At 37.9% G+C, this 64388-nt stretch overlaps 1 protein-coding gene across 1 annotated transcript; it reads left to right on the top strand.

Moving 5' to 3' along the window:
• Positions 1-5478: 5478 nt before the first annotated feature.
• LOC585246 (reversion-inducing cysteine-rich protein with Kazal motifs) lies at positions 5479-60316 on the top strand (the record flags this gene model as incomplete). The annotated part of the gene is given in 21 exon segments (XM_030974707.1): positions 5479-5515; positions 27461-27546; positions 39866-39913; positions 41124-41157; positions 45006-45197; positions 46231-46395; positions 46959-47077; positions 47863-47965; positions 48291-48351; positions 48664-48876; positions 49338-49630; positions 50092-50277; positions 51815-52019; positions 52506-52598; positions 53513-53577; positions 54076-54203; positions 55219-55354; positions 56187-56294; positions 57399-57517; positions 58265-58354; positions 58860-60316. Coding segments are annotated over 21 exon segments (2709 nt in total), but the record flags the coding sequence as incomplete, so codon positions are not given.
• Positions 60317-64388: the final 4072 nt, after the last annotated feature.

Below are 64388 nucleotides of genomic sequence, written 5' to 3'. Positions count from 1 at the left end.
GCTGAATGATTAATGTCCATACAGAGCAATCACTAATGTAAAGTAGAGTGCCATAACAACAAGGCCAGTTGACAAATAGCTCACTCATTTGATTTATGTGTACATGTAGTGGGTATTTATCCCCCATCCACTTACACAGCCTCCCCCATCACACTGGAGGCTATGGGGTACACTATTAGTACCCCCCTGTAATGTCTAGAGACCCAGGAAAATTAAACCTTGTCTGGGTATACACAAAATGAGAAGGGGGGGGGGGGGGGGTCGGGCTCCAATTATGTTGTTGTGTTTTGAATTCTGTAACCCCCCCCCCCCTCACATTTAAAATCCTAAAGGCCTATATATTTCAACACAATTTTATTGGATAATATTTCACCTGTCCATGCTGTTCATAGGTTCATAGAAAGTAGAAATAGCACTCTGAATAAATGTTGTTAATTTTTTTGTTGAGGGTTTGTCAGATCCATGAATTTTTCATTTCTCCTAAAATATTATATATCACCCCCCCCCCTCCCACTTCACAAAACATAGGAAAGAAAAAGAAGGTGGGCTTGAAAAAAAGGGAGTGTAAAGGCTGCAAAAAACAAGGAATCAATTTTACTTGGATTTACATTTGTATGCTCTTTCATTTATTTCAATTCTTGTATTGACTCCGATCAGTCTTTGCCGCTCTGTTTGAACGAAAAGTCTTTTCTCTTATCACCATAAATGGATACTGAAATTTGCATCCTATTTGACTCCTACAAACAGATTTATTGTCAAACACTCTTGTTTTTTGAAGAAATCAGGTTGCAGTCGCTTACTGAGTCAATACATGCATGAGATTATCTATCATCTCCATATCTACATCTGTTTCTGGGCCCATTCTGCCTCATTTATAGTTTTGCTGTCAACTCTTTTTCTCTCTTCACTCTAGATCTAGAGAACATCTTTGTCCAAACCTCCTGTTCGGTTACCACCCCCAACCAACCCCGCTCCTCCCCTCTCCATGTTTGTATAAGAGTCCCTCATGGATACATTTGTTCGCTATCATTTGCACATTTTCATGTTCTCCCTGTATTTTCTTTATTCCCTGTCTCCCATTTTTATTTTGTCTGTGTCCTCTTTCTTTCTCTCTCCTTGCTTAAAAAAAAAAAAAAAAAAATACTCATTATGAAATTGAAGAGGGCACATGGTTTTGAATGGGTCCCAGAGATATATTTTTTTTGCCTCCCTCACATCACATTTATCATCTCATCCAGTCATGTTCTACACACTCTCTCTCTTTCTCTCTCTCTCTCTCTCTCTCTTTCTCTCTCTCTCTCTTATTTATTTATTTCTCTCTATCCAGCCTACACTTTTTCTTTGTACATTACTCTCCTCCTCCCTCATCATATTTATCATCTGGTCACGCCTCTACTTTCTTTCTCTCTCACTCTCTCTCTCTGTCTCATCTTTTTCGTCTTCTTTTTCTTCTTTATCATTTGTGTTCTCCTTCTGTATGTCCCATCTCTCTCTCTCTCTCTCTCTCTCTCTCTCTCTCTCTCTCTCTCTCTCTCTCTCTATCCAGCCTACACTTTCCCTTTGTACATTACTTTCTCTTCTCTCATCACATTTATCATAGAGTCATGCTCTACTTTCTTTCTCATGCTCTCTCTCACTCTCTCTCTCTTTCTATCTTTCTTCTTCTTCTTCTTCTCCTGCTTCATCTGTATGTCCCATCTCTCTCTCTCTCTCTCTCTCTATCCAGCCTTCACTACCACACTCTCCTCCTCTCCCTCATTTATCATCTGGTCATGCTCTACTTTCATTCATTCTCTCTCTCTCTCTCTCTTCTCTCTCTCTCTCTCTCGCTCTCTCTTCTCTCTTCTATCTCGTGCCTCTCCTCTCTCTCTTTTCTCTAGCTCTTTCTTCTTCTTCTGCTTCTCCTGCTTCTCTTTCTGTATGTCCATCTCCCTCTATCCAGCTACATGCCTCTCCTCTCTCTCTCTCTCTCTCATCACATTTATCATCTGGTCATGCTCTACTTACTAGCCCGCTCTGCCTGCTCTGACTGCCCTGCCCCACCTCATCATGATTGCTGACAACCTTTCATAAATCTTCACCAACTAATGATTATGATCCACTTTAAAGGCTGCGCTATGGTTGTATTATGTATTCTGATTGACATGAAATTTTGTCCATGAATCAAAGACATATATGAGATGCTAGATATTAGAAGATAAAGCTCTGTCCAGATGTTATGTTCCTGGAAACCGCTGTGAAATTGAATGTAGGCCTACCGTTTCCTTCTGACAATTTAGAAAGTCCCCTTTCATGAAAGTAACAATGATTTTTTTTTTAATGAAACAAAACCAATTAGGAATGACCAAGGAAATGTTTCAGAAAAGACAAAGAAAATTTGTAGGACTAATGTGGCACATTCTTACTGTATTTTTTAATTTGCCTTTACAAAAATGACACACTCCAGACGTTGGTTTTTTTGTTGTGTTACGGATAGTTGCCTAGCGAATTCAGAACAACTTTGGAATGTGAAGAAAAAAACACGATGTTTGTGCTTGCAGTGTAAACGCCCCTGATATATATCGTCATCCTTTTTTCTATTTGAACTCTGTGTTTACTCTTTTCATGCCAGGAGACATATGAAAAGGTGAAGTAATTGCTTTATTAAGTTGTGAATAATTTACAAACAAAGGCCGCGCACCAATATTAGCCAAAGCGATGGCACTCGAAAATATACAAATTTGATTTCTCGTGGGGGGACGGGAAAGGTGAATGCTGGTCCAGTCCAGTCGAGCGTTGTCTGTAAATTGCTTTGCTAATGAATAATTGAATTCACTGAAAAGTGATTATATTTTATTGAAATGATATCGAGACCTGCTCTTGTAGTTATGGTGCTTAAGAGCCAGAAGGTTGTTAACTCTGTGTTTAAGGAGATGAGTTTAATGTCTTTCTGCCTCCTAAGGGGATGATGGCTTTGTTTAATAGGAAAGATGAGGGCGGGTTATCTGCTTGAGGTATAATTTGATTGACTTTTTGCTTCGAGCGAGTGACATATTTTATTTATTTGGGTGGGACTGGGAGGGGAAAGGTGGGCTGAAGTGAGTAAAGAAAATACAATCAGGGATAAGTAAGTTTAAGATTGATTCGATTATGACTGTGACTAGAAAGCCTCCTTTAAGGGTTAATGAAATTCAATACAAAAAAAAGATAGAAGATATCGTAAGGTGAAAGGTTTATACAAAGCACTTTGATAAAGAGAGCTTACTATCTGAAGATGCCCTTTTTCATATGAAAAAAAAACAGAACACAGTGAAAAAAGTTATGATCGAAAGGTGTAAAAATGCTGTGAATGAGTGTTAATCACAAATATTGAAATAGTTTTGCCAGTGCTCTATAGAAAGGTATTGGTATAAGTGTTATGTATTACAAAATTCAAGGACAATTTTTGAATTAAATTACATTTTAAAAGGCCAGGGGGGGGGGAGGAAATAGGTACATACCTACTAGAGAAGTAGGCATAGTTCTAGTGAAATTGTAGATATGAAGTGTCCATCGTGTGTTGACCTCATTTTCAAAAGATTAAAGTTTTTAATTAAATCCAATTTTATAAGGCTGGGGGGGGGGGGGAACAAGTGAAAAAAGGTTTATGTACTAGAGATGTAGGGGTACTTCTAATGAAATTGTAGCTATGAAGTGTCCATTTCTGGTGTTGACCTCTTTTTGTAATGTTTCACTTTTTCTTTGTAACAGATTGTTTATATTGGGTGTGCTAATACAAGTATGGCAGATATATATTCCACTTGCTTTCCCAGATACTTGAGTCCTTTGTGAAGTAAATCCTATTGGTGTTGATAGTCAGGAATAATTTGATTTAATTTCTCTATGAATTAGATATAATGGATGGGTGGTTGAGGGTGAGAGCCAGCACAGTATGATATCTAGGGACTCTTTGAAGAATGCCCAGCAGACGACAAAGATTATCAGAAGCAGAAAGATGTGTAAAATCTTTTCGCTCTTGGTTTGACCTATATTGAATACACGTGCATTGGTGTCCATGAACATGTTCCCATTAGGAGCCTATTGTGCTCGGTTTGGAAAGCCCATTTATCACGCGAGGGGAAGTCGAGTGGAGCAATGAAATAGATTGATGTTTTTCGCATTTCGTGCCAATTGTTGTTGATGGTAGGCAGATAGTTTGTCTAATTCCAGGCTGGCGGTTTGAATGATCGTCTCCCAATCCAATTAGCCTGATCGCCGTAGCAACCCGTCTGAGCTTGGGGAAATTAGCGCTGCCCCGTGGCGTGAGGCGGCATCGTTTCAGGCTGATTTATCCTCCCCACCTTCGAGGTGGATGCTCTCTCTTCCTTGCGCTTTCTCAGACAATGATCTCTCGAGCGTGAGGGCGGCAGAGTGAGTGCGGCGCGCATCCCAAATCAAATCTCCACCCCTCCTCCTCCTCCTCCTCCTCTTTCTATTCCAAGATGGAGGCAGTATAATTGGCTTAACACACTTGTTTAAATTGCCTCGACACTTCTCCTTCCCTCCGCACCAGCGTGAGCCCGGAATCCTTTTGATGGCGTAATCTAAGCGTCTCCCCGAACACCTTTGTCTCGCGATCCCGGGCTCTGCGGCTGGTCCTCCCGTTAACACCCGGCAACACCTTTCTCGCGGCATCCAAGCGATGCAGGCCCGCATCCCTGGCGTGTTCCCTATTGATCTTGAATCAATCCATCAATAATGCGTGGCCTGGTGTGGCGACTCACTCACGCAAACATGCCGGTGAAAAACAGTGGAAAGGAGTGGGGCTTCGGTGGAAATGAAAGGGAAATTTGGGATGGGATGTGTTGATAATTGATCGAGGTATGTTTCTGATTGGGTTATTGGATATAATCTTCCCCAATCATGGATTCGTGGTTGACTTGATTTTCCTGGTGAAGGAGCGAGAGAGAGAGAGGGGGGGGGGGGGGGCGCGGGGGGGGGGGGGGGGTGGCGGGGGGGGGGGGGGTGGGAGATGTCTCTGTCCAAAAGGCATTCACTGTGCATATGATAGGGAATTAGAAAGATAAGATTTCCTTTGGCTGTATGAATCATATTCTACCTGTTTTGTATACTATGTACACTACCCCCCCCCCCCCCCAAATAGATGACACATTTGGCCTTTTATATCTTTGATATCTCAAGTTACCGTATTATTTGATTGTAATGAAAGATGAGGCATAGTTGTTTTGTGTGAATTATCTTTATTCTTCCTGATATCTCTTTGTTGATTATTTCATGTATTTTTAAATTTCTAGGCATTTTACTATGACATCACAATGTTATTATTTATAATTAAAAATGTAACATAGAATTGAAATACAAGATTGAAAATCATTAACAAAAATAATAATGATAACACTCAGGGTATATGAGATAATGATAACTTACAAATTGTTTTTATACTGGTTGAATAAATGAAATGAAATGAAAACTCTTTTTCTTTTTCTTTTGTCATTTCAGAATTCCTTCTGGAGATGTCTCAATAATTCAGCCTCTGGTAAGTACCAAAATATTTCGTGTTACATTTTTAGATTATTACCCTCCCCCCTCCCCTCTCCTCCGAGTCCATTCTCCTTTGCAAGTTCTTTAGCTGCCCCCCCCCCACCCCCAATTCTAAGTGATGACAGGCATTCAAGTTGGCACTAGCTAGTAGCATTCGGCTATTAGCCTGCCCCGAAAATGGAGCCAAGTTTATTTTCCCAGAGCCTCGATTGGATTTGACCACCCCAAGTTCAGGCAAGGCTTTCCAATATTTACTTGATTTACAAATCCATGTGGTTTTTTTTTCCAATGTGTGTTTATTGTTGAAACACAAATCTCAATCCTCCCCCGTCATTCTGAGACTGCTGAGGTGGAGGAAGAAATTGGGACGTCAAGAATTTTGTGACGTTTTTGAGGAAATACATGTTTAGTAAGGTAGATAGGTAAAGTTGGTGAAATATGTCGCGAATCCCCGGGATTTGGGGATCGTCTTGTGAGCCTCTGAGTCCTGTCAAGTCCAAATATACAAATACAACATGCATGGGAGTGATGAAGGTTCATATCATCTTCTTTAAAGGCAAGAAGGGCTTTAACTCTATGTAAAATGAAACAAATTATTGCCCTTCTGGCTCACAACATATGTGATCTTCAGCTAGATCTGGGCAAAACATGAGGCCATAGAATAATCTCCAAGCTTGATCTCGGGATAAATTGATAATCAGTAATTATCCAATAACATTAAGTCTAGCTTTAGGTACTAATAAATCACCCAAATACCATGCATTTCTAGAATTAAACAGTTGGGAAAAACTTTTGATTGTTTTTTTTGTTATGATCAGGCCTTGATTTACCTATAATGAAGTAAAAAAAAAAAAGAACAGAAAAGACAAGAAGAAAAGAGGAGAAAGAAGAGAGGAGAGAGAGGAGAGAGAGAAAGAGAGAGATAAATACACTTTCTCTAGGTCAGTAGGTGTGAGTTTGAGTGACAGGAAAGGTGATTTTAATGACTGGTGTAAATGTCAGATTTGAAGATCCCACAAGGCTACATAAACTTCCTAAGGTTGTTAACATGAGGCTAGTTCACACTTCACACTATTCAGAATTACACATTTTTTTAAAACTCTACAAGGGGCTATCCAATGGGTAAAACCCCTCTCATCATATTTCTCTTTCTTTACTCACAATCCCCTCTGTTGCATTTCTTAACTTTTTATCATCTCATCTTATGAATCTTTCTTCACCCTGTACCTACCCCCCCCCCCCCCCAAAAAAAAATAGATGAGAAAAGCAGAGACTTAAAGGCATTGTTTAACAATGTTTCCAGTTTTACAAATCTGAGATGCATGGCCCTACATGTTATCAGTGTCTGTGATATGGTGTAATATTGAAGCCCAAAACAAAATTGCGCTTCAAAATGATCATGAAGTGCTTCAAAAAAGTAAAACACTGTTCAAAACTGTTTGGCAAACGGTTTTGAAATTTCTAATTCCAACCATAATTATCTTGATAATCAGACAGGCGATCGGCTTGTAAAAGGTCATTGGATCCTGACTGACCTAAAGGTTTGTAAATGTGATTGCAGCATGAGCTAAATCTAGGATTTTGTTTAGACTCTAAAGCAAAGACACCCATCCCCTTAACTACATTAGTCTGGCACACTTGACATTAGAATGTGACAGACGGTAGGCAGGTCCCGTCTGTCTCCCCTTCCATCTCAAGAGTTACACAAACATTTATTCAGGAAGGAAGATTTCCTTCGGTCATATAAGAAAGAAAAGCAGAAAAGAAAAAGTAGGTAGGCTAGATCCAACATTGCACTGGCAATAACCTGCCAAGGATTCAATAGACGTTAGAGATATAGGGCAGGTAGAGACATCAAGATCCGACAGAAAGGGGGTACGTTTCGGCACAAAAGACGATCCGTGTTTGCTTTTGAGTTTTTAGGGGTCATTGTCATTGTCACTCTCCTTGTTTGTAGACTTGGTTCAATATTTAAACTAACTTTGTCAAGAGAATGTGAGGTTTGAATGTTTGGTGAGGCTATATAATACCTCCCAAAGGGACATACAAAAACACAAATGTATGTGCACCTGAAATCAATACTGATTGGGACATTAGCTTACGTGGATGATCCTGTGATGTTATGATGTCATCGCTATAATAATCACAGAGCAAAATCATGTTTTTGTCAGTGGCATTAGTGGATCCTGCAACTCACATACATACTATATTTATCCCTATAGTGGACAGTTAGTTTTTGTTGTTCTTAATGGTACTTTGCAATTAAGAAAACAACAATTAAGAAACATGATTACAGACAAATGTCCTTTAAACAAGGAACATGATAAACAGGTCCATATTCATGCTTTCAAATTGGGAAAAGTAATTTTGTGAAGTTCTTTTTTTGGTGCCATGACATCAGCATCCTACCTGTAAGTCAGTGGGAAAAAAAGGAATCCAACTCTGTATACAGAGGCTCTCTAAACTGAATTGTTTTTTGTTTTACTTGAGTGCTAAGAAAGCATGTGCTTGTAAGTAAGCAACCAGGGGACCGACGGCTTTAAGATCTCTCCAAGGGACTTGGTAATGAGGATTAATGCCTTACCAAAGGGTACTAGTGCATGGAATTGGTTTTGAACCTAGGACCTCCCTGTTACAAGACACTGCTCTATACCACTGAGCCATCACGCCTCAAGATGAAAATGAAGAATGAACATAGACAGACAGACAGACATACAGTTGGTCTAGTGGTCACTTGTTGAGTCTGCCTGTACAGGGTTCAATGTAGTAGGTCCATGGTTCAATTCTGAATCACTTCCTTTGGATGGTGACATTGAACATCGATCTGCAGATAGAACTTGATAGATCTGATAGGGACGCTTAATCCGGTTACGCTACCTTAGACAGAAGGACAGGTGGGCTTTTAGAATGAGACACATGGTTGGAAAGGGGGGACAGACAGACAGACAGCCAGAGAGCAAAAAAAGTAGAAGGCAGGAGTGAGTATGAAGGAGGAGACTGTGGGAGAGATGGAGAGAGGGGAGGATGGGGGAGGAAGGGGAGAGATGGAGGGAGAAGGAGGGAGAGGGAGGGATGGGGGAAGGAGGAGAGAGGAAAGGAGGGAGACTGAAAGAGACAGAGACAGACAGAAGGAGGGAAGCAGGCAGACAGATACAGGGACAGAAAGAGAGAGAGAGAGAGAGAGGCACACACAGAGAGGCACACTCTGTAATACAGAGAAATAATGAAAAGAAGGGGACAAAGGAATAGCAAGAGAGGGAGAAAAAAAAAAAAGTTTGAGAGGAGAGAGAAATAGAGGGAGAAACAGGCAGAAACAGGCAGATATATAGACAGATACAGGGACAGAAACAGAGAGAGAGAGAGACAGAGAGACAGATCAAGTATATAAAGAGAAATAAGAAGGGGAAAAAAAAGAGTTTGAGAGGAGAGAGAAGTAGAGGGGAGCAAGGTAAGGGCTAGGGAGAAGAAACCAACAGAAGGGGGGAAACTTCAAGGGTCATGGTCTAGGAATGTCAACAGTAAGCGAATTCAAAAATCCAACAAAAGGAATAATAGTTTGCACTCTTTGTCAGCCCCCGTGATTGTAACACTGTTTTTCGGGGAGTCGCAGCATACCAAATTTCTCTGTTGTTATTATGAGGGGGCCCGGTGTGTATGTATATACTCCGACAAACAACATATACGGAAAGAGAGGGACTTTTTTTAGTCGCTTGCCTCTCCGACAATGTTTGAACTTTGAGAAATCACGTACCTGTAGGGAAACACACAGACCGCACTGCTCTTGCTCTTTTTGTTTTCATTGACATGCACATCAGTCATCTATCATTTTTCATTTCTTTCAGCCGAAAATGCAAATTTGCTTTGATAAAACTGGATTTCTCTGTAGACTTTGCAGCAAGTTTGCCCTCTTCTTGCCTCCCTGTATTTGTTGCTGTTTTACTTTGAAGTCTTTAAAAATTAAAGTCTTTAAAGTCCTCTGATGCTCAAACTTTGCCTTCCTGTTTTTCGGAGCAAACATCGTTGCCAGACAATGATCGATGCTTGCTGCAAGAGCCCCAATTCAAGTTTTTTTTTCTCCCTAGTTTGTTAAAGACTGAATATATGAACTTTCATATTTGTAGTACCGGTAGTTGGCATAGACTTCTGGCAAGTGACTAGATAAAGAATTCCATTTCATTGGATATCTCTGAATAATTAAAATACAAAACAGGCAGTTCTTCAAACTTTAATAGGGCTATGGAGAAATCAGTAAAATGTATGAATTAAAAAGCTCATTTCTGTACATGATTTTGTTCTCAAAACATTATGAGTGCCAATATTATATCCAATATTTCACAACATAGTGCCAAGAATTACACATATTTCATTTTATTTTTGTCTAATACTCCAACTATATTTAAGTGTAAAGCTTGATGTGGATAATTAAATTCACTGATTTTGAAAAAATCAACTACAATAGGAGATAAATGATTAATCATGATTAATATTTCACCAATCAGGTTAAATTGGTTGAAGAATACCATTCAATTTATAAATAGATGTATACAATAATCCACTTTGAGCTGTATAGGTTGTCAAGCTAGAGATCTGCAATAGAATACAAATATTTTTGAGAACACAGATACAAACTTTAAGTGTTAGATACCAAGCGACTACGCTATAGGTTCCTGAAGAAAAATACTCGTCAGTAATTTGTCAAATAAGAGGTAACTACACTTGATGATAATCGACGTTGATGTAACATTAATTGAAATATTTGCTACACTTAACCATGAATCAGATCTAGAAATTGGAGCCATTTATCACCGAAAAATAAGTAATCATCTCCCCTCTCTCTCATCCCTGATTTATTGTAATCATAGTTTCTTTTTCTTTTCAATTGATGAGAGTTTGGTACAGGCATAAAAGATGAGATGGGAAAATTTATTGTTGAAGGAAAAAAAACACCCTTATACGATTGATATACTTGTTCTATTCATGTCAGAGTATTGGGAGCAAAGTGATTAATTTCAGCCGATTTAGTCAGTCGTTGAACTATGTTTTTAAGCCCGTAAATCTTTTCTTGAAATTAACTTAATGGTAAAGCGGAGGGCAGAATGATTGAGGTAGTATGCAGGCTCGGAAATGGCAATGACAATTGCCAGTATTTTTCAACAATATTTCTCTTCACGGAGCGGGTTCGTGGCATGAATAGTGCAATCAGGATCGAAGGCACTGAAGCGCTAAGCCTATTTTACGCTCCCCAGTCTCCCATTATGCGAGGTATTCATATCGTAATGAAGTTTACCAGGGCTATTTGTCATGATCAAATTGACGTGACAACAACAAAAAAGAGAGAAAAATATGAGGGATTGTGGATTGACGTTGTGAATCGGTCTGCGTAATTTATCTTCCCTGCATCGTTTCATCCACACAGAAAGAGGAGAATGCCAATGACATGTGTTGCACAGAACGTTCTTTACCGCGAACAATACCATGTTCATCATATCGTTTTTACAATGCAATAAATCGATCAATGACAGGGGCGGCTGGACAAGCCCATACCCGGATTAAAAGGCAGACACGTAGATTTACGCTCCATCATCACAGATTTACGAGGATCACGAAAGAAATGGTATCGCGTAACGAGTGTTTAACTATAACCCTTGATTGTGATTAAGCCATACAACGCATCATCTGTCCCTTCCTCTTTCATGGCGTATAAGGAATTTCAATATCCACCATCTGTAGACCCAGAAGCACTCTAAGGGTTAACAAGACTTAGTCATACCTGAATTTCATTTCAAATCAACAGTTGGTCGAGGGACAAATCTGAATCTTTAGGCGAATAAATCCCTGTTGATTAGAAGCACATCCCATTGTAATTGATTGTATTTTAGGTCCAAATCCCTCTCTTTTCTGCCCGAATACAATCCTAATGAAGCCTATTCAGACACTGATCTGCAGTTAGATGGGTATTATATACTCATGTCATTTCATTTCCGAAATACAAATTAGACGGCTTGGTGCAACAGATGTCATTGGAGGTTGTTGTGCAGTGATTGCTGTTAGATGTCATATTGATTTCAAGAATTATGTGACATAGGATTTTGTTATTGGTTGTTGCGGTCACAGAATCATCAAATTTATGTAGCGCATGAAGTAATAGTATTACTAATACCAAGAATTTTATGAGAATATCAAAATAAATCTTGACAAAGTTAAATGTAGGATCAAAAAGAAGAAGGGGGTCCTTGTAACTTTCTTCCTTTCGTGGTTCATGAAATGTCACATATCATTTACTATTCTAAATTTTGCTCTTGATATCCTAATGTTTCATTATGGGTTATATTTCCTCTCTCTCTCTCTTTCTATCTATCTCTCTCTCTCTCTGACAAAACTGAACTTTGCAAGTTTCTAACTAGCCCAAACCTAAAACTATTCCTGGTTTGAAAGAGTTTTTAGAATTACTACTTTTCTCCTTATGGGCTATGAAGAAATACTTTAAACTATATTCATTGGCAAAAGCTAAATAAAATGGCTTTGATACTATTTGACTTAATGCATGGAAGAAACTAGGTGTGATGATATCACATAGAGGTTGAGTTTATGGACTCATTGGTAGATCCGGGAGGGACACAGCCAACCCATTCTCCCCCTTTTAAAACCAATGTGGTATACCTGAGGTAGGCCTACATGAAAAGGAAAAATGTGCCCTTTTTCAAATTGCCGCCATAAAAGGCACCTTGAAAATGTGATAACCCTTTTCTCTATTTTGTTTTGCTTTCTTTTCAAGTTTTTTTTCTTCAGAACAGCCCCCCCCCCCTCCTCCTTTAATACAAAAAAAGAGAAATGTCCATCCACTCTTGTGTGGACTTACCTCATTGACCCATGCATTCTTTACACTCAAACAACCCCAGTTAGATAGATCCCAGGGTCTCTTTTTTTTTCTTCTTTCATTGGAGGTCCTCAAGTGCTCCTCCTTCCTTCTGTGTAACCGTGAATAGAGGCCAAATTGACCCAAATACCCTCCTTTCTCTTCCTCTTGTTTGTATTCAAACTCCACAAACTCCTGGCCGCTTACAGCTTACAAATGAAGGCATTGTTTACTAATGGCCGCCGATCTCTTGCCCCGACACTCCATGACAATGGGCCGGTCTTCTGCACATGAAAGGGGAAGCCGACTCGCTGTCCATTAGAGCTCCTCTCCTACCAAAGCCCTCGGAGCTTGGCCCAAGCTCGCTTGGTCCTCTTCTTGCACCCCTCTTCGCGCCCCGGTTTATCCCCCAGACCCCCCTTTTCAATCCAAATTTGTTAAATCAACTGAAAAAACGACAGACAACTCTTGATTACTGATCAAGAAATGAGTACATTTCATTGCCTTACTTATCTCTATAAAAAAAGAGAAGATATCCTCTCATATAAGAGCCCTCGGCCCAAGCTTGCTTGGTTCCTCTCCTTGCACCCCTCTTCTCTCCCCTCTTGATCCCCAGACCCCCCTTTTCGATCCAAATTTGTTAAATCAACTGAAAAACAACAGACGACTCTTGATTACTGATCAAGAATTGAGTAGCTCTCCTTGCACCCCTCTTCTCTCCCCTGTTGATCCCCATACCCCCTTTTCAATCCAAATTTGTTAAATCAACTGAAAAACAACAGACGACTCTTGATTACTGATCAAGAATTGAGTACCTCTCCTTGCACCCCTCTTCTCTCCCCTGTTTATCCCCAGACCCCCCTTTTCAATCCAAATTTGTTAAATCAACTGGAAAACAACAGACAACTCTTGATTACTGGTCAAGAAATGAATAGATCTTGCCTGTTGATCCCCAGATCCCCTTTTCAATCCAAATTTGTTAAATCAACTAAAAAGTGACAGACAACTCTGATTATTGATCAAGAAATTAGAAGATTTCAGTGCCTTAACTTCTCTTTTTTTTTCTTCTAAGAGTTGATTTAAAAGTTAAATAAAATAAAATATTTTCAAATGCAAGGCGGAAATCTTTCTCATCAGTTGTCATTATTGTCTTCTTTATGACTGCGGGAACTCGATAGCTGAAATAAAAAATGCAGAATTGTAAAGTCACTTGAACTAACGTTTGATGATGCAGTAAACTGCCTAAAAAATGAGGTAAAATTAAATGATATTAGAGTATAAGCGCTTAAAGTTTAAAGTGAGTGACACATCTCAAGAAAATCAATGACATCTTGTGGGTCATCTTCCAGCTGACTTGGCATTCCTCTAAAGACACCCCCCTGTCGAACCTTGGACAAAAGAACAAATTGCTGGGGCTTGTCTGCCTCCATTTCCTCATCGGACAATCATGGCAGCCATTGTTCTTTGCCACCTTTTCGTGGATTCACCCAAGCATCTGTGAAAGTGTTTGTAAATCCTCCTTTTCAGATCAATTCTATCAAGGAATGCGGATGGTTTTCTGTCCGTGGCTGAGATGAAGTGATGCTAACTAGCTCGTCAAACCGATGTCAGGTTTCCGTCTTTCCGTCCAGCTTAATGATTGATGAAAAATAAAGAACCCAATCAGATATACGGTTGACTTGAGATCAAAATTAAAAGAAGAAGAAAATCAGCATATCCTAGTCTCCTAGTCTGATTTGGTCTTCATCTCATTGTCAGTTCATTGAAAAGGATGTGATTGATGAAAATAAAGATCCTCATCAGATATATATATATATATATAGTTATATATATATATATCGTTGAAATCAAAATAAAAAGAAGAAGAAAATCAGCGTCTCCTTGTCTAATTTGGTCTCCATCTGATTGTCAGTTCTTTGAAAAGGAATCGGTAAATCCAGTATCATTAAGAAGATTCCCTCTTCCAATTTAAAATGGCATGAAACGAATGGACGGAATATTGCCAGTCATTTCCTTTTTCTCATAGGATTTAGATTTAAGATACCACTATAAATTATTGCAATTCTACTTTGCATTTACCTGACATCCTTTGGCACCCTATAGGCAAACACATGTCATTGGACATTCACATTAAAAACTCCTGTCTTGTTTATTAGGCAAGCGAAAGAGATAAATACATATGCTGATTAGAGGAAAATGTTTTCAGTGATGCCCTATAGGACATTCCAGCATTGTGCTTTGAAGGCAGATGTATGAGATTTATTGTATTATTACCAACGCTCCTCCTCCTCCTCCTCTCCCCTTTCCTTTTCTTTTCTGCAAGTCACTCTTTTTTATTTTTATTTGTATTGTTGTATCTAAGTTGAGGGCTGCCGGCACGTCAAGCTACTTTGCTTATTTCTGTAGCCCTCCTGCATCTAATGTATGTTAATTATGCATTCAATGTATTTGTTTAAATTCAATATATTTGTTTAATATCGTTTATTATCTGTATAAAATTATATACACTTGAAATATTGTATCAAGCCATATTATGTTCATGAAAATGTATAATGAAAAAAAGAAAAAAGATGCAGAAACCAATAAATCAAAATCAAATCAAATCAAATCAAATCAAATCAAATCAAATCTATTACAAAATGATACAACCTAACTCCCTTATGGCTCTCGATAGAGGTTGTAGTGTAAATGTACAAATATTGGTTTAACCTTACCTTTTACCAGCCCAGTTATGTGACACCAACTGTCATTTGGCTGTAATGTCCTTTTAGCGGTGAGCAGACAAAATGCTCATTTCGGTGGCTGCATCCAAGATTCAAGAACATCCAAACATCCTACTTTGAAGGCCACCGTCCATTCCTTGGACCAAAGGTCGGCGAAGGTCACCCATTGACCCCATTTTCTCAGGACAGGACCTTAGGGACACAGTAGATGGAAGATTTATGGCTTTTTTCTTGAGAAGGGGCATGTGCAGCTTTGAGTATGAGATGTACATCTAAGGGGAGAGGAGTATTAAAGACTGTACAGACCATATACACATAAAAAGGAGTTCTTATGCTGAAGCTCATTGCATTCTGGCACACATGAACCCTTAAAAAAAGTGTTTCTTATATATACTGCTATAAATCTACAATTTTATCATGAAAAAGTATTACAAATACCAATATAAATGTTCATACTCAGAACACATTCTTTGGATGTTACATTCCCCTCGACCCCAGCCCACCCAATGCTCATTCCCCCGACCCAGTAAAAGTTGACATGCCTGTCTCTTGCCACAGTTTGTTTATTCTTGGAGGAAATTCCTGCCCATAAAAGTGTGGGTAGTATGCACTATACATGCCCCATTATCTGACCATAAACAATTTGTAAATGGCTGTATTATGACGCTGTGAATCATTTAGCATAGGCTCATTTACACCGCAGAAAAACTGTTTTGAAAAAAAACATAATTTTATTGTAACCCTCATTTGCACAACTTGAAAAACTTATTCATCAAACAACCAAAAATAGTATACAAATATACACTGCCTTGAGAGGTTCTGGTTAAAACTATGTGCAAGAGGTGACTCCAATAGTACTATTTGCTGAGGGGCGCAGCCCCGAAGCAAATGGTACTTTTGGAGTCACCGAGGCCCATAGTTTAACCAGTACCTTGAATAGAAGGCAAGGTATATTTGTTTTATATCCTGCATCAAAAATTTATTTAAAAAAAAAAAAAAAAAAAAAAAACATTTTTGGAAGAAAAAAAATTAGAAAAAAAAAAAATGTCAATTTTTATCTAAAAAGATTTAAAATATTTTGTGTTCATTAAATTAAGATTTGAAAAAAAAATTGATTCAATTCAACAAAAAAAAATCACATTTTTTTTCAACTCCCAAATAGTAAACAAAAATAGTACTCTCATATAGTACTTTCTAAAAATAGCTCAAATATTTTTTGTCATGTGATGAGCTCTCAACCAATCAAAAGCCAACAAATTTTTGATGCAGGATAATAATGTTTGCTAATGCTGGTTTTTGGAGAGTTGTAATGCATGTGTGACTTGTTGATGCTCTGCATGCGATTGCATGGAATTGAAGAGAGTCATATGAGCAAAATAAAAATATAACACTTATGTTTTGAAAGCGGGCATTTTCGCTACAAAAACCATTGGAGTTTCAGCTGGAGTTTTAAAAGACTTACCTTTTTTAAAATTATGTTTTATAGTCATTGTTATTGCTAGTTGCCTAGCAAAATCCTATGAAACTCAGAAATATAAGAAAAATCTATGGTTTTTAATTGTAGTGTAAAAGCTTCTACGTATACGTTTGTGATTTAGTGTAATTGCTCCAGTTAAACCAATGCATGGTGTTTATGTTTTATGGAGTGATATGATACATCTGCTGCAGTGAATTTGTTATTTGAAAGGTAGTAAAAACTCTGTAAATACTCATGTACATAAAGTTCCTATTACTGTGTTTACATTTGAATGAATGCAAACAGTTTGGGTAATTTATAATGCTCGCAATGGAAATGGAGTCTTTATGATTTTTGCTTTTAATGCATCATCTGGGGAGAAAGGAAATAATTTCAAAATGAAATGAAACCGAACAGTAATGTTTAATAACATTGCCCCAAAATGTTCATGGATTAGAACAATTTTAATCAACTTTAAATTCTCTAAGTTGGCAACAAGGCATGGGATTTATAATCATTATTTGCCTTTATTTGGACATTTTTCATTGCATATTGTTGTATTCATCATTCACGTCGTCTCTTTTAAAATCTTGAGCTATGTAACACTAAAAGATAAGAATAATTGATGCAGATTTGTGGAGGCGTAGTTGATTCACTTAAACCTCTCTGAACTTGGAAGAAGAAGAAGAAGAAGAAGAAGAGAGATTGGGAGCTGGAGAAGAGGAGTTTGTCAAGGTTGGTGGGCCCCCGTACGGTACTGATGAAATACATCCCATCTTGGCGGTGACAGGCCAAGTTCAGCTGATGGAGACGAACCGACTGCTCTAGATTGTCAGTTTGTTGATGTCAAGTCGTGTACCAACCCTTCTTTGTGCTTTATCCAAGGGTTTTTTTTTTTATTAGTAGAATGCCATTTTTTCCTTCAATGTGTTTCCAACAACATATTTTTTTTAATTTTTTATCAAACAGTGCTTGTATCTCTGTTGTCTTTGTCCATTTCTGTCTGTCTGTCTGTCTGACTGTCTGTCTCTCCTCTCTCCCTCAGCAGTATTTTGTTAATCCCTCTGTTCTCCCAATTTCCTTTTTTTATCAAACAGTGCTTCTATCTATTTCTGTTGCCTCTGTCCATCCCTGTCTATCCCTGTCTGTCTGTCTTTCTGGTTGTCTGACTGTCTGTCACCCTTTCACTCTCTCTCAGCGGTATTTTGCTAATCCCTCCGTTCTCCCGATTTCCCATCTCCTGCAATTTACCATCTGCTTCGATCCCTTGTCTTTTTTATTCTCCTTCTGCTTTTTATCATCCCTCTTTGTCTGTCTCTCATTGTTTCCCTCTCTTCTCTGTCGACTTGAACTATGTATTCTCTATATCAGCGCGCTACATGGTATCTTATTTATTTAATAAAAACTATTACAAGTAACCATCTATGTAATTATTGTACATGTACATGTACAAGATAGCTGAGGCCTGTATTATCAACATAAATGATGAAGGCTATATACCTGTACACAGAATTATTATAAGATGTACAGGTTACATGTAGGTAAATATGGCAGTGGACAGATTTGACAGGGGAGGGGGCTGTCGGCTTCATAAGCCCCCTTTCCTAATATATTTTCAATTTAACAATTGCTCCATGTCTAAGGAGAGAAGACTATCATCATTTCAGTGATGTCAAGGTCTTTAGGTCTGTGGGATAGACACAATATCAATGTCACTGCCAGTTACCCATGAACCTTAAAGGTCCATCGAGACATTAAAGGCCCACTGAGAAATTAAAGGCCCACTGTATCCATGCAGCTACTGGAATTGAAGATAAGATTGACCTATGAACTTTAAAGACCCACTATGCTTATACTGTAATTAATTGTGTACTTCTTTACTAGTGAAATACCACCCTGGATAAAGAATATCGGATGCCCATGTCATTTGTTGCTATGTTGTACAAGCCTTGTTCAAGCCTCTGCCATTAAGTTCAATAGATGTTGGCCATGTACGCTGCTAGAGTACTTTTTCATTTATGAAAATAATAATGGATAGATTGAATGGATTTCTTTGTTGTCGACGGCACAGATGAATTATCATCAGTCTTGTGAAAGTTTTGTCGCATTTTTGTATTTCTATTTCATATTTGTGTGTGTCAACTCAAGAATTCATGTTTCAAATTCCCATTACTGTAAAAACAGGTATGTTGTAATTGATATACTGCTGCGAACACGGTGTGCCTAAACGGACAGAACATTTAAGTATGTCTGAGCATGGTGTATGATTTCTAGACGTGCTGTCACTGAAGGAATGATTCAATTACTGCTGGTTCAAAGTTCCGTTAAACGATAGAATGAGCTGTTTGGTAAAACAGGTTTCATGTCACTTTGCTGAAAAAGGATCTGGCAAGAAAATTGAATTTCTGCATAAATTCATTCACGTAATGTGTTTACAAGGCTGCGCCCGGGACATGGATCTCGATATCCTTGGTTTTCTGGGGTGCAGGCTAGCGGGGTAAATGCATCGTCTTTCAACCAATGAAATTAGCTACCGAGAAAGCCCCGCCAGGTTCGGAGGCGCGTTGACTGACATACTCCTCTCCGGGTGTGCCGGCGAGGCGGCTCGCATAGTAGTCATCACTCCTCCTCTCCCCCGTCCCCATCCCCAATCGCTGCAGCAGATATCGCTCCTACTCTCCTCTCTTTCATCCAGCCAATCCTTGCTTCCACCGCTGCTATAATCCAATTGAATTTGGCCTCCGATTTTTTTCGACGACGACGATGGAGGGAGGTCGGGAAGGGTTCCTTCTGGGGAGGTGGGGGAAGGCTCTGCGGTATCCAACTTTGACACTAATTCGCGAGGATGAAAATCCCGAAAGTGGCAACAGTTATTGTGAAACTTGAGACGGCGATAAAAGGTGGAGACCGGAGGAGGTGGGGAATGGTAGCTGAGAGGAAGGTTTGTGTCGGTTGTTGTCGATGGAGATGTTTGGGAAGGGAAAGGGAACTAGGGATGTTTTTTTTAATGGATTTTGCAATGTTTAAAATTTATGACTGACTAGCTCCTGTTCGGGTGGCATTATTATAAGAACATACTTAAGAATTGAATTTAGGTTTCCTCTGCAGGCACTCATAATTGCAGTTTAAAAGGGGAGTCTTGTTGCTGGTTACTTCTTGTTCTGAGATAGTGTAAGGAGTGCATAATTATTCTCTTTTCCAAAAAGTTAAATCAGAGTTTTGATGGTGGAAAGGTTTTTGTAGTTGTTTTTATAAACAGTAGAGAAAGGGAAATAGAGCCAGGCAGAAACTTGATGCATGATGACTGAAGAAAAAAGACGGAAGCAATGATGAATGGATTGATGAAGTATACATTAAAAAGCTAATACATAGGAAAAGAGAGAGTGAGGAGAAATGGAAAAATGGGCATGATGATTGCATATATTAATATGTCGAATCATGACTGATATACGTACAGATGAAGATGAAAATTATGAAATGTAGAATATAAGTAAATTCAGACTGCAAAGATGGCCATATCTCATATTACAACTAATTGGGAGTGACCTAGTTGTCCCAATTTTATCCTTCCAGATCTGTCTCTCTCTCTTTCTCTTTCTTCTTTCTTGCTCCCCTCCCCCACCCCAACTCTCCCCCTCCCCTTCCCTCTCTCCCTATCCCTCCCTTTGTCACTCAATCTACCTCTCTCTCTCAATCTTCCCTCTCTCTCTTTCTCTGTATGTCTGTCTGTCTGTCTTTCTTGCTCCCCTCTCCCCCCTCTCTCTCTCTCTCCCTCCTCTCTCTCCATCTCCCCTTTTCTCTCTATCTCCCATTCTCTCTCTCCATCTCTTCTCTCTCTCTCTCCCTCTCTCTCTCTCTTTCTCTCTCTTTCAATCTCCTCTCTTTCAACCTCCTCTCTCCATCTCCCTCTCCCTCTCACTCTATCTCCCTCTCTCTCCCTCTCTCTCCCTCTCTCTCCCCTCTCTCTCTCACTCTCCCTGTCTCTCTCTCTCTCCTGCTATGACAGAGGATTGCCAGAGTGTAAACAAAGGTCATCAGATTCATCCCGTTCTTTAGGATAACCATGGTAGACATATCTTGACAGCTCAGAGGATCAAGCTGTCACCTTGTTTAGAATTCCTTCCGCCTTTTTTTCTCCCTCTTCTTCGGAAGGTTTCTGTCTCTGCTTTCCTTTTGTCTACAATGTAAGAATGTTTACTGACACCCAACTTGATCACTCTTCAAATCTCCTAGGGTCTTTTCTGTTCTTCTTTTCCCCTTAAAAAAAGGGGGTGTGGGGGCTCACTCGTGTGATAATGATTGCCAAAAATGGCGGTAACATTCTGAGTCACGAAACTATAGGAGCCAGCAAAACCTGATGGTGTAAAAAGGGGCCGTTTCCGAAACACATTTAGGTTAAAATTGTTTGTGAGACCATCTAGATTTGTATGATCCAACTTATTTGATGGACAAACCTCATATCTTCTTGAATCGGCCTATTTAAATGGACATGCTATGTTTTACTTTACCAGCACTTTTTGAGCTTTCTAGAGCTCGCTGCTCCTGTGTATGTTTTCACCGGACGTACGTCTACCGTTCCCCCCCCCTCCCCGATGCGTCCACCCCTGAACTTGCTACCATGTCACCGTCATATTAGGGAAATGGGGTAGCACTAATAAACAGTATTAAAGGATAATAAACCTTGTCATCGAGGGGACCAAAGTCATGGCCATCTTCCTGGAGCTAAATCTCACCAGCCGATTCCTCCTCATCCTCATCATCTCAGGAAGATCTTTTTTTCTCAACTCATCCCTTTACCAGCATTATGGTTTATTGCCCCTTTCACATTCAAGGGTAGAAATGTGATTGACATTTATTCATTTCTTTCACAGTGCTTAGAAGAAATAACAAAAACATACAGATGTTAACACTATTTACCTGACTCTATCTGAGATAGATTAATTCATTTTATTCCTCTTTTAAAGAAAATGTAATCAATATTTGTGTCTTTTCGCCGTATTGCCTTATTGACATATTATATTTGTTTCTTCTCATCTTCATCATTATCACCATCATCATTATCATATCATTATCATCATATACAGTTGTATATGCATATATATTGTTATATTTTATTTTATTATATTATATATATTGTATATAATTATATTATCATCATCATCATCATCATCATCATCATCATCATCATCATCATCATCATCATCATCATATCATTATCATCATAAACAGTTGTGTATATATATATATATATTTTTAAATTTTATCATCATCACCATTATCCTCCTCCTCATCATCATCATCATCAACATCATCATCACCATCATCAGCATTATCATCAACAACAACATCACCAGCATACAGTATGCCATCATGCACCACCGAAGTTCACTAGAACAAGGCGCGATTCTTAATAGTGAGATCTCTGTCATCTAATAATGAAGATGAGAAGATTTTTCATTCAAGTGATAAGGCATAGAAGACCTCCCAGTTTTGCTTTGTCAAACAGATGTAAATCTTTTTAATGAGCTGAGTGTTCAGTTGTCATTTTGTCTATTTTGTTTAGGGGAAAGAAATAGCTTTCAGGATCCGAGATACGTTATCAATCTCATTTTATTGTCCCAACACTTGATTGACAGTATATTTTATCTATTTTCAAGTGGGACGATTTAAAAATTAAAGAAAACGAGGACATCACGTCCGAACGATCTGTTAAGAGCCAGAAGGATGTTAACTCATGTACTTTACCACGGAGTGAATGTCCTTTTGGTTCTGAACGAACAATTATCAGCGTGTCCACACACAAAACAATTTATCGCGAAACTCTATAACGAAACGTCGTATAAAGAATCATCGTATAAATTTCAAAGTGTCCACACACAAGAAACGTCATATAAATTCAAGGATGTCCATAAACAGAAGAAAATAATCCTGAAACTCTACAGTCTGGTCTCCTTTCGCTCGAGGTCACGTTAAGCCCCGCCCAGTTAGTTACACTAGTTACACTCCCCCTGTCCACACACAACATTTCCGTGATTAGGCGTGATTCTTTATTGAGTTTCAGTTCGAAACGATGCCCAAACCTGCGTTTCGTTAGACTAGTTTCGTTATACGACGTATCGTTAGTGAGCGTCCACACACACAATTTCATCGTAAAACTATCGCGAAACGGTATCACTATCGCGAAACGGTATAGCTAATCACGGAAAATGTTGTGTGTGGACAGGGGGTATGATGTACTGCCCTTATGGCTCTTCGAAGAGAAAACCATTGACAACCAAACATTATCTCTTTCTCTCCTATCTCACTGATCTGAGGGCATTTGCACTTCCATTAGTGTCATTTTCATATATTTTTCTTAACCAATGTAAAAATCACGAATTGCATAGATCGAAAGACAAATATAGATGGATGCAAAGGTATGATCTTAAAGACTCATGGGTGTCATATATGCAAACCATTCCCAATCAAATGATATTAAAGGAATCAAATGATAGAGCCTTTGTTTATTAAAGTTGTAAATGCAGGGTAATGCGAGTAGTGCGACTTGCAGTTGTCCCTATGTTAGATCTAACAACGCTATTAGTGTGATGATTAGAATGTTTAGTCACCATGACGGCCATTACTCTACTTTAATGCCATCTAATTACAACTTTCACTGGAACCAATTTAAAGTCAAGTGGAAATGTGGACTATGATCATGATGATCTGGGTTAATATTTCCTGGTGGATTTCGGAAAATTGCTAGCATTTTCCTTAGGCAAAGCAAAACAAGGCCCATTAATATGATAATTGCATTTTGACAGTGAGTTTTGTCTATTTACCCTTGTCTTTTCTTGTCTTTTATAAGACCAAAGTCTGTTTTTTAGCATTTTTTTTTTTTAGAAGGGGGATTTGTATGCTGTTTAATAGACCTGATGGCGGAGTTTAAAAAGAGAAAGCTACAGAGTGTATCACACTCTGTAGTGTAATTGACATATAAATATGTTCATGTATCATTTGATCTATCATTTTCTTTGGCAACATTTGCTTCAGGCTTTTTTCATCGAAGGTTTAGGGATAGAGTTACAACATGGGTTTTAGTTGAGATATAGAGGTAGGGTTAGGTAGATAGTGTTCGACTGGGATGAAGAAACAAATTCTGCTAATGTAGGAAATAGATTATAAAACAGAAGGTTCTTGAGCGTGCATGTGTTGTTTGACCATGTTCTTGCATTAGTTTCTGCTCAAGTATGAATAATAAACACAAATTTTCATTCAAAGTTCTACTGTATTACTTAGCTCTACGTGGAGCATGGAAAGGTTAGGCAGATATCTCTGTTGTTGTGCTAAACTTCCAACTCCCACTATTTTTGTCCCCCATACTTTCATGCTTTCATTTTCGTTTTAAAGCCTGCCCATCAATCTTCCTGGTATTTTTGTAGATAAGATTTGTTCCCTTTCATTTCTCCCATCTTTTCTATTCTATTCTAAGTCTATAAAGAAGAAATCTCATGTCATAGCCCCACCGAGACGCCAATGTAAACATCATAAAACAAACTTCTTGAACTTGTCATGTTGGTAGCAAAGACTTGGGTTTAATAGCCTGTTTAGACGAAAGAAAATCGTATTAAACTTGTATAAAGAACGTCTTATAAACACGTCTTATAAACAATCGTTGTATAGTAAAAGGAGTGTACAGACAAGTAAACAATGTCGATAAAGAAACGTCATGTAGAGAAAATAGTTGACATGACAGCTGCCCAATCATTAGTGTGCTCACGATAAGCCCCGCCCAGTTACCCTGATCGTTTTAAATATCAAGTTTTTGTTCAAAATGATGCTCAAGCAAGCGTTTCACTACTCAGTGTTCCATTATATGACGTTTCATTATACGTTTTGTATACAGTGTTCACACTAGAAGAAAAATAATTACTCGTCATAGAGCTATACAATACTGGTATAGCTATACAATGAATTATGGTAATGTGAATGGGGGGAGGGGGTATATAAGACAAACAGCCCTATGAAAGAAGGAATGGGGTTATCCATCTTTGACATGATTTATACGCAGGCCATTAGGTCTTTGATTCTGGAAGGTTATGATTTATTTATCAGCATTACTTTGTCAAGACGGTTGATATATCTGTTGGTTTTTGTGCCAATCATAGATTATGTGGTGATGGTTTCCATTAGCTAGTCACTTTCCTCCCACAAATTTTCCAATTGTTGATTTTTGTTTTTTTACCTCGGTCTATTCCAATGAACCCTGATTCATAAGTTTCTCTTTGTTTCTTTTCCTTTTTTGTAGGGGAATGTTTATTTTAACAGGAAAAATTATCTCATAGATAAAAATGTATTCAAGTAGAGAGGGGTTTTCACTATTTGTTTATGTCTTTTGCTGTAGACCTCTTAGTCCAATGTTAGGTCAGCTCTATGTTGTATTTCAAAAGTTGTTTAGATGTAAAATACTTAAACAAATCAATTGAAAGGGCTATATGGAAATTCAATAGTACTGGTATTTTATTATCATGTTTAATAGAGCATAGAGCAATACTATTTGCATCTCATGTAGATATAAAGAAATGTTTTCATCCTAAAGCATCGCAGGGAGCAGGGATTACTTCTCTCTCTCTCTCTCTCTCTCTCTCTCTCTCTCTCTCTCTCTCTCTCTCTCTCTCTCTCTCTCTTTCTCTCTCTCTCTATCTTTCTCTCTCTCTCTCTCTCTCTTTCTCTTTCTCTTTCTCTTTCTCTCTCTCTCTCTCTCTTTCTCTTTCTCTCTCTCTCTCTCTCTCTCTCTCTCTCTCTCTCTCTCTCTCTCTCTCTCTCTCTCTCGCCCTCCCTCTCATTATTTTTCTTTAAAACACAAAAAATGCTAACTGACAAGAGCTTCAACTAGTGCTTGCAAATATGTCATCAGTTTCTTTCTCCCAATCCTGATTGATTTCATAATATATCTCCAAAGCTGTTGAAAAACAGCAAACCAAGACTTGTCTGAATCATACCGTACATACTCCAAGAAATTGTTTGTGCTGTCACGCCAGAATTAAGACGGGTTTACGTGAGGTCGTAGAATCTTCAGGCATCCTTGGATGTGAACTTGTGGCTGACTCCTCCGCCGTCATCGTCTCCTTCTCCGTGAACATGGCAGTCAACAGTTTCTCGTCCCCCGAGTTCCAATTATCCTCATTAAACGGAGAAATGTTTCTGGGAGCTTTGCCTGTGATTGACACTCCGTATACAAAGGTCGTATCTGGTGATCGAGATGCCCGGATAAGATTTCATCTTTCTTAAACTTATCAAAATATGACCGAATGTCCCCGGTTTCTATAAGGCTTGGCATTTTAACCCAGCACAAGGAAAAATTCCATTGTATTGTCACATAGAGCCAGTGGTGATGTGTGAAATCAGTCTAACTCCCCCTCATGACAGATAATTCATCTTCATCTTCGTCACTCCAGATTTGTCTGACCTTGAGTCATAAATAAAGATGATTTATTTTGTTTTTTGATAAATCTGCCAATTTTACGTTTCAAAATTGTACTATTTCCATCAATAACCCTCATCTGTCTGTTTTCTCTTTTACATCGTCTTGAAAATTGAATATTTTTCTCTCACGTTGTCTGGAAAAACCAAGCGTTTGTCTTTCATTTTGTCTTGATATAGTCAGATTGCACTATTAGAAGCTCTAGCCAATTAAATCTATGCTTGTTCTGACACTAATTGGAAAATGTGAAGTAAGGATGAAAGTAGAAAACAAAGTACGATATACACAGTATCCTCTCTCTGTATGTTTGTTTTATATTCTCTTTGCAGCCCACAAATGGTATAGTAGTGAGTTAGATTATTGGAAATTTGGAATCTGTATTTTTGCACTGCAGCCTGGCTGAGAAAGTATAACATCTGTGAAAAGAAACGATTAGGAGTTCAAAATTATTGTAAACACTTCCAAACAGGAAATGATCATTCTAAAACATTTGGTAATACCATTAATTTTTTTTAATACCTTATGAATATATGAAATGATATGGAGAATTTCACACATTGAGTATTTCTGAAGGTTGATTGCATTAACATTCCTTTCCTTACTGCAATTTTGCAAAAATCTAGCTTAACTTATTGGAGTTTGCTCTCAAAGTTCCAGAGGGACCCTTTTCCCCTCTATTCTACTTTATCTTAGGATTCTTTCATTGAAAGAAAACAAAACTTATGATTTTTCAAAAGAGAAATATTCTAGTTTCAATCCGGTTTTCTTCTGTATTACTGTCAATAGAAAATAAGAACAATTCTTTTTTCTTACATTTCCTTTTTTAAAACCATCTCAGATCTAACCTTCTCTCTCAGTGTATTAATAAACTCAGATACATTTAGGTTGATTTCTAACTCCTTTGTGGGTTTAGCGGTTGATTAAATCATCTTGAACTTGCTCTTTTCCTGCTGTGTTATTGATGTCTACATCTGTTATACACATTTCCTTTTTTTTCTTTCTTGGACCACAATGCACCACATGTGACTGCTAATGGCCATGTGGTTCACTGTACGAGAGCATGGAGTCAGGGTCCAAGACCCCGGGGAGGCTAGACCACGGTTTCCTCCCAGATGGGCAGAAAATAATTACCAAACACAATCACAGAGACTTTCCGAAAATCAACTTTTATCTTTAATTTCTGGGTATACTCCTGCCTGTATAGGCCTGGATTGGCCTGGATTAAGGAGTACCGAGTTCTTATACATGTACGGTATATCAACTCCCTTTCTACATCTGTTATATTCAACAGTGTTGTCCTTCAATAAAGTATTGTTGTATATCATTCATCATAACTGGACTTATGAGAGCTATCAAACATCATATTTTTAAGAGTATTACATTATCTTAAAAGTCATGATTAATCACTTATTTCCTTCTTTTTCTCTCTTGTTTTTATCCAGATATCTGGCAGCAAGACACAGAATGGCCAGGCCATTGGTGCTGCCCCAATGCTATCTCAGGACATTGCCGTGTTGCTTGTTCACAGGTAAGCTTATGACAATAATACAATTATAATACACATTTACCAAGCGCAGATCGACACTGTGCAAATATATCCTATTGCACTGCAAGAGCTCCTGATGTGCTTATATCTACAACATAAAGTTACATGAAAAGATGTGCTTTTAGCTTTTATTGAAAAGTACTTTTGATAAATCAAGTTGAGCAATTTCAATAGCCCATTATAGTATTGTATAGCCGACTCCCTATTTTCTCCTGGGTATGGAGTGGCAAATGCAGATGAAACTGTCCCACCATACATGAGTGCCATTGAAAGAATTTATAAACCTGGAGCAATGAATGATCCATTATTTTGGTGCCATTTTATATCCACCACGTTATGGTATGATAATACGTACAAGAGAGCGGGCTAATGATTGATTGTTTAATTTCCCTGCCACTTATTTCTTATGTCAGCCTATTCAAAATCTACAACCATAGTCTGCAGCACCCTTATGTTCATACTCTGTTTTTTTTTTTTTGGGGGGGGGGGGGGGGGGTTGGTTATATTAATAATAATAATAATAGGCATTTGTATATAGCGCCGTCTATCTAGACAATCCTATTCCGAGAGCACAAGGAAAATAGAAAGAATGAGAAAGTTTGGATGAGTGTCATAGTGCCAAGTACAGGTATTGTTAAAAAAGATAAGATTTCAGCTTGGATTTAAAGGTCTCTAAGGAAGTTATAATTCTCAAATTAAATGGTAAATTATTCCAAAGACAAGGTGCTGCAGATGAAAAAGCCCTTTCACCACAGGCTACTCGTGTCTTTGTGAAGTAACTTTAAGGTCTTACAAGTCAATGCCTTCCACGTTTGAAGTAAGATATCTGTCCTAATCCAACACTTGTTTTTCTAAACAAGTCTGTACTATATAATGTTTTTAAAAAGATTCAACTCTGCCGTAGTTCAAACTTAGTATCCCAAGACTTGCATAGATGTAAATCATTGGTCATAAATACATCAAGAATACTGTTCACCGTATTCGGCAACATCTATTCCTTTTACTTCCCAAGTTTCCAGTTCTTCTCCCTGTATGTAAATCACAAATTTATCACCCATGCTAGAAATAGGTACTTTTTCTTTTTCTCTTGGAAAAACCAAAGCTGTGTTTACACGGCACTGTCCTAGTTATTAACTTTAAGCTTGTGAAACCTCAAAGTTATAATCAACGATTCACTAACAGAGAGAAAGGTTCACACTGGACCGAAACTTTGTATATTTGAAGTTTTAAACTACAAGGGGGAGCATTCATCTGAATGACAAGCTGGCGTAACCTTGAAGTTAACTCTGGGCCGCACTACACTTAACTTCAAGTGAGGACCCCTCCCCCCCCCCCCTTTCCATTACTTGTACTTAAAGCGCTAAATATCAGATCACTTGTAGTTTGTAGTAGTTTATAACACTTGGAGACTTCGGTTGTTAGCGCTTTATAAGCATCGTTTTTATTATTATTATTATTATTTGTAACTTCAGGTAAAGTTAAACATTAATCACCGCAAGTGCGTCCCCATGGTCCCTAATTACAAGATTACTAAACCGCAACCTAAACTTCAAGTTAACGGAACGTCGGTCGGTCGTGTGAACCTAACTAGCGAGATGTTTTTCATCAAAGATTTATGTAGATGGTCAGAAATCCGATCGCTCTCTATTGTGTTCTTGAACCCAGCCATCGGGTTCAAACTTGGGAGATTTGAAGAAAATGACATTCCCCGAACGGCACTTGATTAGAAACATCTGTGTTGAGGTTTGTGTGCTGTCATAAATTTGTTGACAATTTTCAGGTTTTATATATACATTTTTGAAGTAATCTGTGTTTGAACAGTGTTGTTTCCTCTCATTTACACTCAACGAGAAGAAGTGGAACCAGAGAAAAATGAAGTCAGTTCGTTTTCCTACGACTGGAGCTGAATCTGTTCATAACGTTTATTGTGAAAGTGGAACTGCTACCAAAAAATAACTGAATCACAATCGACATAACACCAATAATTTGCCATTTGTGATGTATCTTGCTGTGAAAACTGCCATTCTTAAATCACCAAACTTTGTGGTCTGACAGCATGTCTTTGTAAGGTTCTGGCAACGATATGGAAAACAGAAATGTATAGATTACTGGGTAAGCTAAATATAATAGGAATGTTAAATAATACAAATATGTGATATCTCTCCAACAACTTTGGTAGGAGATTAATCATAACTTTATAATTAGCATAGAAAAATAAGAAAATGAAGCTTAAGTCGTCCTGACCATGTGCCCACTGATAGGGTCTGGTGGTTTGTTTTCATTTTGCTGACCCAGTACACCAAACACTGCATGATTAACAATCAATTTAAGCTTGTTTTTCTCAAGAATTGAGATCAATTTTAACATATTGTTCTTCATCAAGACAAATCAGTGCCAGCAGAGAGTTGAAAAATGATCAATGAGTGTTTGAAAAAAGGACTGATCACCCCGGTGGAAGTTTTCTCACCGTCTACCTAGAGACAGCTAGCTAATCTCCCACAATCGTTCGATTGCGCTTTGGTTTGGCGCGCCTGTGGCGCAAGCAAAAGACATCGCCCTATTTCCTCTGCTCCGTCTTTGTCATCGGTAAATCCTCGGCAGCTTCTTCCCGTCATCGTCAGGCTCAAGGAGAGGGAGGAGGCTTCCTTCAATCCCCGTCTCTTTCCTCCAATCTCTGTTTCTCTCTACTCCAAGCTGCCGTCTCTTTCCTACAGTCTCCATCTCTTTCCTCCAATCTCCGTCTCTTTCCTCCATTTTCAGTCTCTTTCCTCCAATCTCCATCTCTTTCCTCCAATCTCAGTCTCTTTCCTCCAATCTCCCTCTCTTTCCTCCAATCTCTGTCTCTCTCCTCTAAGCTGCGTCTCTTTTCTCCAATCTCCGTCTCTTTCCTCCAATCTCCATCTCTTTCCTCCAATCTCCATCTCTTTCCTCCAATCTCTGTCTCTTTCCTCCAATCTCCGTCTCTTTCCTCCAATCTCCGTCTCTCTCTCTTTCCTCCAATCTCTGTCTCTTTCCTCCAATCTCTGTCTCTTTCCTCCAATCTCTGTCTCTTTCCTCCAATCTCTGTCTCTTTCCTCCAATCTCTGTCTCTTTCCTCCAATCTCCGTCTCTTTCCTCCAATCTCCGTCTCTCTCTCTTTCCTCCAATCTCTGTTTCTTTCCTCCAATCTCTGTCTCTTTCCTCCAATCTCTGTCTCTTTCCTCCAATCTCTGTCTCTTTCCTCCAATCTCTGTCTCTTTCCTCCAATCTCTGTCTCTTTCCTCCAATCTCTGTCTCTTTCCTCCAATCTCCATCTCTTTCCTCCAATCTCTGTCTCTTTCCTCCAATCTCCGTCTCTTTCCTCCAATCTCCGTCTCTCTCTCTTTCCTCCAATCTCTGTTTCTTTCCTCCAATCTCTGTCTCTTTCCTCCAATCTCTGTCTCTTTCCTCCAATCTCTGTCTCTTTCCTCCAATCTCTGTCTCTTTCCACCAATCTCCGTCTCTCTTTCCTCCAATCTCCATCTCTCTCCTCCAATCTCCATCTCTTTCCTCCAATCTCCGTCTCTCTCCTCCAAGCTGCCGTCTCTTTCCTACAGTCTCTGTCTCTTTTCTCCAATCTCCGTCTCTTTCCTCCAATCTCCGTCTCTTTCCTCCAATCTCTGTCTCTTTCTTCCAATCTCCGTCTCTCTCCAATCTCCGTCTCTCTTTCCTCCAATCTCCGTCTCTCTCTCCTCCAAGCTGCTGCCCTCTCTTTCCTGCGTTCCATTCTCTCTCCCATCGGGAGCCTAATTGAATGTGACGCGTTGCTCAAGATAGTCGGCTCAATTAGTCAATTAAAGTCGCAGGTGTTTCGGCGGAGATGCCCATGTTCTGCCCCTAATGTGAATTGAGCATGAGTGGAAGAGACGAAGAACTTAAAAGGTAGAACTTTAGAGCGCTCCTGAAGCATTATCTGAACAAGCACAAAAAACACTGTCTGTTTTGGCAAGGTAAATCTTTGCTTTATAGTTTCATTACAATTTATAAGGACAAAAGAAAACTAAGAAGTTTGGAGTGCCAACAGCTAGCATGTGTGTGCCATGAAAGATATCCAACTTTTATCCCTCCATTTTGGTGATATTGTATCGAATTTTCATCTATCATCCAGTTCTTTATTTCAATGTCATTTAACAGAAAGCTTGAGGAGTTAGGTTACACCTGTAGTGCAAAGGGTAAATTAGGTTTCTCTGTGCTTAGATTGAAATTGGAATGTCTGTTTCTGAACTATGTCTGTTCCTTTGCTTAGATTAAAGACAGAGCAAATTTAAGTGCATTTAATTAATTAGAGACCATATGTAATTATTTCCATCGCAATTTAGCTTTGAATCGTATTTTAAACTGGTCTTCAAACCTGTATGTTTTAAAGTTATATCCAGAGATGAAAAAGACAAATAGCTAGAGATATAGAACTGGAGATAATGTAGAGACAGACAGACAAATAATTATGTATATATAGAGATAAATATGGAGAGTATACAGATGGACAGACAGACAGACAGACAGAAAGACAGGTAGACAGACAGACAGATACAGAGATTAATGTTTTGACATTGATGGAATAGGTAATGTTTGAACTGATCTCTGTGTGTACTTTTCCATCTCTGATTACATTGGTTTTCTGCCAGACAAATGGATCATCATTATCTTCATCATGGTCAATCTCAGCTCAGCTCTCTGTCTCTCTGCCTCTGCCTCTGTCTCTTTCTTTCTTTCTGTCTTTCTGTCTTTCTCATTCTCTCTCTCTCCCCTCTCTCTTTCTCTTTCTCCTCTTCCCCTCTCTTTCTCTCTTTCTTTGTCTTTCTCTCCCTCTCTCTCTCTCTCTTTTTCTCTATTTCTCCTCACCCACTTTCCTCCCACTCTATTTCATTGTTCATATATCTATCTATCTATCTATCTATCTGTCTATGTCTGTCTATATCTCTCTCTTTCTCTTTCTTTTTCTTTCTATCTGTTTTGTTTCTTTATAAGTTATTTCAGAACGAAATGGCAACTGTTTTATATTTGGTAATGTTTAAGTGAGATTCCTCCCAGTAAGAAGTTTCGTGCCTTTTATTACTATTTTACTAGAGAACCTTTCCAAAAGCATTTTTCTTTCTTAGCTGTAGATGTTCATGGTTTTGAAGATGTAGCGTATAGAAATGCATTGTTCCGTTCTTGAATTTTGATATGACATGAAGTTCTGATCATGTCTAAGTAACATGTGCTGAGTATATAGTTCAAGTCTTTAAACAAATCATTCACCCGTCAACCTCCATCCAAACGTGTTTGTGGAAACAACGTCTTATTAAATGAACAGGTTAACGAAGCAATGGGAATGTGCCCATCAGACTTTGGTTAACACAATCAAGCCGATTCAAATTTCAAAGGTAATGTCTGTAAAATTGTGCATATGAAAGTTGTCTGTCCTCTCATTTGTTTAGCACGAGAAGGCCATTAACTCATATCATTTTATATTGGGTTAAAAACCTTTCTGGCTGTCAACGGATGCTCTCTCTCTCTCTCTCTCTCTCTCTCTCTCTCTCTCTCTCTCCCTCCCTCCCTCCCTCCCTCCCTCCCTCCCTCTCTCTCTCTGCTTGTCTGTTTCTTACCCCTCTCCTCCGGCATTATCTCTTTTTCAAAGCAAGGTAGAAGCAAAATGGAAGAAAGATTGAAGAGCGGGACATGGGGGTGAAGAAAGGAAAAAAATCATCACAAAAACATCAAATCACGACACAAACGGACCGCGGCGCCCGCATCCCTCTACCTCTCATCCATCCTAGCCATTGCACTTTTTTTCCTCCGTCACGAATAACATCTCGGAGGGGAAGACCGCGATGCCTCGGGATCCAAAAATAAGACCTGTTCTACCACTCTTCCCACCTTTTGATTGTTCCTTTCAAGAAGAAAAAAAAAAAAGAGGAAAAATATGTCATGATTTTTATTCTTCATACATGTTCATGTTTTCATGTAGACTGTTGTTCTTTGCGCTCCCTCCCTCCATCCCCCCCCCCTCTTCCTCCCTCTCTGTTAATTCGCTTTACTTAAACCTCTCTTCGCTCCCTATCAAAATATTTCTTGAACAAGCTGAGGAAAAATTAGGCGGGTTTTCTTTTGCCACAGGGCGACATGTACTTTGGACTGCCATGTTTTCGATGGTGTTGTGTTTTCATTTTTCCGTGCTTAAGAGAAAGTAGAGGAATTGATCTTTTCGCTGGTCGATGTGGGTGGAGTAAAGTTGTGAGAACTGGAGGCGTTTGTTCCTCCGTGATGCCAGTATCACGGTTTAAAATGTTCTGTGAAGGGTTTGATATTTTCTTTTCAAGTCTCGCCCCATGTTTTGTTATGGAAGAGCAAGATCGAGCTTCAGAGCATATCTGTAATTGCTCATTCACTTTTTTGTTTTCAAGACTGGTAAATCAGGCTTTGTAATTTCTTCATTAAAATGAGTATATATTTGTTAAATTGTGTTTTCAACATGCTATTAGAACTCTTGTAATCTTTAGGTTTGATTGATATACTCAAACTCAAAGCTCCCAACTATAAAAATCTAGCAATTTATTGTATTCAATTAATTCTATTGATAATTCAACGTACCTGTAGGAAAATGATTGCAAATATCCCACATTTAAAGATTCATTCATTTTGCATATTTGAAAGAATTTGAAAGAGTAATTAGATTTGACGAATTTTTAATGAAAAAACAAATTGCTATATAATATTACCAAGGGTATATATTTAGCATGTGCATGAATTTTTTTAAAGAATTAATAATAAAACTGTAAAATGATCATAAAGTCTCTTAGAAAGATCTTTACACCTATTTTTCTGAATATTCTCAGAAAAAACAGCAGAAAAAACAAAACAAAACTGCAAATTAATGACAATACCTTTGAAAATGAAGATCTTTATACATTCGGGGAAACAGCCTCCCCATGACAGTTACACGCTAGAGAAGCGTTAGAGAAGCGCTAGATTCATCTCCCCAATGTGCCTCACCGCAATATTATGACAAGGCATGTACACCTGTGCAAGCACAGACAGACTGACATGCTCTTATCCAAACTATACACTGCTAATAAAACATCATCATCACCTTTCATGCTTTCTTATTGTCTGTGAGCTAGGAACCATAATTTCATATCTCTCAGTTTGTACCTGCTCATCATCTTCATGTTCTTGTTCTTCTTATGTTACTTCTTCTTCTTCTTCTTCTGCTGCTGCTTCTTCTTCTTCTTCTTCTTCTCTTTCTTTTTCTTCTTTTTCTGCTTCATCTTCTTCTTCTTCTTCTTCTCCTTCCTCTTCTTTTTCTTCTTCTTCTTCCTTTTCTTATTTTATTCTTCATCTTTTTTCCTCCTTCTACTTTGTTTCTGCTTATTTATCCTGTTCTACTTTCTTTCTTTTCCTCTCTCCCCCTTCCCCCCTCTCTCTCTCTCTCTCTCTCTCTCTCTCTCTCTCTCTTTCTATCTTAATGTTCTTCTTTGACTTCTCCTTCTTTTGCTCAATGTCAGGGATAGCAGCTTATCAGTAAACACAATCTTTATGGGAGAAAATCTAAATGCACAATCAATGAAGGGAAAGCAATCTCTAATTTTTTAAAGTACAGCAAAATTGAAATTGTGATAATCACACAATTTGCATAAAATGCTTCAAAGGATGTGTAATGGTATTCTCAACAGGCAGCAAGCAATTAGATTCAAACATCAGATAATATTTTAAGTATTGCGTTTTCTGGCATTAAGTACAATTAGGCCCAAAGTGCCGGGCTCGTTCACATTATGATATTAACAAGTCGTCATTTGTGTGATGCAGCTGGCCCTTCTCTCTCTCTACTATCTCTCTCTCTCTCCCTCCCTCCCTCCCTCCCTCCCTCCATTCCTCCCTCCATCCCTCCCTCCCTCTCTCTCTCCCTCCATCCCTCTCTCCCTCCCTCCATCCCTTTCTCCCTCTCTCTCTCCCTCCATCCCTCTCTCCCTCCCTCCCTCCCTCCCTCCCTCCCTCCCTCCATTCCTCCCTCCATCCCTCCCTCCCTCTCTCTCTCCCTCCATTCCTCTCTCCCTCCCTCCATCCCTTTCTCCCTCCCTCCATTCCTCCCTCCATCCCTCCCTCCCTCTCTCTCTCCCTCCATCCCTCTCTCCCTCCCTCCATCCCTCCCTCCCTCTCTCTCTCCCTCCATCCCTCTCTCCCTCCCTCCCTCCCTCCCTCCCTCCCTCCCTCCATTCCTCCCTCCATCCCTCCCTCCCTCTCTCTCTCCCTCCATCCCTCTCTCCCTCCCTCCATCCCTTTCTCCCTTTCTCCCTCTCTCTTTCTCATTTGTACCCCCTGATTCGTCTTTCTTCTTCAGTGCAATTTGATTTGAGTTTATCAATATCATTCTTCAATTTCAATTTCTGTCGGTACGTACCAAACTATGAGTATGATGAAAGTAAGTTGTTCGACTAATTATTGACTATTGATTATGGATTTATGCACAGTTACAACAGACAAGGAAATTCCATGTCAATACAGTAGAAGTGTGAACGCCCCCATGGTCATATTTGCTTAAAAGTCATCCAATCCTCCTCCTCCTGTTATTGAATACCCCCCTTCTACCATCTTCTTTTAGATCAGTTTTACACCAAAAAGGCCTCCAGAATATTGAATATTGAATGATAAATTCTCTTAGGGGTGTACGTTGACCTTGATTCTCCTTTGATCTTGGAAAGCGATACCCCTTTCCTGTGTTCATCTATCTCGGCGGGCGTTGGATGGTAGATGGATCCAAGGGGGGAAAAGGACATGTAACGCCATCCTCTTTGGTCTTGTTCACACTACACAATAAAAGTGTTATTGTATTGCAGAGGAAGGCTTGGGTAGGACCCTCGTCTCTGTTTGTGTTCACAATCAGCATAATATTTTAGTTGATTTTGCCTTTCTGTAGTATTTTTTCTTCTCATTGCTTAAAAGTGTTATATGACTATGTATACAGAAAACATCATTTGACTTCCAGTTTATTAAGCTACGATCACAAAGGTTCGTACGAACGATGCGTTTGTACGGATATCCCTGTTTTTCTATGGTCTTCCCGAATTTCAATGGTATGAAAATCGTTCGTACGGCGTTCGTAGCCGTTCGTAGCCGTTCGTAATGATATTTGTGACCGAGACTTTAAACCAGCTTTGACTGTTTCCATATTAATGCTCAGATCCTGATGATGTTAGAAAAGTTAAATCCATTTTGTCTTGGGAGAAAAGGAGATTAGGTATTGGATAGATAGGTGTTAATTAATTATGCTGATAATGATCAAGAATATTCCAGGAAGGGCAGGGGGGGGGGGGGTTACCATCCTCTTGATATCTTTTCATATACACTTCCTTGTGAAAGGTGCATTATCCCATTAGTTTTGGTGAATGTGAAATGGGTTTCAAGGTCATATGAACGTGAGATCTAGGGAGAAAAGTGGGAGTTGGTCGGTCGGTTGGTTTTGTCGTGCCATCTTCATCTTCCTCTCTTGTGCTCTGTGATCTTACTAGAGATACACGTAGGTGTAAAAAAAAATGATTGGTAGAAAGATAGAGAACAAAGACATGGGAAGGAACAATGGGAAGGAACAAAGGGAAAGAGAGAAGGAAGAACTGAAGATAGAAGAGGGGAAGACAGAGTGGTAGAGAGGTGGATAAAGATGTAGGCAAAAATTGAAACAAAATACTGAGATGGGAGAGGGGGGGGGGGGAAGAAACTGGTAGGTTAGGTTTGGGGACAAATTGAAAAGAAGGGAAGGAGGAAATTTTCAAAAGATTTATGTCATGAAATCTAGTATTGCAAGTACAAAAGTGCATTGAACACTGGCTTTGCCATTTAAAAGAACTCAAAAGGTATTTTTATTCCATTGTTGCTGCTAAAAGCATTAAAAGTTAGTAAATGCACCCTATAATCTCTCTATAAAACTGTCCCAATTTCTCTTAATCTCATGCGTCATTGGGCCGCATACAGTGTGTGAAATTTGGGTATGTGGTCAAGGCAAGGAACTGCTTTTTTCAGAGCACAAGATGACTGAATGGTTTAAAAAAGGGAAAACGATTTTCGAACGTGCCGCAGAAACTCCAACTTCAACCCCGAACCTAAAAATAATCCTGCCAAATGTGGTAGATCATCAGCGGGTCTGAATTATCCCAGTTGGTAAAACCACTGGATGCCAATTACCTGCAAATGCGGTTTGACAAATTGGTGTGAGGCAACGTGTGTCCCCATTGAGTCCCTCCCCCATTCATATGCTATAGGCTTGGTGGGGCAGTGTGGTTGCCTTTGTTGTGTGAAATCCTATCCGTGTATTTAAAAGGTGTCCCCTTGTGATATGATTTCAATGTTGTTACTTTGTCACTATCATGATGTAATCCATACCCCCTTTGATACCAAGCTAGAAGTCCTCCTTATCTCATTGGTGTTTTGTGAGATTTGAAGTTCATCAGGGGAGGGGGGGGGGGGTTGATCCAGGATGGTTCAGTGGTTGGGGTAGTGGACTCCAAGCTATTAGGTTCCGGGTTCAATACCAAGCCAGAATGCAATAATGTGATGCGTAAAGTTATAGATTCTCCATAACCTCCTCCCTTGAGTAAAATTGAATGCCATAGGTCCCTTGTAACCATAGAAAGTTAGAAAAGTGAAACTGACTGTTCTTGCTCCTGTTTATAGGCACTATGACAAAAAGAGGAAATAGGAATAGAATAAGCATTATTTGCATTATATTATATTTGGGTGAAATACCTGTAGGTCCTAATTGTTTCACACGACCGGATACAGAAGGCATTAGCAACACGTGCTACGTCCTAGACGAGTCTAGGAGCGGGCAAACCCAACAAGTATAACCCCATCAAGAAAATGCATGGGGCCGATGTCTTGGGCTCCCTGATTGCATTTCATTGTGTCCTGAGCAGAATGTAAGATCAAATACACCGTGACATGTGACAAGCGGCCATTCATACGACCATCTCTCCGTATTATAACGCCAGACGACGGGTAGACCTCTCTAAACGAAACGGAAGGGCAATTCATTATTCCGTCCCTCTCCCCTCCTTCCCGCAAAATTCCAGACGCGATCAAGATAGAGCGTTCCTTTGCGACGAAGCAGTGTTAAATACATCATTCTATCCCGTCCCTTTACTCTCACCGATTGTGAAGAGCATCTACAAAACAGATGAGTTAAAGTGAAAGTATAGTGAAGGCATTCCATGAAGTCCATGTTATAGCACAGTGTTGAATATGTAATAGTGAGAGTATCGTTTGTTAACTTATACTTTTAAGTTGAGTTTAACACACCTCTGACTCTCAAAATATGTTTTATATAACCTTGTGAAACATAAGCCTGGCAAGTTGTGACTTTATGGACTTCACAAGGCAAATTATTGTAGATTTGCAGTTTTGGTATGTGCAATTTGCATATTTTTTCAAAATTTTTCAATGGAATATATATGTAAAGTGATCATCAATGGATTTAAACTTTGAGGATAGCTCTTTTCCCCCAGAGCCCGTTATGGCAATAGTTTTTCCTTCCTTTCCTTTTGTTGTTGCTGTTGATGTTGCTGGGGGGGGGGGGGGGGAGGGGCCGTTTGATATACGTAAAAGGAACAAGGAGTCATGGTATCTCTAAGAAATACTTGTTAAAAGTTTGGGGTCACTCTTACTGATCATTATTTGTTTTTCAAACCTTATCTATGGTATTGTCTAATACCAAGACAAAAAAGTTAATCCTGCCTTTAAAAAGAGCCATTATCAAGCACGTTGGTGGATAGCCATGGTTGAGACAGAAACCATCATTGGTAGCGTATCAGTCAGCACTTTGGGTGTTTGGCTCGTAATCATAATATCTTTGATTGAATAAAGTGATTTACTCCAGTCTGTTTTAACCATTGCAATGTGCACTGATGAGAATAAAGGAGAAATAAATGGACCAGTGTGATGGTATTCACACTTGCGGATATGTCAATGGGAAAAAATGGTGTTCAACAATCAAGATTTAGAAATATCAAAATTGTCCTGAATTTCTTTCACTTCTGATGTGTTCTCTTTTAAATTTTTCTTAATTTTTCCCCTCCTGTTTGATATTTCTCTGACTTCAGATTTCATCCTGTTCTACTTCCATTTCTATCAATCTCTCTCTCTCTCTCTGTCTCTCTCTCTCTCTTTTTCTCTCTCTCTCTCTCTTTTCTGAGTAGTCAATAATCGATCGATCGTTCTGTCTTACTTTTTATCCCTTTTTGTGTTTTGTTGACCTCATCTCCATGTTTTAAACATTTAGGTGTTTTTTTTCCTTCTTATTTTCTTTCTACAGGCACATTCTTTCTCTGAGGTAGCAGCAGCATGTACCCATTCTGAAGAGGTAAATCCATTTTTTCTTCTTCCTGTTTTGTCCTAAAACTGTGGATGTAATCAAACATCAAGTATTTGTAACATTTATAGTGTTGTAGTAGGACCATTTGGCTTTTCTTCAGTTTGGATATTGTATCCATTTATTATCAGAGTTGAAATATTTGTAAGTCAAACTAAATTGGTAACAACTGTTTTCTTGACAAGAGACTCGTGCCTGCACCAAGTTTGAACCAAACGAACAAAATCAGTGTTATGTTTCATTTATTTCACAGCAGGAAGAAATTTCTACAAATTACACAAAATTTACCTATAGTTTGTGCATGCAAAATTTTATTTAGAGGAGGGTGGATATGGTATCCTTGACACAGTTATGATGAAGATGTGAGGTTTGGAGCTTAATGAGTTAACATCTAATGTAGATCAGGTTATATCACGACCCCCCCCCCCCCTAAACCTTCCCTCTTCCACTTTGCATTATTAAAGCAGTTAAATTATGTTATAGGGAAACATGTGCACACCTATCTTAATGTTTACAGTGGTATAGGTGATTTTTAGTACTGTAATGAATTGTTTTACTGACCAATAACAGCCTGTGGGGTGCAAAAACCATTTCCCATTTTCAGTTAAATGGAAATCAATGTAAACTTGATGTTACAGCACTATTGAAATTACATCTACCTGCACACAATCAGATATTACATCTAATAGTTTTGGACCAAGAAAGAGTATTCTTTCTTCTTGAAAATCTAAATGTTTTGGTTAATGTATAATCCAATAAAGTTGAACACTGTTTTTTAATCAAGAGAAACAAGAGAAATGCATTTGAAAAATTCTTTTGTCAAAATGATTGAGAGAAACATACCATGCTTTGTCTTTTTGTATATTTTCAATAATAAGCATGCATAAGAGTAATTGTTGGGGGTAGCAATGTTTTTTTTAAATTCATTAATATCCCAGTCATACCAAACAGACCAACACCAGACCAGCAATATACCAAACAAGAAAAATTACATAACCTCAAATGGAAAATAATTGGTTGGTTTGTATTCCATGTGGAGTCGGTTTGGCAGTGTGACTGAGGTATTACATGCAAAGTTTTGACATTTCTTTTTTTATAGACTGTTAATTGAATCATGTCTGGACATCAGAAAATTGCTTACGCAGAAATAGTGTTTGAATTCATACACAAGTTTGTTTTTTCTGTCTCTATTGATCCACAGGGAGATCTGTTTGGCTGTTTGGACAGATATGAAAGTAAGTTATCCACTCAATTTTTGTAGCCATTTCCTCCCCAGAGTATAGGGGTTTCGCAGTAATGTTTAGAAGGAAGGATAGGGGGAACGGAGGACAGCAAGATGGAGGGAAGAAATGAAAGACAAAATGGGTTGTAGGTGTTGTGAGAAAGGGATAGAACAAGGAGGATGTTGATTGAAATAGAGAGACACTGCAATCATAGACAGAGGTAAGAAGAGGAAATGGTAGAAGGGGATTGAGAGAAAGGAGGGGGAGAAATAGAGAGAGAGAGGGATAGAGAGAGAGAGGGATAGAGAGAGAGAGAGGGAGAGAAAGAGAGGGGGAGGGGGAGGGGGAGGGGCGGGGGGGCAAGAGAGAGAGATAGTTATAAAGAGAGGTGAAGAAAGATGGATGGATATAGAGAAAAGGAAGGGAGTGAGGAAAGAAATGATTAAGTAAAACAAGAAAGAGTGAGGGGAAAATTGAAAGAATAAAAGACAGAGAGATGAATTGGGAGAAAGAGGTTAAAGAGTGTGAGAAAGTAAGAAAGTAAGGAGAAAGAGAGAGAAAATAAAAAAGAGGAGAAGAGAAAAACATAAACGATGAAAGAGGGGAGAGGGATAGAGAGCGCCCGTCAAAACATTGCAAGCGAAACTGTGAACTAATCAGAAAAAATGATGAAAAAAAGAAACTCCTCTTCCTCTGCGCTTGAAGAGAGACGTTAGGATATGTGCCACCTCTATCACCGTTTGCAGTAATCCGTGAATTTTTTGCCTGCCAGACTCATTGGTACGGTGATAGACAGAACGTAAAGAAAAAACACCAACCAAGTGTGGCAGTTGTTGTTTTTTCTTTGTCTTTTTATAATCGAATGTGCCGAATGAGGAATTCAAATAACTTGTGTCTGTGGGACGGGGTTGGGGTGTGATTGCATGTTATGTGCTTGATAACAGGCAGATTCAGTATTGTGTAAAAGGGATAGGTGTAGTTCTGAAAAACAAGCAATAAAAGAGAAAAGGTGGAATGTACTTGTATACTGAAGGAATATTGTATTGTTTTTAAGGGGCACAGGCTGGTTGTGACACCCCCCCCCCTTTGAAATCTGCCCCTGCCTTCAATGATAACATATATATTGTATTTTGGTTAAAATGGGGAGGGATTAAAGCAGTGCATTACAGAAACATTTTGTGTTGCAGTTAAGCTTCTTCTGTGTTTCTTTTTTTTGGAAAATGGGGGAATGCTCTCATTGCTATTCTCTCCTCTCCCAGTTCAGAATGAAGACACTAAACATTACAAGTATTAAGACATTAATGCCACTGTATAAACAAGAACAATGTAGTCATTTGCTTGTATCAGATGATCATTGCAGGAAAAATAAGTTGAGTAAGACCCTACAGCTTTGAATAATATTAATTCTTTATCTAGTTTGAATTGATTTTAAAAAAGTGCAATTCTAGATCAATTTGATGAACTTACAAGGCAATAGCAAACTTCATGAGATAAATGTGAATTACAAAATACTGGTAGGGATAAAACTGGACAGAAATGATACTGAACAAAGAAAAGATAAAATTGAAAGGACAGCGTGAGGTAAAAGCAAGAGAAATAATGGCAAAAAGAGAATAGGAAGGATCGTGTGAGGGGAAAAAGTGAGGGAAAGACCGGGTATAAATACATTTAGCTCAAGCTGGCTTGGAAAACAATCTCAATCCATGATTAGGTGTGAACGACATCGCATTGAGTGACGCGGCATAAATTTTGGAAGCGGGGCGATCATCATCGTGGGATGTGGGTGGGTTGTTCGATCCCGGGCTCTCATTTTGGGTTTGGGTGTTTGGTAGTGCGTGTATGGGAATGGTGATGAATTCAATTTAGAGTTCAAAGGTGACAATGTCCCCAGAAATTAAGAATTTTTTGTAATAATTTATTTTAATAATTTATATATGTGTACAGTGAGTCTGTATATTTATCAAGATAAAAAATGAATATGTACATACATTTTCTCATACTTTCTGTAATAATATCTGTAATACCTTTGTTTATCCTTCTGTTGGAAATGATATAAATACAAACTGAAATTGAAATGTAAATTTTTTTATTTCAATGTATTTAATTTACATGAACGGGTAAGATATGATGTGATAAGATAGATAAATTACGCTGATCTGTGGTATTTTTTCTATACGTATTCATTTTTCTTGAGTGTCTAAAATTCATAACATTCTTCATATTGGTTGGTTGATTAAACCTTCATGTTAATCCTCTCACTACCACAGACATGAAGATGTGTAGAAGTACATGTATAAAGTCAATGGGGTTAAAGCTTGGGAATGTGAGGGTTAATATCTGTATCTCTAATAGTTTCTGCCCTTAATCAAATCAGCAATTGAGTTTGAGTTTTGAAGTAGCCCTATACAATTCAGAGTGATATAAAAGTTGGCCTACATATTTTCTCACTCAACACCATATACCTTTATTCATCAGTCTTTTATTCAAGCCTTAAATATAATTCAAGGCGAATTGAGATACATGGATATCAGGAAAACCCATTACGAATAACTTGCTTTTCCATTCGCAATACTTCTTCTTTTTTTTCTTTTCTTTTTTTTACAAAGTTGGCCTCATGGAATTAATAAATGGCTTTAGTTTATGAACATGGTATATTATCAAACATCTGGACAAGTGCTCTCAACTCATTCCCACCTATTGCTTTTTATGTTTGTTTTATGGTGAGCTCCGATGTACTTGAACTTTGGAGTTTGTTATTTCTCACCAATCAGCTTAATTGCGACTGAAATGAAATGTTGAATGATTTTTCAAGGCCGTAGAATAATTGACTTCGCAGGCTTACTTAGAATATGCAGGTTGTGTGGGAATGGACATTGCCTTCATGTAATTTGATTGCACATACACTTTACCTGAAACAATACTAATAATACAGCAAAAAAGCTCAATTACAATATTAACCTGCTATACTGTTACTTGTATTATATCTGGTTGTTGCCCAAAATATTATACTTGAGGGATATAGATCAATGTGTTTGAGATTATCTGCTGAGAACCAGAAGAGTGCTAACAATGTACATCTAGCACAAGATTTTAGATCATATTGTTTTAGAGAAATAAAAGGCTGTTAACTATAATTAAGAGTTTATGGGTTATGCTTCTCTGCACACAATATGATCTATCTGTCTATCTATCTGTCTGTCTATCTATCGATATATATATATTTGTCCGTCTATCTATCTATATCTATCTGTCTGTCGGTCTATCTATCTGTCTGTCTGTCTGTCTATCTATCTGTCTATCTATCTATCTATCTATCTATATCTATCTGTCTGTCGGTCTATCTATCTATCTATCTATATCTATCTGTCTGTCGGTCTATCTATCTGTCTATCTATCTATCTATCTATCTATCAAGCTATTGACCAATCTATCTATCTACCTAACACATATATACCTATCTATATATCTATAAATTTATCTATATATCTGTCTGTCTGTCTATCTATCTGTCTATCTATCTATATTTCTCTATCTATCTCTCTGTCTATCTATCTAATGGGTGTTAGCAGAGAAAATCTTAATAGTTTGCCTAAGGCCTTTCTGCAGGGCACATGGCCATATAACACATCATCACTTCGGAGCCAGAAAAGCACTAACCCTGTGTAAAATGATATGCGTTAATGCCCTTCTGTCTCCAAACAGACAGTATACCCAGATAGCAACCTTTTTGTCTTTAAAATTTTTTTTTTTATTGCTTTCCGAAATATAGTAGAGAGATGAATTCAAGAATTTAATCAAAAGTGTAATATGATGTTTAACCAACTTTTTAACTTTTAATTTTTCTTTTTATATTCATTTAGGGCGTGAATCTTGCTGCAGCTTGGCTCACGAAGGTACCCAGTGTCGGAATAAATGCGAGGACGTCTTTGACTCGCCCCTCCCGACGGATAACATGGGGCTGGACATAGAGATCTACTGTTCCGATGAGCGCATCAAGCAATGTGTTTATAATTATACCAACATCATGGCCCCAAGACATAACCCCAGAGATAGTAAGTGAAGGATCTTTACGTGGGTGGTTTTTTAAAGGCATCGTTTAACAGTGATAAATCTGATATGCATGGCGCTACGTGTTATTAGTGTCTGTGATATGGTGTAATATTGAAGCCCTAAAAAAAATTGAGTTTCAAAATGATCATGAAGTGCCCCCCAGAGTAAAAATCTTTGAGTGACCGTTTTTACCATACTCATTTTCCCCAATAGACTGTAGTGTTATAAAAACCGTTAGGAATTAGGAAAATGAAATATGAAACTTTGATTTCCAATCATAAATATCTTGATAATCAGACAGGCTTGTAAAAGTCAAAAGATTCTGACTTACCTGAAGGTTTATAATTATGATTGCAGCATGGGCTAAATCCAAGATTTTGTTTAAGAATCTGAGGCATAGTCACTTTAACTGGTTAAAAAGGAGGAAGAGGAGAGGAGGATGGCAAAGATGATAATGATGATGTTAATGTCTGATGACAGACCTCCTGACCGAGATGTCGGGAGGTCACCATGATGATGATGATGGTGATGGTGGTCGTGATACTCATGATGGTGGTGATATTGATGATGATGATAGTAGTGATGATGATGATGATGATGATAGTGATGATGGTGATGATGAGGATGAGGATGATGATGATGATGATATCATATTACTAATACTATTTAGACAACAGTATGACTATTTATGTTTTGTATATTAATAAATGGTCTTTAATAGTAACCATGTTTCATTCTCCGGTCATTTGATTCAATCATGATCCCAAATCCCACCACTGCCACCATGTTGAATAATCAGATGGACAGATAAATAAAAGATCATTGGAGACAATGTTTCTGTATCAGAGGCCATCTTGAAAGTGCTTTATTCTGGTATTCCTCCGCTGATCACAGCCTCTTTACGCACATCAATGAACTATTGGTGTTGTTTATATAGTACCACAACATTACTTACATTATATAGTGCACACTTTTCATGTTCTCATCCTACTTTATACAAGTAAGTTTCATCCAAACTTTCTTCCTCCCTCTCAGGTTTACACTGTTGTGAGCGTTCCACGAGACCTAGATGCCGGGAGGTCTGTCGTCGGACATTAACAAACCTGACATCAGAGGGCGCTATAATGAATGCCTTGGAAGAGGGATGCGATCAACCTGTGCCCAACGATGCAATGTGGAGGTGTTTTCTTCTTGTATCAGGTACAGTATGTTGTTGCTAATTCAAGTAGTGGAAGGCGTTGTGGTCGAGTGGTTGAACCACTTGACTGGGAATGCCAAAGTCGGTGGTTCAAGCCCCAGCACAGCACTTATATGTCCTTGAGCAAGGCATTTTATCTACATTGCTCCTCTCCACCCATGTTTCTAAGGGCTTTAAATTTTTGATGAATAATTGGCCGATTTATTGTCCCTCCTTCATATCTTAATTTTCAACATTTTTCATCTTCCTTTTCTCTTGTACTTGTTCATTCAATTCTTTCCAGAGGAAAGAAAATAGCTTAACATTAATGAAAGATTTGCAATTAAAGCTGAAATTGGTTTCATGTTCATGATGATAGTGTTAACAAACTTTGATTTAAACATACCAAAGCTTTTCACCTTGATCTCATAAAGAGATAAGAGTACAGAGCAAGAAGGAAAAGAACGCCCAATCCAAGCAATGCAAGCGGGATAGATGTACATGGGAAAGAAAGCTGTTAGAATTTGTAAAGTTGATCATCTCTGTAGATAACATTTTTTGGTCTGTTTTCTTCGCTGTCCATCAGCTGGCAACGAGATCAGTCATCCTGAAATAGGCCCCACCAACCCTGGTGCTCTAGATGGGGCCAATCTTCAGTGCTGTCTGAGGGCTATCAGCTCACGATGCAGGGATATCTGTGTCAAGGTAAGCAAGATAGGTATCTTGAAATGATGAGGAGGATGATGCTGATGTTGATGATGATGCTGATGATGATGATGATGATGCTGATGATGATGATGATGATAATGATGGTGATGATGATGATGATGATGATGATGGTGATGATGGTGATGATAGTGATGATGGTGATGGTGATGGTGATGATGATGATGATGATGATGATGATGGTGATGATGATGATGATGTTGATGATGATGATGATGATGGTGATGATGGTGATGGTGATGGTGATGATGATGATGATGGTGATGATGGTGATATGATGATGATGATGATGATGATGATGATGTTGATGATGATGATGATGGTGATGATGGTGATGATAGTGATGATGTTGATGATGATGATGATGGTGATGATGGTGATGATAGTGATGATGGTGATGATGATGATGATGATGATGATGATGGATAATAATTATGATGTTAATGATAATGAAGATGAGGAGAGGGATAATAAAGGTGTTGATGATGTTGGTTGTGGGGGTTGTGGTGATAGTTGTGTTGGTCTTCATTGTGGGTATCATGACAGTAGTGGTGTTGGACACAAGGGTAATGGTAATGTAATGGTTATAAGCAGGAGGATAATATTGTGACTCTTACAATGCTGATAAAGAGGAGGAATGTAATAAAGGTTATTTTGTTGCTGATAATGATGTATTCTGAAGAAGCGTAGAAAGAATTGTAATCACTTAAGTCATGCAAAAAAAAATTGTCTTTACAAACATTTTACCCTTTTTTCCCATTCAGCTCTACACCCCATCATTGTCCAACAGGGACACGTGGAATGAGTTTGACGAGCATTGCCGATATCAGCCAGCTGAGGAAGCACTTCTTACCTGTTTAGCAGATGGTATGTTCTACACTTCCATTAATCACTATGCATGGAGGAAGGTTCCATTATAACTTATAGGGGGTTAGAATGAACAGATTATCAAGCGGGGTATTGAATTATATACATGTCAGCATATGTACATGTATATACTTCCCTTAAAAAAAAACTTCATTTAGTAGATAACGAAGACACTCTTTATGGAAACAGGCTTTCCTTCCCTTGTCGATAAGCAACATATACGACATGAACTATAATTGCAACAACGACACCACCAACAACAACGCACTTCTGTTCAAATCTAATTATGTTTGTTTGTTTGTTTCATTCCTTCTTTATTTAACAGTTGAAGAACCATGCAAGGCCGGGTGCAGTGGACTGGATTATTGTGCACACTTCAATAACAGGTCAGTATAATGATGCTAAAATGTATTTTGAAACATTCACAAGAGATAAATTGAATCTCTCAACCAAAGAATCTCTGAGAGACTAGAGTTTTTTCATAATGGGACTACAGGTTTGCTTTGTGCGAGACTTGTGCACCCATTATTGGTATTTCCACCAAGTCTGGTTTCAGCAAAATATGACCTACTGTACATAAAAAAACTGAATCTCATCTCCCTATAGGATACACAATTCATGTTAATCTTTGTATTAATGTGACACCCACCCTTGCCCCACCTTTGACATAATTTTTCTTTGTATTATCTCTCCAACAGACCTACAGATCTTTTCCGGAGCTGTTCAATCCGCTCCGATGAGGGCGCTGCCTACGACATGCAGCTTTGGAGCGAGGGCCTGATTCGAATGCCATTCATGAACATTCCCGTGCTCAACATTGCAGAGTGTGAGTCCGACATGTGGAAGACCATAGCATGCACGCTGCAGGTCAAGCCGTGTCATCGTAAAACCCACACCAATATGATCTGCAAGTAAGTTGAAGCCTCTTTTACAATTTTTTCTTTGATGTCAAATGTAAATTATCAGACGCTTTATATTTGATCTTATAAGATGATGACGTGGATCCTAATTAAATGATTGGTTGAGGGCCTACACGTGACCAGGCATTTATTTTGTCTAACACGTAATTTTGATAATGACTGGTCATCATCAAATGCTATGACCGGTCATTAGTAAAATCATGTTATAAAACATCAGTTTATGAAACAAATAAAACATAATCTTATAAAACAAATACTACACATTATTTTGTTCGGGCATAAGTAAGAATTACCCACACAAGGTACCTTTGGAACAGTCTGACACAACCTAGGCGATAACCGAGGGTGTTTAGACTGTCTGTGTATTATTTGTATAAAACTTACTGTAATGCAGTGTTTTGCTCATATTACATAATCAATCATCAACCGTTTTCTTTTAAAATCTTGCACAGATCTGACTGCATCCACATACTCAGCAAGTGCATTGACCACACCCGCTTGGCTAAGGGCGTTGACCCGGTGGGATTATGCAACATCTTGTCCCCGTTTGATGACAACGCCCCCTGTGTGTCCCTGAACCCCTTCCTGGACCCCAGCCAGCACCACGCCTCTTACCTGGACATCACCACGCCCTGCCAGTCGGACCCCTGTAATAACGATACGGAGGTGGCGAATGGGGTGTGCTCGGTGAATAGGAAGATGTGTGGCCATCGGGAGGTTTGCCAACATCATACATGCAACAGAGGTGGGTAGCAAGGAAAAGAGAAAAGGGGTGGGGGGGCAGGATGGAGGGGGAGAAGTGGGGGGAGGGGGAGTCCCTTTCACAATGAAAGGGAGGTGACAAACAGGGTTGGCCAAGAAATAAGTGAAAAGTATGTGCTTGCTCCAACATTCATTCATGCATTCATTTATTTTCATGTCAAGATAAAAACAATACAAATATAATGAGATATCTTAAGTGGTAGGATCATGAAAAGCATATAAATTATGTATTAAAAATGATCCTCACAAAATATACAAAATAACAATAACTTTGGTAAATAACTTACATTGCACGCTGCTAAGCAAATCTCATTAGCAATGATATCTATAGTGTGATTACACCCTCAATTTACGACTACATGTACCTCTAGTGACTTTTACTGATCATGCACATGTATTTGCTAATGACTCCTTTAACTATTCCCCTTCTTGACTGTCCTGCAGGTTGTCGTCTTGGAGAGGCATCCTCCTTCCTCGTTCCCATCGGTAGCTACGTGCGTCTCCCAGACTCGGGGGAGAATCTAGACTGCTACCAGTCGTGCGTGTGTGGACCCACCGGCCAGCTTGAACACTGCCAACCTCTGCAGTGCGAACGCAGCGAGATGTGCCTCATCAGCGGCCAGATGAAAGGTACTGTGTGAGACAAGTTTCTTAACAGGAAATTCAACCAAAATATGTGCTTCTCGATGGAAATTCATTAACCCTTCGTTTAAATTGAGTGAAATAACCTTTCTATCAAAAACTTGTCTAAAACAAAAAAAATGTGTTTCTCGACTGAAATTCATTTACCCTCGGTTTGAATTGAGTGAAATAACCTCTCTATCAAAAAACTAGGGAACAAAAAATGTGTTTATCGCCTGGAATTCATTTACCCTTGGTTTCAATTGAGTGAAACGTGTTCTATAAAAAAAACTAGCAAAATCACTATCCATTATCAATACCATTTAATGGTTCCAAAATGTGACTAGGTGATAGAAGTGAGGTGCAGTAAATACTTCATTTCCAGTATTTTTATGCCTCCGTTACGAAGTAGCCGGAGGCATTATGTTTTCGGGTTGTCCGTCCGTCCGTACGTCCGTACGTACGTACGTACGTACGTCTGTACGTACGTACGTCCCGTTCTCGTGATCGCGTTATCTGAAGAACTGGTTGATGGATTCCTGCCAAACTTTGGTCATGTATGTATCTTGTAGAGCCGATGAACTGATTAGATTTTGGGGTTACGAGGTCAAAGGTCAAAGGTCACAGGGCTCATTATGTATGCAAAACGAGCTCGTGATCGCGTTATCTGAAGAACTGGTTGATGGATTCCTGCCAAACTTTGGTCATGTATGTATCTTGTAGAGCCGATGAACTGATTAGATTTTGGGGTCACGAGGTCAAAGGTCAAATGTCACAGGGCTCATTATGTATGCAAAACGAGCTCGTGATCGCATTATCTGAAGAACCGATTGATGGATTGCTGCCAAACTTAGGTCATGTATGTTACTTGCAAAGCCAAAAAACTGATTAGATTTTGAGGTCACGAGGTCAAAGGTCAAAGGCCACAGGGCTCATTATGTATGCAAAACGAGCTTGTGATCGCGTTATCTGAAGAACCGATTGATGGATTGCTGCCAAACTTAGGTCATGTATGTTACTTGCAGAGCCGATGAACTGATTAGATGTAGGGGTCACAAGGTCAAAGTTCAAAGATCACAGGGCACATTATGTATGCAAAAACAGCTCGTGATCGCGTTATCTCAAGAACCGATTGATGGATTCCTGCCAACTTAGGTCATGTATGTTTCTTGCAGAGCCAATGAACTGAGTAGATTCTTGGTTCATAAGGTCAAAGGTCATGGGCTCATTATGTATGCAAAAATAGCTTGTAATCACAATATTCTGAAAACCTGTTAATGGATTACAATTGAACTTGAATTTGAAAAATTTCTTCTGTTTTGGTTTGTAAAATTGCTCTATGACGGAGGCATCATTTTCGACTGCGCGCAGTCGAAGTTCCATCTAGTTACAAAAGGAAATAATGTAGAGTGGGTTTAATGATACACTTGTTCGTGTAAACAATAACAAAAGTGTGCAGACTTCCCCTCCCCTTTTCTTAACAGGATACCACCCTGACTCCTAACCTTAATTCCAATCTGTATCATCCGTATCCTCTTTTTTACAGAACACGCCAGTCACTTCCACATTGACTGCAATCTGTGTGTGTGTTTCGGCGGCAATGAGATCTGCTCCAAACGACAGTGCTTGACCTCCGAGATGACCTCTGAAGAGAGGAGGCGTTATACCGGCCTGCCCTGCGACTGCACCGATCAGTTTGTTCCAGTCTGCGCCAAAAATGGCAAGACGTACCCTAGTGCTTGCATCGCCAAGTGAGTGTTATTGAAGCAGGTTTTTAGTTCTTTGATATCTTTCAAAATGAAGAATGATTGAAAGATACGATAAAGGATAATAGGACAATGAAAACAAACTTTGAAATATTAAATCAAAAAAGAGGATCAGTTGTTGAATATTGTTATTCATTTTTTTGGAGGGAGGGGCAGACTTGAGCTCCGTTGAGAGTCTGCTATAAGATATCTCAATTGTAAACACATGAATACATGACTAGTTATTTAGCTATAATTTCAGAGCTATTCAAGATATAAATCATTTTATTTCATTTATTCATTACTCATGAGCCATGATGCTTTCTCTCTCTATGTAAAGTTACTTAATCTTTTGTCATCTTTAACCAAGTTCATATGGGAGGGGGGAGGGGGCAGAATCTACCCCTCCCTGTCTCAGAGACCACCAAAATAATCCAGCCTTTATAGGGTTAAAACTAAGACTTATCGTGTTGTGTCTCTTTCTTATTTCAGATGCGTTGGGAACTTCAACGATGAGCAGCTTGAAATAGGAACGTGTGCATTGAATTCACCCTGTCAATCAAATCCGTGTAACCTAGGTTACAGGTAAGAATTCTTCTCATAATGACCTCCAGTGCCTCACATTATTCTTAACCCGTCGACTACTGAATTCTGTCAATGCTATAATAATAATAATAAACATAATAATAATAATAGCCTAATAGTCCACTCCAAATTTTATTAAACCGAAACGGAAATTCTTTTTGCCCAATTGATCGTGAGCCCGGCAGCCACTGAGCAGCGCCAGATCGACGTTGCTCTATCTCTTATTGTTGAACGCCAAACAAGGTAGCAACAACTCCCATCTTTAACGTCTTTTGGTATGACGCAGCCGGGGTTCGAACCCACGACCTCCCGGTTGTGAGGCGGACGCTCTACTGACAGAGCCAACACTCCAGCTTACTACGTGGGTTGATACTTAAGTCACAGCAACAAAACTAACAACAGACCAAACAAACTTTTATATTACCCGCAATGACCAATAAGTGGTCAGTTAGGAGTCAAATTGATGATGTTACTAAGGGTTAAATTAGGGCAGTCAAACTTATATTTTTCCAACAATTTAATGGTCTAATCTGATATTATTGAATAAAAAGAAACATCAGAGATACAGATCAGTGATTGAACAAAATCCAACGAACCAAAAATGTATGCATATCAAGTCACTTGAAATGATGACCATAAACAAAGGAATATTGAGTTGCTCTTGATTTTTTTTTGATTGACTAAGTTCAAACTACATGAGCGTTGGTCTCAATAACTGTGCTCTTTAACAGTCTCCATTCAATCTTGAATGTTTATTATCAAATCCACTCATTCCCTTAGTTTTAGTATAGGAGCCTCCTTTTTCCTGTAGGCTGGAGATAGATTAATGATGATCTCAAGATTAGACAGTTACATCAATCATGAGTATATATTTATATTAATTTTTGTGATTTTTGCACTTGTTCTTGTTGCAGATGTGTTCCTAAGCGGAGAGTATGCCTCAGCGTGAATTTTGCCGACTGTCCTCAATATGACTGCAGTAAGTTCTTGTTTGAAGCAATATTTTGAAACTATATGTAAGATTGCCATCTGCGTACATTTTCAGACAAGAATGTGATTATTAAAAATTAAAAAGTATCAGTGTGTTGTTTCCAGATGATTTCAAATGAATCAAGCATTGGCCTGAGTTGTAAAATTTTTCACTTAGCTCTTTTATATGCCAGGTTTTTAGGGGCAGCTATTTTTGTTTTATCAATAAATTCGGCAAGCATCTTCCATTTTATGTCATTTCCGTTCATTAATAGGATCCATGGATATGCCATTTATCTTAACAATGAATGTACCTGTTTTAGACTGTTTCTGGTTGAAAATTGTGGACCCAAATAGTCCTAGGACATTGTTCAACACTTGATATGGTGGCAAGATTTGCCACCTGTCAGGCACAGAAGGGCCTCAAAGGAGTGCATACTATTTAAATTTATCCCAGGTGATAAAGATTTTCTGACATCATTATTCTCATTTTTTCTTCTCCTAATAGTTATTACAACGGACGATTGTGACCTGGATACGTATGCTCCAGTATGCGACACCAACCATAGAACGCATCCTAACATGTGTACCCTGCACAGCCTCGGAGGAGAGCTGGCCTACCGAGGGCGCTGTCAGGTAAGAATTTAATCCATCTGTTAGATAGGACCCAATAATCAGTTTACATTTTAGTGTTAATAGCTTTGTTTATTTCTATTTGTTATATTTTCTCAGGATCACCTTTTTCATTGTCATTAATATTATCAGTGTTTGGGTTTAACCTTTTACAGAGGTGCTCTGGTAGAGTTATTAATTTATTTGATTTTCAACCAAGAGCTAGGTTACAGTTGAAATCTTTTAAACAGTGCTCTCATTAGAGAAGGCATTTCACCTGCAGTTGTCTCTCTCCACCCAGGTGTAGAGCAGACACATGGGGCCCGTTTCACAAATACCTTTTTTTAATGACAATTGACAAAAATCAGTGACATATCAACTGATAACCGATCAGCAGCAAGGATTTCACTAGCTTATATCGAAAACAGTCATTTGTCACTGATGACAAGTTTTTTGTGAAATGAGGCCCTGATCTGAAGGTTTGTCATGAATGTTATGAGCTGAAAAGGGCAAGACAAGTCAATTTAACTAGCTCAAAATAGTCTAACCGTTAAAATCAATTTTAACGTCTCGTATAACCTATTTGAAAAATGGTTTCATATCTTCTAAAGATATACAAATTATTGTTAGTGTTTCTTGGGGGGGGGGGGCTGAGCCTGTATAGGGTACTTAATGTTCATATTTGATTTGTAATCACCTTGTTTCATATGATTTGTTCAGGTTCTTTCTGTTTCACAAGCCTTATGCTTCTTTTAACGATATCCGTTCATCTATTATTTGCCATTGTATGTACAGTCAAACCTGTCTATAGCGACCGCCCATGGAAAATACAAAAAGTGGTATTGTAGACAGATTCCTTTACTACATGTTCCAAGGGAAACAAAAAATGTGGTCTTTGTCGACAGGTGGTCACTAAAGCAGGTGACTGTATTTATAGCTGTTTTATGTGTTTTACCTAGTTGGATGATGAATAAATAAAATTGAAATTGAAATTGAAATTGAAATTGAAATTGAATTTGAAATTGAATTGTTATTTCAGATGGACTGTCATAGCTCGATAAGTCAGCAGGTCTGCGGTCACAACGGAGAGACCTACTCCAGTGAATGCGAGGCATGGAGTGACAGGACTACAGTAGACTACTACGGTCCCTGTCAGGCTGTGGGTACGCTCACAGGTAAGTCATTATCAATGTTTTAAAGCCCCGCTGCTCTAGTTTGGCCAGGAGGGATAAGACCACCCTGCATGTTCACTGACAGCTCTCAATTAACATAAGCAAAAGGTGATCATTGGGGACCAATAGGCACCGATTAGGCATTGTTTGCTATATAGAGGGCGCAAGTAGCTATAACTAGTGCGATGGGGCTTTAAAATAAGCGAAAGAAGGTTATCCAACATTTATTACTTTGATATTTGCTCGCGGATGTATTTTGTCATAGATGAAGGGTTATGGTTAAGATTGTGACAGGGTTCAGGTTAGTTAGGTTCAGTGTTGAAGTTAGCAGTTCATTTAGTGTAGGTAATTGACCGCTAAGACATGGTTGCCAGATAACGTAACATGACATATACAACCCTGTTTAATCATACCACTGACTTTCCAATTTCTACTCCTTTTCTTTTTATTGCTGAAACTAACCCCTTTTATGATAAATAAGCCCTTCCACTAAAAAAGAGAGAATTAAAAAAAATATATATCTATTTCACCTAAGTGAATAATTGAAGTAAAATTGTAAAGCGCTTAGAAACATTGTATTAATTGCTATAGAAATACAATGTATTATTATTATTATTATTATTATTCAGCCCTTTAAATGTCACTTTTACAGTCACAGTTCTAGACATAAAATTGGTAGATGGATGAATTCTTTATTGACAAACAAGTTTCAGTATTGGGGTTCATCTAGAAATTTTGACTCTTGGGATGGTAAAAGCTATAAGATTTTGAAAGCAAGTTTTTTTGTTAACCGTCACAAAGGGTATAATTTGAGACGTTATTTTCTGTCTTTCAGGGGAGGAAGATATAGAGATACAATGCACGACGGTAGACTGCCCAGAAGTTACTGCGCCTGATATATGTGTAGCAGTGACACCCCCAGGCAGCTGCTGCCCAATTTGTGGTATGTATTAAAAAATGATGGAAGACTGTATTATAATATTTTGTTTATTTAATGGTGATTGTAGTGATGTTGACGATGATGATGATGATGATGATGATGATGATGATGATGATGATGATGATGATGATGATGATGATGATGATGATGATGATGATGATGATGATGATGATGATGATGATGATGATGATGATGATGATGATGATGATGATGATGATGATGATGATTGTAATGGTGATTATAGAGATGATAATGATTATGTTGATTATGAAAGTGATTGCAATGAGGGTATTATAACGATTGATATTTATAAAAATTGTTGTACTGATGATGGCATTAGCAGTACTATTTTTTAAATGAATTGTTAGTAACTGACTAAATTGAGTCAAAACTTATTTCAGTGGACTGTTTTATTTGTCAACCAGGCATTCCAAACAGAAGTTATTATAATCATCGCTACAAGTGTCATTGCAATAATCATAACTTCCTTTTATAATGCCTGGTTGACACACAAACAACACAATCCAAACATTTTTGTTTTCACTTAGTCATAGCTAATTACTCTAAGGTTGCGTTTATCTAGCAAATTTTTGGCTAGAATCAGGTTTCTCAAACGTCTTTCAGGCAAATTTAGAAGTAGATAAACGCAAAGCCTTTTTCAAACGTCTTTAGATATGGGCATATCTAAAGACGCAAAAAGGTGCGTTTTGAATGTGACATACAGCCAGAATCACGTTTCTGAGAGATCGATAAACGCAAAGCTGTTTTGAACCTCACATACAAATATGACCACCCAGGTGTTGTGTACAAGCATACGTGTGAAGTTGACCTCCGAGAAACTGTCTGCTTCCCGGGTCAAAACAGCTGGGCAGACACAAGGCCTTTATTTTGAATCGTGAAGGGTCGATAAACGCGACATCCCGCAAATCACGATCGTATAGTGGGGTACGATAGTGGGGTTCGATAGTGGGGTACGATATGTACATATCTAGTGGCAAGCCTAGATAAACGCGCTCATAGTCATATGGGGTTTACTATCAACTGTATTCATGATCAAAGTAAGTATTAAAGTTAGATTATAATTTTCTGCTCCTCTTTTCTTTTCAGCCGGTCAAGTTCGTATCTTATTCAGCGAGGGTGAGGTAGACAGGGTCGTCACAGCTTCAGGGAGTCGAGGTTTATCGTTGGACTCGATACTAGACGGGTTACGCAGAGAGGTGGCAGTGGTAAGTGACCTTAGCTGACCCTTGAGTGACCTAAGTTGAGCCTTGAGTGACCTAAGTTGACCCTTGGGTGACCAAGATGCAAATAAAAAGTCTAAGCTGTTCACTTTGTGTGGAAGGTTTAACATGAGTTCCAAGTTTTCAAAATTCCCTTCAATGTAGTAGAAAACAAGGAAAATTAAGACTATTTATGCAATTTCAAGGAGGCCCTCCGGTAAACTACCCTTATTTGAAGGATGATTCCATATCATAAAGGAACCTTATTGTCTAAATCTTTATATTTTTCTACTCCCATAACGCTTTTCAATTTTTATTTTGGGGGATATTTTGGCCAAAAGATCTATGTCTTCAATGGTGGACAAACCATTTCCTTTCCTGCAATCCAGATAAAAATGAGAAGAAAAAAAACAAGGAAAAAAAACATAACAATTAAAGGAAGAGATTACTACTTTTTGTTAATATAAAGCCCAAGAACCAGGGTAATAATCAGGGCAGCGCCAGGAGCATCACAACATAACGGACATTGTGCTATATCAGAAACCACCATTATTATTATTATTATTACTCAAAATTATGTATTGAGTGTGAGTGTTTGACTCTCCTGCATAAAATCAAGACCAGGATCTTTTAACTTCCTTAATTCCAAGCAAGTCCTGGTCCATAGCCATAGACGTAGACCTTTACACCAAATCTGAAATGATAATCCCTCATGCTTGTTTTCTCTCTCTCATACTTCTTCACCTTTTCTAGGCCGAGTGTGACCTCTTCGGATATCTGAGCATAGAGGGCGATATTATAGTCTTGATCAAACCTATTGTGATGAATCCTACAATTATTCAGGTATGTCAAGAACTTTCGGTTTTTCTAGGTACTGTCTTTGTTTCTGTTTTAGCAGTTTTGTAGCTTCTTACAGTTAAGTATTAGGAAGATTAATGATCTTCAGAAATAAGAAATTAGCATGGGTATAATTTAACACATGTCAGCCAAATTAATAAGCTGTTCTTCTTCAAATGGCAAGTACATTTTTTTTTTCACTTTCAATGTATATTCCAACACATGTTATGTAAATAAAATGATATAATATACATAATGCAGCAAAACAATGGTTATATGTAAAGAAATTTGTTGTCATTTAATTTTCTGATGCTATGTTTGTTCCTGAAACAACAAGAAACACAATTTTTATATCAAGTGTTTCTGCATGAATTAAGAAAATTCCTGTATGAATATCATAATACATGTATTACATATATCTTAGATGTAGAATCTGATACCGTTACCTGATACACGTATGTGAGAATAGTGAAATTCACTTCATTCTTTCATATTTTATCTTTTATTGCAGATAAAAGCTTGCAATACAGAAGCAGAGAAGATAGAAGCCCTCATAAACAACAGAAGTCCCGTTATATCAGCATACCTCCACCTAAGTCCATTATTAGCAGCAGCTTCAAGAAACCCCCAAGTACTAGAGCCCAACTCGGCGCCTTCAGTACATCAACTTTCAACGTTTTGTAGCTTAATTATAGTCTTAAGAACAATTCACGAGCTCTTATACAGAGTCCTAAGGTAGCAGTAAGAAGAATACTTAACATAGAACTTTTATCTTTCCAAAGAAACATGCTATTTAAAAGAGATTTTAACTTCATATTTTATATATGCAAATCTTCAGAAGTGTACATATGAGTTTATATGAATACTGTAAATTAAGAATATTGTATTTATCTTTTTATGTCTATCTCAGCATTTTTCCTAATGCTTGAATCAATGTATTTGTACTGTCGGCTGAAGAAATGTACTGAATGTTTGTTGTTTGTCCTGTCAGAGTGTCTTTAAAATGTTTTTTCTTTTTTCTGAGCTGCTCAATTTTATTTTAACTTTTTAATTTTAACTCTGTATCTGGTGTAGTCAAGTAATGGCACAAACTCTCAACTGCCAAAGTTGACTTTGTGACAAGTACAGAGTGCAGTTCCGGGTTTGATCCCTTGCAAATAGCGTGTTAAGGAAAAGGGGGAGGGGGGTTGTTTGAAGTAATCAGTTTGCTGTTATTTTTAAAAGCTATACGTCTTTTTCTTCTTAACTTACAGTTCTTAAAGGCGTTTACTGTAGATCCATTGTCTTGTTTTGTTAGGATAATTCATACTATCTTTTTCATACAAAATATTACAGTTCATAATAATTATTGTAAATCAGACAACAGTATCACTAGAGGACATATATCCTTCATATTCTTTTTTTTCCCCTTTTATTTTGCTTTTCACTTTGCTTTGTGAAAAGATATGGTGCAAGTATGAGTAAATGGATAGCTTGTTTAGGCCTGAATCTCAAATTGGGTCATTTTTCAAATGAAAGTTAAAAAAAAACACAAACAACTTTTTTTTCACTTGATTTATAATACTTTAAGTAAAATCAAATGTTTGAGCCTTTGAGGGCCATACTTTGTTTGTAGCATCATTTCCGGCGTGAAATATAATTTCTTTTCCTATTGATGTGTTTTTCATTCTCAGTGGTTTAAAAATGATAATTCTGCTATTTTAATAATATGATGTTATGTATTGTGTTTGAAATAGTGAGTTCATTCTAGTAGAGCAGTCTACAACTCATCATGTTTATTGTTAACTATTTAATTGTTTTATCTTCCTTCTTATATTTGTTATGTTGTCAAAGTTTGCATTTGTAATTTATTCTTGTTTTGAAAATAGATAGACGCAGTAGGAGTGTTATACTGAAATCTTGTATCATTGCAATCATAGGAGTTATATTCATTTATGATGCTAGAAATAAAAGTTGCTTTAATTCATATTAATTATTACTTTAATTTGTTTATCTTCCATCTATTTATGGAAGAAAGTGAGTATTGCTTCTCAGAATCTTTCAAATTTTGAATTTGCCTTTCATTTTGTTCTTCTTTGTTTCAGTTTTCATTACAGATGTTTTTATATATTTACTCTGTTGCTATTTTTATATTGCTTTTACTTATTTGAAATCTGACTTTTTTCTGAATGTTTTTCAAAGTTATGGTGCGAGAGGCTTTGAAACATAGCTGCCTACCAAAGAATTTACGTAAATACTTGGAAGAATTATAATGATATTAATTTGTAGAATTTGTGTACTCTAATTTGAAAATTACCAATAATAATTTCATTTGTCTCCCTGAGTTCAGATCATGCATAAATATATTCCAAAATATTAGGGAACAAATATTTGAATGTTTAAAGCAAAAGACATGACCAGTCGATTGGGTTGCTTAAATTTGTTTCATCATCGGTTCTCAGGATATTAGAATACCGGTATTGATATTCCTGGAAAAATTTGATTTTCAAAGGTATTGGAGAGGGGAAAATCTGTTAAAGATTTTTTTTTTTATTAAGAAAATTTGGTTAGTGATGCTTTGTTTCTTTAAAAGGGGGAGGGGTGTGTTTGGGTGTGTGTGTGCGTGAGTGTGTATGGTATTTATGTTTTTAGCTTTGCATGATTATATGCAAATTAGAGCTTCTAACATAATCCAAGTATTGACAAATAAAGGCTGAACTTTTTTTAAACAAATGTAGCAGGCTGAAAGCTTACAATTTCAGGTGGAAATCTTTTTAAAAGTAAAAATATTTTCTTGCCATAGCTAAAAGGTGTAACTCATAAACTGCTGAGGTTAACACAATTATTTGTTAAGACCATTCATTTCATGTACAATTTATTTTGAAGTTTCGTATCATTTTTTTTTTTTTTTTTTTTTTTTTTTTTGGGGGGGGGGGGGGATGGGGAAGGAGGCTGTGCAAATTATTTCAATACCTTAGTAACTCCACCATACCAACTCCAAACTAACTGACGGAGGTGTTGCGGTCTAGCGGGACTGTGGATCACATGCTTTGCAGTTCGAGTCCCGTCTCGGCACTAATGTCCTTTGGCAAGATATTAACCTACATTTGCCACTCTCCACCCAGGTGAGGTAAATGGGTACCTGGCAGGAATGAATTCATTGAAATGCTAGAGCATCATAATGGCAACCATGCTAAAAGCCAGTGTAATGATTGTCGAGTGTGACAGACATGAGCGCTATACAAGAACCCATTATTATTATTATTATTTGCCATGCCAGGTAATATTTTTTGCTGTTGGTTTGTTGGTGTGCCTGGGATATCAGACATAACATTTCTGCAAGGAATGACTGCATAGAAATATAACTTTACAAGAAAAGGGTATAAATACTTTGACTGTTATGCATGCATCATGTTGAAGTTGTTTTTTTGCTGAATTGATGCCAGTTTGCTTTCACTTTTATACATGTAGTTACGCGCATGTAATCTTTTTAACATTCAAAATGGAGATACAAGTTAAATGGATAACCAACAAATTTTTAAACTTGACAAACGTATTCATTTTTAAAAATATATCTCTATATTTCCAAGTTATGACCTATGTAAGAGTTTCTTTGCTGAATTTTCTGACTTGTAAAGATAAAATTGAAAAGAAAAGATATGCACTGTTTTTGTGAAATAATACGTAATACATTTTCGCCTATCTTTACACATGATGATAACCTTTTATGCTCTTCAGTTTTATATATTTACACTTTCAGTAATTTATCTCTATTTATTTTTCTGTTTGCTTTGAATTTATTTTACTTGTACATAAATAGGAAAAACAAATTCATTATTAGAGAATGATTAGTGAATTTGATGTACCATATTTTTGTACACTGTGCAGGAGAGGCTTTGTACTATATTGTAAATTTTGTCATCCTATCTTGGACATTGAAAAATGCATTGACCAATGCTTCCATTGTGTTGCAATAATTCTCATTAAAAAAGAAAAAAGAGAACAAAGAATGAGAGAAAAATCATGATTAAATTATACAAAATGTCACTCTTCGGAGTTATGAAAAGAATCAGAAGAAGTAGAGGTATTTTATTTGCAGTCTTGGAGATGTGAAGATGTTTTGTATGCTGTTGTAAGATGGAGGGATAGAGAGAGAGAGACAGACAGACAGAGACAGTAAAAAGAAGGAAAAAAATAATAACAATATGGATTTATATAAAAGTTTTGGTTTTTCAGAGAATGGGAGAGAGAGGGGAATGGGTATGACTGTGTGTGGTTGTGTGTGCATGTGAGCAAGTAGAAAATAAAACGGCAAGAAAAACAAATGTTTTGGTTGAAGGATAGAAAGAGAGAAAAAGGAATAGTGGAGAGAGAGAGAGTGTGAGTGTGTGTGTGTGTGTGTGTGTGCATGCGAGTGAGTAGAAAAATATAACGCCAAGAAAAAAATGCTTTGGTTGAAGGATAGAAAGAGAGAAAGAAAGAAAATGAGGGTGGAGAGACAGAGTGAGAGAGAAGGGTATGAGCGTTCTTTTTGTGTTGTGTGTACATCCGTGCGTGTGTGCATGTGAGTGAGTAGAAAATAAAACAGCCAGAAAAAAAATGTTTTGGTTGAAGGATAGGAAGAGAGAAAGAAAGAAAAGGAGAATGGCGAGACATAATGAGAGAGAGTGTGTGTGTCTGAGTGTATGTGTGTGTGCAAACAATAAAAAATTGTTATAAATGAGAATATTTATGAAAAAGTACAGTATATGTATTATGTACATGGACACATGTACAGTTAAGATCTAAATTATTTGTATCCCTTGCAAAATCTGAAGTTTGTGTTTTGGTAACTTCAGAATGAAAGGTGGACTGATTGAATAGGGGCCCTGTAAGCCTTGACTTATTACATTCTCAAAAAACACTATTCGGGACAAATCAATTTTCACAAACTGTACCTAAAAAGGTACAAAACTTGATAAGGCCTAAAAAAAAAAAGATGTTGTATTGCCATTTAGATGCCAGTACCTGGGTCGGTCGGTCGATTTTCTTTTCTTTCCCTCTTTGGGCTGATATTTTTCAGTTATACAATTTTTTTTATTCATTAAACATTAAAAAAAAAAAAAAACAGTAACCATTTTTTGTAAATGAAATGCTGACCTAGATTTTAAGATTTTGGGGGTTGGTCGCAAAAGGCAATTCAACATCTTTTTTTTTTAGGTCTAAGGGTATGACAAATTTAGTCGTTAATTGTACATGTAGACTTCTGCAAATTCTTACAAATAATGGGCAAGTGACTATTAAACAGAGCATTGTAAAGAATGAGCTAAGTAAAACAAAGAAATTGTCAACAATGAGCAAATGAAAACAACAAAATGTAAACAAATGCAACATAATTTCATTCTAAATCAGCTTTATTATTGAAAAATATCCATCACCTCTCAACAATAAAGAAAGAGTTTAAAGGTTAAATATCACAGCAATAAAATAGTATCTTTTCTTATTGCAACTCCTGATACAAAACATGAATAAACAGATAACACTTAATCTACTGGATATCATCTGGCACTTGGCATAGCATGAATAATTACACATAATTGAACATGAGTAAAATCAAACAAATGGTAATATTAAAACAACAAATAAAATTGATTTCTTTTAAAAGTGTTTGAAATAAATCCATGAGGCTTGCCCGTACACATTGTATGCACACTCTCCACTCCCTAGGGAGCATTCTAGGCAGGTGCACACCACTGACCAAACCACAATGATCTTCCCATCCTACCAGCGACCCATATTACACCTGAGAGGCAATGTAGATAAAAAATGCCTTGCCTTACATGTAAGTGCCATGCCATAGATCAGAACACATGACCTCTCCATTTCTGGTCAAATGTTTTAACCCCTCAGTTACGACACTTTGCTGTTAAATTGATTTTGTTAACTTTTCATTTCTTTTTTATTTCATTTAACTTTTTTACTTTACCCTGGTAAAAACTACAATGGCAATCTCTCAATGCCATACATGATTTATACTATACAAGTAATATCAAACATATTTGAACAAGGAAAACTTGTCTTT

This window comes from Strongylocentrotus purpuratus, unplaced genomic scaffold (assembly GCF_000002235.5).
Source record: "Strongylocentrotus purpuratus isolate Spur 01 unplaced genomic scaffold, Spur_5.0 spur5_contig_866, whole genome shotgun sequence".
Taxonomy (NCBI): domain Eukaryota; kingdom Metazoa; phylum Echinodermata; class Echinoidea; order Camarodonta; family Strongylocentrotidae; genus Strongylocentrotus; species Strongylocentrotus purpuratus.
This window is presented reverse-complemented; position numbering and strand designations above follow the sequence as displayed.